Below are 72,089 nucleotides of genomic sequence, written 5' to 3'. Positions count from 1 at the left end.
AAAAAAAAGACACTTTAAGGGTTAAGACATTTTTTGCATTGCTTTTTGCCAAACTCTGCTGTCAGATTTTTCCATTTTATATCTGCTCACAGCTTTAGACTCCTTAAAGCTGTAAAAATTTCATCCTTTAACAACATGATTTAGAAACTTGGTTCTTCAGGTACTTAGATACTACACTGGTAAGTAATTTGAATTAGTGTACTCCACATCTTTGTTTCAAGTGGCTTGAACATCTTAAAAGAAAAGGTGCAGTTCTCCACTAAAAGCAACCGGGGCCCCTGGGAGAGATGGCTGATTTCTCCCCTGGCTGGGGAAGGATGGGGACAAGTTGAGCCTGGAGCATATTGTTACACCAGAAAGCAAGGACATGTTCAACAAAAATGACGGGGACATGTCACAGCGACACAGGAGCCAGCTTGAAGGAGATCTCATTGCACATATCTGGTACAGTTTGAGCACCAAGATGATTCAGAACAGTAACGAAGCAAAAACCATTGGAGGAAGAAAGTAAGGATTCGTGAGTCTGTATGGATAATGAATAAACAAATAAATAAACAGGGGCAAAGGGAATCTTGCAGCAGAATGTCAAGGCCAACTGGCAAATACGGAGAGTGTGCTAGAGTTGCAGCCATCACATTCTAGACTGGATTGGGCAGGAGTCCTCAATAGCTGACTAAATCCAGACGGACATTTTGCACGGTCTTAGAAAGTGTCACAAAATTATGATACAGTGGATAAAGCAGACAACATCTCAACCAGGCAATCAAATTTAACATCACCACTGAGGGGCAGAGGGACATGGTGTGCCTCCAGACACCACCCCCGAGTAGGACACAAAGGCACCTACCTGGTGTTCCAGTCAAGAAAGCATAGTTGGAACCTCTAGCCATAAGAAAATCATCAGATAAATTCCAAATGAGAAACACCCTGTTCATAAAGGGACAGGACACTATATTCTTTAAAAATTCAGTGACACAAAAGCACTAAGAGCCAGTGGAAAGGTTCCATTATAGAAACTAAAAGAACATGAGAACCAAATGCAAGCCCTGAGCCTACACTGGCCCCTGTACTGGAGGGAGGAGAAATGCCACTAAGGACATTTGGGGTCAACTGACAAAACTGGGATAAGAGTAAAAGATTGGACACAAATAACAGCATCAAGGCTAAATTTACTGATGTTTCAGAAGTGGACTGTGCTTACACCTGGTGAGGGTGGTTTATTCCAGCCAGGATAGATATGAGCCACAGTTAAAGCCACACAGTACCCCCTTTCTGAAGCATATTATGGTTATATATATATTATATATATTTTATATATATAATATATATATTTAGAGTAACATCTATTTTATGGTGAACACAGTACCCACATAGCTGCGTAAGATAAAACATAAAAACTCAATGAGGTCCTTTAACTCTTTAGTTAAATATATTCCTAGGTATTTCATTTTCTTTGTTGCTATTTTGAAGAGTATTGAGTCCTTAATTTGGTTCTCCATTTGACTGTTATTGGCATATATGAATGTCTCTGATTTGTGTGTATTGATTTTGTATCCTGAGACTTTACTGAATTCATTGATCAATTCCATGAGTCTCTTGGTTGAATCCTTGGGGTTTTCCAGATATAACATCATATCATCAGCAAAGAGTGAGAGTTTGATCTCTTCTGTCCCTATTTGGACTCCCTTGATTCTGCTCTCTTGCCTGATAGCTCTTGCAAGGACTTCCAATACTATGTTGAAAAGTAATGGGGACACTGGGCAGCCCTGTCTGGTTCCAGTTCTAAGTGGGAATTCTTTCAATTTTTTCCCCATTCAGTATGATGTTGGCTGTGGGTTTGTCATATATGGCTTGTATCATTTTTAGGTGGGTCCCATCTCTGCCTATTTTGTTAAGTGTTCTTATCATAAAAGGGTGTTGAATTTTGTCAAATGCTTTTTCTGCATCTATTGAGAGGATCATATGGTCTTTATTTTTGCTTCTATTTATGTGGTGAATTACATTTATAGATTTGCGTATGTTAAACCATCCCCCTGCATCTCTGGGATGAAGCCCACCTGGTCGTGATGGATTATTTTTTTGATATGCACTTGGAATCGATTTGCCAGAATTTTATTGAGAATTTTTGCATCTATATTCATAAGAGATATTGGTTTGTAGTTTTCTTTTTTTGTTGCATCCTTTCCTGGTTTTGGTATCAATGTTACATTGGCTTGGTAAAATGTGTTGGGGAGAATTCCATCCTTCTCGATATTGGAGGATAGGAGGTAAAGAACCTCTATAGGGAGAACTATGAAACACTGAGGAAGGAAATTGCAGAGCATGTAAATAGGTGGAAAACCATACCATGCTCGTGGATCGGAGGAATCAACATTATTAAAATGTCTATACTGCCCAAAGTGATCTACAGATTCAATGCAATCCCTATTAAATTACCAACATCATTTTTCACAGATATAGAAAAAATAATTTTACACTTTGTATGGAACCAGAGAAGACCCCGTTTAGCAAAAGCAATTTTAAGCAATAAAAAAAAAAAAAATAGGAGGTATTAATTTGCCAGACTTCAAACTATACTACAAGGCTGTGATTATTAAAACTCCCTGATCATCACCTAAATACAAATCTGGGAACGACACCAATTGGATATCAGACTGAGGTGGGGGGTGGGGGAGGGGATGGGGGTATGCCTACACAATGAGTGCATTGCACACCGTTTGGGGAGTGGTAACACTTGAAGGTGCTGACTCAGGAAGGGGGGGTGGGGAAGGGAGGGATATATACCTCATGATGGGTGCAATGCGCACGACCTGGGGAACAGACACGCCTGGAGCTCTGACTTGGGGGGAAAGGCGGTACAGGAGCAACATATGTAACCTGCAATTCTGTATCCCCCATAACAAGATAAAATAAAAAAATAAAAAAAAATAAAAAAAATAAAAAAAAAAATCAAGAAAAGTTTGAGAAACTGTCACAACCAAGAGGAGTCTAAGGAGATATGGCAATGAAATGTAAGGCAGCATCATATATGGTCCTGGAAGACAAAAGAGATGTTAGATAAAAACTAAAGAAATCTAAATAAATTATGACGATATTGTAAAAAAAATAAATAAATAAAAATAAATAAATAAAACTGCTTGGTATTGGCACAAGTGCAGGGACACAGACCAGTGGAACAGAACAGAAAATCCAAATATAAAACCATCCTCATATAGCCATCTAATCTTTGACAAAGCAGACAAAAACATACTCTGGGGAAAAGATAACTTATTCAATAAATGGTGCTGGGAAAACTGGATAGCCACATGTAGAAGACTGAAACAGGACCCACAGCTTTCACCTCTCACAAAAACCAAATCACGGTGGATAACAGACTTAAACCTTAGGTGGGAAACTATTAGACTTCTAGAAGAAAATGTAGGAAAGACTCTTACAGACATTGGCCTAGGCAAAGAATTTATGAACAAGACCCTTAAGGCAATCACAGCAACAACAAAAATAAATGAATGGGACCTGATTAAATTAAAAAGCTTCTGCACAGCCAAAGAAACAGTCATGAGAGTAAACAGACAACCTACAGAATGGGAAAAAATTTTTGCATACTGCACATCAGATAAAGGACTGATAACAAGAATCTATTTAGAACTCAGGAAAATCAGTAAGAAAAAATCAAACAACCCTATCAAAAAGTGGGCAAAGGACATGAATAGAAATTTTTCAAAAGAAGATATAAGAATGGCTAATAAACATATGAAAAAATGTTCAACATCTCTAATCATCAGGGAAATGCAAATCAAAACCACAATGAGATATCACTTAACTCTAGTGAGAATGGCCTTTATCAAAAAGTCCCAAAACAATACATGTAGGCGTGGATGCGGGGAGACAGGAACAGTCATACACTGCTGGTGGGACTGCAAACTAGTGCAACCCCTGGGGAAAGCAACATGGAGATACCTTAAACAGATTCAGGTAGACCTACTATTCGATCCAACAATCTCATTATCGGGCATCTACCCAAAAGAACAAAAGTCATTCTATAAAAAAGACACCTGCACCCGAATGTTTATAACAGCACAATTCACAATTGCAAAGATGTGGAAACAACCCAAATGCCAATCAATTCATGAGTGGATTAGTAAAATGTGGTATATGTACACCATGGAGTATTACTCAGCTATAAGAAATAACGGTGATATAGAATCTCTTTTGTTCTCCTGGAGAGAGTTGGAACCCATTCTATTAAGTATCCCAAGAATGGAAAAACAAGCACCACATGTACTCACCAGAAAATTGGTTTCCCTGATCATCACCTAAGTGCACATTTGGGAATAACACCAACTGGGTATCGGACAGAGGTGGGGAGTGGGGGGAGGGGATGGGTGTATACCTATATATAAGAATTTTATACATATATACATATAAAGGGAAACAAAGAAATAGAAGAATAGAGAAAAAATACACTTGGGGAAAATAAAACACTGACAATAAAAACAACCACTTATTTAAAAGTAGTCTGAATAAAGCCTTTTTTGGGGTGGGGGGCAGCCTGTTTATTGACTGCACGTGTGGGAGTGGAGGGCAGCTGGGCTCCTCTTCCAGCTACGGCTGACTGGATGTCCTCCTTGTCCTCCAGACCCAGGAGTGCCACAGGGCTCCGTGGCCCATGGCCCAGAGGTGCCTGCCCTCAAGGAGGCGGGTCCCTCTGCCCCAGGGCCTCTCAGGGACCAGCCCTCACTCCGTGGGGCCTCAGCCAGGTACAGCCAGGATCCAGGCCAGACTGCAGTGGGCACAGTCCGGCAGGCGGGAGCGTGGCGGTTCCCTAAGCAGGAACACGCAGATGGTGACAGATAGATTCCATGTGGGGGTGGGGTGGTGGCCACATGGGCAGCAGAGCAGACGTGGCCCTCAGCTGAGGAGGGGAGCAGACCTGTCGTTGGTCACCGTGGGTTTCGGCTGTACATGGGCGAAGCGATTCCTGCTCACGGACCTGGCGCCATAGTCGTCCAGACCCTGGGAGAAGGCGGGCACCGCCACACTGTAGGGCCGCTGCTTGAATGTGGCGGCCATCTGGGTGGGGAAGGCCCGGGAGGACGCGCCATAGTCGGGGATGGGGGGGGGTGGCAGGGCCAGGTCGTCCTTGTCCAGGAGGTTCCCGGAGCTGCTGCTCTTGCCCTGCTGCAGGAGCTTGGTCTCGCTCTGGCCATAATGCCAGCCACCACGGGCCTCGGGCACCAGCAGGGTGATGAGGTCCCCTTCCTTGAAGCTCAACAGGGTGCTCTTGTCCCCAGCTGCGTGGGAGAAGGTGGCCTTCACCCGCATGCGCCTGTTGCGCTCCAGGCCGGCAGCCATGGAGCTGGAGTGGGACAGAGTCTTGTTCCCAGTGGCGGCATAGCTATTTTGGGGGGTCACGCTCTTGCGCACGGGCAGCGTGTTAGAGCAAGAGTAGCTCAGCTTCCTCTGGGACCCAACAAACGGTGCCAGCTCGGGGGGCACCGGGAGGGGCTTGGCCCCCGGAACGGGATCTGAGATGACCGGGTTGGACTTGGAGGCCGACAGGGTGCTGGGGAGGGTGGCACCGTTGCTGCTAGCCACTTGCTGCATCAGCTGGACCGCGCGGTCAGGGATCTTGTTGGGGTCAGCACAGCCTGTTGCCACAGCGACAGCTTCTGAGCCAGCAGCTCCTTGCCCTTTGGGCAGTAGGCGACAGCGTTCTTGGCCACGGCCAACCGCTTCTCCACGAGGAAGCAGGACCGCCGGCGCTCCTCGGTGAAGGCCCTCTTGTAGGCCTCGGACACGTAGCCCTCCAGCTCGCCCTGCTTGTTGCTGATGGCATCGATGTACTGCAGCTCCTTGTCCGAGAACTTCTGCGGGGTCTTGCTCCCCTGGCTCTTCTTGCGGAGTTTCTTCAGCTCAGCCTGACACTCGTCCAGGGCGTCACCTTTGCTCCGTCTGGTATTGCTTCAGCTCGGCGCTCAGGTACCTGCTTGACCTTGGCGAAGGTGGCGGTCTCCTGAGCCCTGCACCGTGAAGCAGGAATCCGCAGCCCCGAACACCGTGCCCCGCTCACGGTCCCCTGCGCCCTCCGCTCAGCACCCCCGGGACGACGGCGATGCTCAAGCGCTGTGGACTTTCAGGTACGGCTCCCTGGTGTGGAGGCCTGACTTCACCTACAGTGACAGCCGTGTGGGCTTTGTGCGCGGCTACAGCCGCCATTTCTGGCAGGGAGACACCTTCCATCCGGGCAGCGACAAGATGCCTGGCAGTGTGGTGACTCTCCTTGAAGATCACAAGGGCTGCACTCGGGGCGTGACGTACCAGGTGCCAGGAGAGCAGGTGAGCGAGGCCCTGAAGTTCCTGAATGTGCGGGAGGCAGTGCCTGGCAGCTATGATACCAAGCAGGTCACTTTCTATCTTCAAGATGCTCCTGACCAACCACGCAAGGTGTTGGCCTATGTGGCCAGCCCAGAGCTCCCTGGCTACCTGGGCCCTGTGCCTGAGGAGGCCATCGCTAGGCAGATACTGGTCTGCCGAGGCTTCTCTGGCCACAACCTTGAGTACTTGCTGCGGCTGGCAGACTGCATGCAGCTCTGTGGGCCTCAGGCACAGGCTGAGCAACTGGCAGCCATCGTGGACACTGTGGGCACCATGCTGCCCTGCTTTTGCCCCACTGAGCAGGCTTTAGCCCTGGTCTGAGGGGCTGAGCCCCTGCACGGAGTGCCCATGTGGACATCAGGGCCAGACATCCACTCCAGTGCCCAAGACTGACTTAATAGTTAGAGCCCACTGAGAGGCCATGGTGGGTGGCTGGGGCTTCTCTTTCAAAGCCCCTACCTGTCTGCAAGCCTCCAGCTCTCCTGTTCAATACCGACTTAACAACTTGAAACTTTATTTATTGCACCATGCTGGTGTGGTGGGCAGGGTGGGGGGGCCTACCCTGGACACAGGCGCCCTGCTGAGCAGTGGCCCCCACCCCAGGCACCTGGAGCCTGGCCACATTCCCCTCAGTGCTGTTAACCCCCTACCACTCAGGCCTCCACCTCTCCAGGGAGTCTCCAAGAGCCTTGATCCTCTGCCCACTCAGACCAACCATTCCATAGCTCTGGAAACTCTGCCTGCCAAAGGTCCCAGCATGCCAGATGAGGGCAGCAGGGAGTGAGGAGAGGGGCCCCTACCAGGATGGAGGCCCCTGTCAGCCCTGCTCCACCCAGTCCCCAGGGCAGAGCTGGATCTGATACCTGGACACAACTGTTTCCCCATTTGGTTTTGTTTCCCTGTTCCTCTGTCTGCTGGTCTGTCTGGGCCACTCCTGTCTGTCTGTTCCTGAGAAGCTCATCACTACAGGCCCTGGAACTTTCCCAGTCCATCCCATACTACTATCCCGTAAACTGGTCTCTATCTCAAAAAAGACAAAACAAAACAAAACAAACAAGATATGAGGAAATAGATGGAATGTCTGGTGAGCATCAAAGTTTCTATCACGGGGACCAAAGAACTCTCTGCATTCTGTCCAATGGGAATGTTTGGCTAATCAGAGAGTCCTTTAGGGAATTCTGAGTCTGCCTCGCTCAGGACCAAGCAATCCTGGGGCACAACTGGACATGTATTCCTCTTAACTCCAAAGTGACTGGCCATGGCAGAGAACTAAGGAACAATCACAAGACTTGTTATTTCTGTGACTCAGATGAGCACAGAGTTAATAATAATCAAAGCTATCATTAATTGAGCACTTGCTATGTGCTAAGTCCAGATCCCCTGTATTATCTCATATCAGCCTCAAAGTAACCCAGGGAGATAAATAGTACTGTTAGCCCCCTTTTTTTTTTTCAATTTTTTTTTACCGTGGTAAAATACATGTAGCATAAAATTTAGCATCTTAAAAATATTTAAGTGTACAGTTCAGGGGTATTAAGTACATTCATATTGTGCAACCATCACTGTCATCCATCTCCAGAACTCTTTTTATGTTGCAAAACTGAAACTCTGTACCCATTAAACAATAACTTTCCATTCCTCTGAACCCACAACCCTGGCAACCACCATTATACTTTCTGTCTCTATGATTTTTCTAAATTTCAGAATATTACAGGGGTACAAACGCTTTGGTCACATAAATTGCCTTTGCACCAGCTGAGTCAAAGCTGCAAGCATGCTCATTCTCCAGACAGCATGCACCGCACCCATTAGGTGTGAATTTACCCATCCCCTCCTCCCGCCCCCGACACCTGCCCAATCCCTGATGAATGTTACTTCCATATGTGCACCTAAATGTTGATCTATTAGTACCAATTTGATGGTGAGGATGTGTGGTATTTGTTTTTTCATTCTTGTGATACTTAGAAGAATGGGTGTTAGCCCCATTTGGTATATGAAGATAATGTAGAAAAAAAGTCCAAGGTTCTTCATATTCTTCAATTAGTAAAATATCAGAGCAGAAAATTGAATGCAAAACTACCCTGTCTTCAAAAACCATTCATTTTACCATCAACCTATGCTGCTAACCCTCCGCCAATGGGGCCACTAATTACACACACACACAGTCTGTAGTCCCAAGATCTGGATTCTCAGCCTGGTTCTGTCACTAGCTCTATAAGCTTAGGTAAATCACTCATCTCTCTGAACCTCAATTTCCTCATCTGTAAATGCAGATAATAGGAATATCTGTTATCCCTTAATTACATTATAGAAAAGAGTTGTCACTATAAACATGTCTGCTATTACATGACAAAAGAATAGCCATGGATTAGAAATCCACTGGAGATGTGGTGAGGATCTGAAGAGAGGTCACCCTGCTGGATGGGGAGCAAACCTGGACAGATCCCCTATCCCAGAGGAGTCTTGCTCACACACCTGCGGCAGCCCCACCAACAGCTGCAAGTAGGCCCTCCTTGCCTCCTCATTTGCTCCCACACTCTGGCAACTCTGTCACAGCCTTGGATTTGTCTGTTTTCCTGCAGAGGTTTTTGCGGTGTAAATGGGACAGCTACATCAGTAAGTTCCACCATGTCGGGAATGTTATTGAAGAGCAGAGTGTCCAGGCTGCTGGCTGGGGCTTCTGGTCTCACACACTCCCCCACCCCTCCCACTCCTGCAGTGTGGCCCCTGGCGTCCTCTCCAGCCCTTTCTGCCCTAATCAGCCCCAATTCCATTCTGCACTGGGATCCCTGCTCCAGCCTGCCCTGTCCACACATCCATCCCCAAAGCGCCCATCACGTGTCTCACCCTTCCCCACCCCAGAGCCTTCACTCAGGCGTGGCTTCCACCTGGAATATCTCTCACCATCTCTGCCTGTCCAGGTCCTCCTCCCCAGAAACACAATGTCAACAGCGGCTATCTCAGGGTGACAGGATTACAGATTATCTGTATCTTTTTCCCTACAATTTCCTCCATTTGGAGATCTAGAGGAATGAACACATGTTATTTTTTATAATAAAAAAACGCAAGCCATTCTTTAAGTCCCCACCCTCCTCTGAGGCCCTCACCCCTATCCCAGCTCACATTCTCTTTCTCCTGTGCAATTCTACAGCTCTCAGCCCGGGGCTAAATTGCTTTATATTTTAGGTAGTTTACTGTGTACAAACATCTGATATCCCCACCAAAATTGGAAGCTCCGTGAGAGCAGGGACACGTTGTACACATCTTCCCTACACTGCCTACCATCTGCAGGGTTCCAGGTATGTCTGGAGTAGTGAGTGAGTACCCCCCAATCACGGGGACACGGTGATGGTATACCTTATAGTGGCTTGAGAAGATTCAGTCATGGAAAGCTAGAACAAAGAGCCCTTGGAGTTTATATAATCCAAGGCCCTGCCTTTGTATAAACTGTTTCTGACACCTCATTTTCCCACTCGAAGTGTTTGGTCACCCCCACTACATGAGCAGTCAAACTGAGGCAGGGAGAGGTACAGGGATTTGGCCCGAGAGCCGGAGCCCACATCTCCCGTGGGCCTGCCCAGTGCCTTCACCACCGAAGCACAGCTGCCACTCCAAGGCCTTATTAACAGCCATTTCTCTCCCCAGTCAGTGGCTGGACATGGCTTGCTGGGTTAATAATTTGTTCATTAGGCACCTAATGAATTACTTAATTGCTAACTTGGTGAACAGCCAGCAGTCCCCCCATCTGCCCTGCCCAGCTGGTATTTTCTGTGCCACCAAAGGCCAGGCTGCCCCCAGGGGCCTGGGTGTACCAGGTAAGGATGCTCGCATCCCCTGAGCACCAAGCAGAGCATGGCTGGGGTCTGCCACCTGGGCACTGGCCCTGGGAGTCTCGGTGGCTGGGGGAGCACATTGGAAGCAAGCTGCTGGGGTGGAGGGCATTGCACAGGAGATGCACGACTCATCTTTTGGGGATCTCTGAAACGCAGAAACATTGTCTCTGCTGGCTCTTGGCCAGGGCTTCCGCTGCTCAAAAGATCAGGTCAGCACCAGGAGACCTTTCCACGCAGGGAAGTTATGTGCTGAGCTGAGCAAGGAGAATCTCAATAGGGTCACAATCTCTGGATGCTTGGCTGGAGGAGCCTTAGGGAGCAGGATTTCCCACATGGCCTTCCAGCGACCAGACTCAGCCTGGGTCTATGTCCCCTAGGCCCGTTAGTGTCAGGCCTGGCCTTCAGCCCTAGCCTGGTCTCCGCATGGCCTTAGTGCCGGCCTCTGTGGTGAGGGCTGCCTTGGAGCCCACATGTGAGGCTCTGAGGACTGTGTTGTGGGACCAACACCTGCCCAGGGGTCCCTGCCAAGTAGCACTCCAACTTCACAGGCAGCAGCTCCAGGACAGGGTCTGAGGACACCCCAGGGTGAGGAGACTGATACAACCAACCCCTGCGCTAACCCCAGCCCCAACCTCCCTCTCCCAAAGACAGTTAACGAGGTGAGGGGACTTCTCACCCTCCTGTGCCACCTCAGTGTGGGTGGAGTTGTGGAGATGATGTCCCTGCATGTCATAAGGGCAGCAGAGTTTTAACATGCCTTCCTCTGCATTCTGCTGCACCGGGGCTGCCCATTATGGGGTGTGTGATGTGCGGCCTACCACAGGTGTCCTACACTGCCCTGTATTTAAGACATGTCCCTACACAGACAAACTCACTGGCTTTGGGACAGCCACAGAAACACGATCACACATTACTCTCTTTTTGCTTCCCATAGAAATACAAGGGCCCTTTCTCCTTAGTGTTCATTATCAATACAATTTGATATCGGTCTAATTAGCCCCATCTCATTCCAAAAGGGTTTGACATAATGAATGTGCAAATGAACACAGCAAACTTAACCAAGATGGGAATAGGCTTCTAGAACAAACGTCCAGAGGCTGGGCGCAGCGCCACCTGGTACTGCTCCCGTCCTTTAACAGGGTCTAGAGCCCCCCGCTGTTTGGTGCCCTCCACACTGAGGGCTCAAGGCACCACACCCACCTTTCCCCAGGACAGACAAGTCCTGGCACCCCCTATTCCCTCCCCATCGTTGGGTTCCTAAGCAGGATCTGGCCCAGATAACCAATAATGAACTCAGAAGGGGCCACATCTCAGAAGCCACAGCCAACCTGTGCCGGTGAGGGCTAGGCCAGGACCCTGAGCTTGAGAGCTGCCTTGGCAATGGGGGGTGCTGCCACTCCAGCTTGCAAGCTCTGCCCCCTCATTCTAGAGGTGTGTGAGGTGGGGGTGACCAAGCACCTGGGGGGGGCACAGGAAGGGACTGCCCTGTGGTCACCCACTTCTTACTGGGCAGAAGCCAGGGTCACCCACCCGGATGGAGGCATCTGTGTGACTGCAGAGGGGCCATGCCCTCCAGGCCACTTCTGTCCAGTGGGCACCAGCATGCCCATCCCCTGCTCTGTGGGCATCTTCTCAAATTGGTAAGTGCCACTGCCCAGGCCAGGGCTGAGCCCAGGGCTGGCTTCTGCCTGGTCCTCCTTCCCACTGACCACCTGAGCAGCATCCTCTCCCAGCCATGGGGCAGCGTGGGCCTCAGAGAGCAGGGCTTCCACCTGGCCTGGGCGAGAAGTCGGGGTGAGTGGCCAGATGAGGGCAACACTGTGGGCTCCAGGGGCTTGAGAGGATGTCATGACACAGAAAGCAAAGCCATTAAGAATCCATGTGACATTTGGGAAGTAACATTCACAGGGTGTTGGGCAGGTGGGAGGGAGGAGGAGGGGATGGGTAAATCCACACCTAATGGACGAGGTGTGCGCTGTGTGGGGGACAGGCACGCTTGTGGGGTGGTGCCAAGGCAATCTATGTAACCAAAGCACTTGTATCCTTGTAGTACTCTGAAAAAATGTTAATAAAATGAAATAAAATTTAAAAAATAAAAAAGAATCCCTGTAACAAAAGATATTAGATCACCATTTATTTTTTTATGGCTGAGTAGCACTCCGTGGCATACATATACCACATTTTATTGATCCACTCATGTATCGGTGGGGCACTTGGGTTGTTTCCACGTCTTTGTGACAGTGAATTGTGCTGCCACAAACATTCAAGTACAAGTGTCTTTTTTATAAAATGTCTTTTTATCCTTTGGGGAGAAGGGCACACTTACAACTGACTCAAACTGTACAAAAGCAAATTATGTGACCAAAACATGTGTACCCCATAATATTCTGAAATTTAAAAAAGAATACATGTGTCTGCCTGTGTCTCATTTGAGACCACATCCACCTCCCCATCTTCAGGAACCCCCAAGAGAGGACACCCCAGAGTATGGGGTCAGTGTGGGCTATTAGATAGATGCTCTCATTGTCACTGGCAGATGGCAGAGGGCTGCGATCCTGGACAGCCTGGGCTTCAATTGGGGATTAAGATGGAAAAGAACTATAACCAGGGGGCTGTCTCGGAAGGAGGGGGGAGAGGGGAGAGGAGAAGGGGGAAAGGGGGGAAAGGGGAGAAGAGAGGGGTGAGAGGGAGCTGCATACTTTCCTGTGGTGGCTGCCTGGATCCACCTTGAGTATGAGCAGTCACAGAGTATGGGAGGGGAGAGATGAAAAGGCAACCCACAAAAGGCCATCCCTGCCAGGGGTGGCTGCTCCACCCTCATAGAGCCACCTGGCCCCAGGGCCCCACCTTCTCCTCACTCACACCCCTCCCTTGGTCCATCTCCCAGTTTCTTTCTGCCACCGCAATATGTCTCTTTCTGTGGCCTCTGAGTGCTTGTCCTGCCCCTCTGGCCACTTCTGTGGGGCCTCTGGCCTGGCTGGCCCTCTGGGCCCTGCTCCCCCAGCTATTCCTCTGTGGGAGGAGTCTCCTCCCCAACCATGACAGGTACAGAGCCCCTCAGGAGGGGAGTGGGCCCCATGCTGGTCGACTCTTGCGGGGGTTCTGATGCCTGTGCAGTGACTGGCTGCTACATGGTTTGAGGACATAGGGGACGTGTGTGAGAGGTGTGCAGGGGTCTGGCCACCATTCCTAGGGCACTGTCCCTAAAGTGCTCGGGGCCACCAGCAGCAGCATGGCTCACTGCCCTCCTGCTGGTGGTCACCCCTGCAGTCTCGAACCCACCTCAGGCCCACCCACACCTACTGAATCAGCTGTAGATTTGGCAGAGAGGACAAGAAGGGTTTCTAGTCAGTGGGTGCTAAAACCATGCTGTGGGCCACCCCCGTGCTGAGCTGAGCATAGGCCTTGGCTCCCATGGGGGCCAGAGACAGCACCTCAGGAGGAGGTGGGGTCCAAAACCAAGGCTCCCAAGGGAGCCTGTGGCAAAGGGCATCAGGCCCTGGAGGTTGGGTGTCCAGTATGTCTGGCTTGCTCTAGTGGCCACTGACCATCTTCTGGAGGATGCTCCTTGTGCAGCCATCTGCAGTGGGCAAGGTGGCTGGCTGGTGTCTCTGGTTCCTCAGGAACATCTAACAGGGCAGACCGGGCAGCTGAACCTGGGCCAGCACTGTCGAATCCTTCTCTGACACTTCCAGTGTTCAGAAAACACCGGGTTAAAGTCCTGCTCCCACACAGAAGGCCAAGTTCTGGGGAATCACGGATGGGGAGCAGAGGGCTGGAGCCAAGTCTCCAGCTCAGGCCAGGACAATGGACCCAAGACAGAGCCACCATCCCAGTTAGTACCGCTAAATGCAACAGCAATGTTCTCTCGGTCTGCTTCACTGACAAGAAACAGGCAAATCACAGAGAATCTTCTAGAATGTGTGCTAGGAGGGATGTCAGAAAAGCCAGCTCTGAGCAAGGGCAGAGCCCGGTGCGACACTGGCACGTCCATTAATGTCTCAGGACTTCACCCTCAGTAAAACCATCATTACTCATCCACTTACCACCGAGGGATTTTCTGAGGCTTAAGTAATAGTTTGCAAAACATGTGCTTTTTGATCTTTAAGGTACCATACAAATGTTAGCTACAGACCCCTTAAAGACCCCTTCCAACACCCACTGACCAGAGGGCAGGCTGAGAGCAGTTGTGTAGAGACAGATCCGCTGGATGGCCCTCCTGCACCCTCCCCCCACCAAGCCGCACTGCCAGGCCGCTGGGCCAGCCGCCAAAGGCTGCACAGTGCACCACCGACAAGAAGTGGAGGAGGGCGATAGCCTTCCCTCCGTGGTGGGTAAGTGCAAGAATGGGACCAACTTTCAGGATGGCTGGCCAGGAGACAACGACCCGCACTCGGGCACAAGCCTGCACCAAAGGTAGAGGCCACCGCAGGGCATAGCACCACATGTTGATGGCCCCAGGAGTGATGCATGCCAGGGCGAGGACCCGGGTCTGAAGCCCGACAAGAGAGGCAAAGAAAGGTGACCCGGAGAAGGTGCCAGATGCCACGAGGTCCAAGGGAAGCCTAGGACAGACTGCATCAGCCAGGACTCGCAAGGGGTCCCATTGCCAGTGGCCTCCCTGCACAAGGGCCATCCTGCGGCCTCTGGAACCAGCAGCTGGCCTTGGGTGACACTCTGCATGCCACTTAGGCCCTGACTGCCACTGTCCAGCCCCCAAGAAGCCTCTTTTGGACACCACTGCTACCCGACTGGTCAACTAAGAAACCACTGCCTCACCCTAGAAAGGCGTCAGGTGTCATTGACACCCAGGGGCAAAGCTCAAGGCCACACCCTCCATCATGAGGCCCAGGCTCTCCTAATAAGCACAGCAGGTGGTAGAGCACTCCACATAGTGAGATCAGCAGATACAGAGAATAAAAAGGACACACATGGCAGGGGAGACACAGCAGCAAGGCCTATGACTGGTCAGGTGCAAAAAACACCAGCATATCTAGAAAACACAGAACAGGACTCCCCAAGGCCCTCCCAGACATGAGGGTGGCCCTGCAACACACCCAGGACACATCAGACAGCCTTTTACCACCCTTCAACACACATACACATACACAACCACACACCACTGCAGCACTCCCTGAGACAGACCTCCCTGACAGCCCATTTATACCCATTTCTCCGCTGGTGCCTGAGCTGTAGCCGCCACCTGCACACCGTGCACCGGCAGGGGCTGCCCGGCAACCCCCGACCCCGCCCACGCTGTCGGCAATGCTGACCCGGGACAAGACGCCTTGGCAGCGGCCAACTGCAATGGTTGTCAGCGGCGGCGGCACACGCACAGGACCCTCCGCACAGCTCCGATCCCTGTGGCCACTGAGCGCTCAGTGCTGGCAGCCGCTGTGCTCCGGGAGTGAGACAAGGAGAAGCGGGAGCGGCCAGCAGTGTCAGCCGAGCCCTCAGGCCTTGCGGGTGTCACTCACAGCGATCCCGAGGCATCCCAGGGAGAGCCCCACCAGCTGTCTCTCGCGCCAGGGCTGCAGCCGCCATCCACTAGTCGCGTGCTCGCATGACAGTTTCCAAGGGCGTCTGTCCTCGGGCCTGTGTGCGCAAGCGCAGGGGCGCATGCGCACTCGTGCTCAACGGCTTTCTTGGCCTTACTTGGTCGAGGTCGGAACCGTGAGTTCCCGGGTGGGAGGTTGTTGACAGACCAGGTTGACTTTCTACTATTGAGCTTGGAGTTGGTGAGAAGTGAAGAGGTGAGGAGGTGGTGAAAAGCGAGGGGGAGCTGTGAGGAGTCTCCCAAGCCAGCAGGATGGTCTCTACCTTGTGGAAGATCTTTGGCTTGGCCCGCAAGGAGGGCCGGCTGGCCATGGAGCCCTACGATCCCAGGGTCTTCTCAAGTCCTTGGTACAACCTCCATAATAGAGACCTGAGAAAGATCCACAAAGCTGCCAACGTCGGTGACCTAGCGAAAGTGAAGGAGATCCTTTCGAGCGGGAAAAATGTGGATGTTACAGACAAGAAGAAGAGGTACTGGGAACAGTGAGCCGGCGGGGGGGGGGGGGGGGGGCGGGGAGGAGGGGGGAGGAGGTGGGAGGAGGTTCTGGGGGGAAGGCGGCCCTCTTCCCAGGCCTGCCCTCCTGTCCCCGAGTGCGGGGAGTTAGCTACTCTCCCAGCAGAGAATCGGGTCCCTCAGACGGGTTGTCGCGAAGGATGAAAAAATAGTAGGGAATAGAAATAAAATAATACACAGAGGCAAAAATACAGTTTATAAAGAATAGATTTATGGGCCGGGCGCGGTGGCTCACGCCTGTAATCCTAGCACTCTGGGAGGCCGAGGCGGGTGGATCGCTCAAGGTCAGGAGTTCGAGACCAGCCTGAGCAAGAGTGAGACCCCGTCTCTACTAAAAATAGAAAGAAATTATATGGACAACTAAAATATATATAGAAAAAATTAGCCGGGCATGGTGGCGCGTGCCTGTAGTCCCAGCTACTCGGGAGGCTGAGGCAGTAGTAGGATCGCTTGAGCCCAGGAGTTTGAGGTTGCTGTGAGCTAGGCTGACGCCATGGCACTCACTCTAGCCTGGGCAACAAAGTGAGACTCTGTCTCAAAAAAAAAAAAAAAGAATAGATTTATGAAAATAGGTAAAGCGGCGTGCTCAGAGGACTACTCGATATCCCCGTCAATTGTGGAGTCAAGACTGAAGTTTTACATCAGTATTTATAGGTACAGTGATGGGTTGCCAGGGGTAACAGATTTACATAACTGGTAGTTTCTTTTTATGTTCACAGTCTCCCAAAAGGCTTCTATAGATCCCGTAATTAACTCTATGTGAACAAACGGTTACAAAGTCTTTTTAGGACAAACTTCAAAGTTTCAAGATAAAACGATCACTTTAGTAAAAACAGAGACATAGTGGCTCCAGTTATTGTGTATTGCGACAGATTCTTCAGAAGTCAAGCAAGAGCTGTCTCTTAGGCTAATGGCTTTTAACCATAGGTGTCTGTTTTGGGCGGCATGTCTTTTTTGATCAGCTCCCATCCCGTGGCTCCACGCAAACCTACTTTGTGGTTCAAAGCAAGCGAGAACCACAGGCCTGAGACTGCAGCTTCACCTTGCAAAGCAGCTGCTGCTGACCATTTAGACACCTTCCCCAGGCGAAGCATCTTTTGATGCGGGAACTGACGGGTTCACATATTCCTTCAGGGCAAAGCCTTGCAAAACTCCTGAAATCATTTCTGTCTCTAATAACGTAAGGGGCATTTCCATAAATCAACATTTCTTAGGCTCAACACCCGAGGGCGGCTGGGCTTTCCTCCCTCCTCAGGCCCCACATCACCTGGGACCTGGAAACCTGTTGGGGGGCGGGTGTCCAGGCCAGGCCATCTTTATGCCAAGTGACGCTAAAACAAAACTATAGCTGGGGTTACGATCCTCGCATCATCCCACTTCTCCAGTGCTTTATTGACAATTGTAAAGTGACTTAACTAACAAAATTAAGTATATGCTGCAGTGTTTCATTTTTAATGTACACATTTTAAAACAATGTTATATACATTATAAGAAGATGCATAAGGTGAGAGAGAAATAATTCCCACAATTTATCAATTTCTTCAGATAAAATTCAATATCCATTTTATATTCATGTACACCTATTTATATGAGCTCTTTACTTGAGAGATCTATCCTAGAAGGAAACTGAAGTGGGAAGATGGTTTCATATCCTTAAGTAGAAAGACTCATTTTTCTCAAAATGTGAACTGTTTTCTGTGTTTATCAGGTTTTAAAAATTTTTGAGTTACACACTTCCTTGGTGTGAGGTCAGGAAGGAGGAGCATTTTCATAACGGAGTGAACAAAGACATGCCCTTCTAGATACAAAATATGCTGTTCGTTTCTACAAATTAATCATGAAGGGACAAATGAATGGAATAAAATAGAAAATACAGAAACATTTAGATGTATACAACAATTTGGAACTGGATGTCATTTCATATTAGTAGAAAAAGTTTGAGTTATTTTTAAGGGAATGCCTGTTAACTGGGGAAAACCTGCTAGATTTTTGTGTCACAGAAGTTCCTGATGGGGGATATAGATTAAAATTGTAAATATAGAAAATGAGAAATGTACCATAAAAAAACGCAAATGCCTATTTATACAGGTACATTTTTACATTGACAAAGACCTTCCTAACAATGACTTCACAAGCAAGCATTTTGAAGTTTGATTTAGCAAGATAAAAATTAAAACCCCCAGGGTGTAGAAAGAAATCAACAAAATAAGAGAACATCATTGCAAAAATACTTATTAGAACATTGAAATTTTACACACACGCACACACACACATATCAGATGAAAAAAATATATCTTAATTTTACAGAGGATTCTTCCAAATCCATAAGATGAGAGCTCTAAAACTGGGGATAGTATTTTATTGCAATTCTACAAGTGACCTATGCACATGGAAAAAAATTAGTGTTCCTGGTAAGAGAAGGAATTTGACTTAAGCGGAATGAGTTACTGTTTTCTATCCATGAAGAGCAGTGGTACTAAGACTTTTGCCTCAAGTTTAGATCCTGATGATTTTTCAAATACACAATTTGGTGGCCGGCACCACATTTTGTGAAAGATGTACGTGCCCATTTATCCATCAATTGCATTATACTAAAATGTCTTTAGGAACTAATTAGAGATACATGCAATTTGTTTTTCTCAGCATTGCTTCAAATAGTAATGTATTAAGAACCCATATAATGGATTTTGTTAACTAAATTTGAGTGCATCCATAGGATGGAGTAATATGTGGCCATTGAAGATGGCAATAGATACAGAAGGATTTTGGTGTGTGACAATGTACTTTGATGTATCAAGTGAGAAAAAAAATCAACTTGATTATACATATACACAAACAGACTATGGTCTGGTGTTAGCTGAAAATATGTATAAAATGGATAAAATTTTGTTATTTCCAGTCCTTTGTATAATAACTAAATTTTTTTCCTTCTCCTTATCTGTTTTCTGCAATGAGCATGTAGAAAAGATCTAGTAAAAGTTTATGATATGTCCTTAGGGAGAGCAAGAATATGATCTTGCACAGATAAAAATAATTTCTTACTATCTATTAAAAAATGTTTTTTTCTAAATTAGTATCTTCTGTGAACTTTTAGCCCCTTCATGAGTAAAGGGAATCTTTTTACCTGTGTATGTAGATTTTATTATGTATACATTTTATTATAGACATATGTTTTTATTACATATAGATTTTGAAATATATGTAAACAATTATAGATTACTCATTTTAGTTTGTATCCTTATGAAAATAAAAAAAGCAAATATAAGTATTATTATTTCAAAAGTATTGCTTGACTTTCTAGCAGTTTTCTTTAAAAATATTGAACTCCCAAATGTATTTATCTATTCTTTCAATCCATTTATTCATTAAACATGACCTGAATACCTATTATATAGCAGATATATTCTACTATCTCTCAGGACCCTCCCATTCTTAAAAACGCTTCTTGTTTACCTGCCCAACCTGAGCGAGTTGAGAGGTTTAAAATTGGAGCAGTAGGACTTAATCTCAATGGATGGCTTTCCTCCCTCCTTTCAAACAAAAGCATTTCTGAAGGTAGAAAATTACAAAAGATAACCTTTAACTTTTGAAGATGTGTCATGTCTTAAATACTATTAATCATTGGAAATATCTGATTGGACATACATTCCATACATCTAAATATTGAATAAAATAAACCATACCTATTCATTTGCCCTCTGACCCCATAGAACTTTTAAGAACTAAAATTTATTTACATGCCAGTTATGTGACTAGAACTGCCAAAGACCTGTCATATGTACCACATTTCATTTACTGTAAGGCACCATGGATTGTGTGATGCCCCATTATTTTCTGTATCAATAAGAGAATTTTTAAAATGCCAATTATAGTTGTAAGAAATCATGAATTATAAGTAGCATTCCAATGTCCTAGGTGCTAAAATATGAGAAAATGAGCATCTGAGAATCATTGGAATACAGTATTATCTCTGATCTTTAAAAATACCACAAGTGACTACAGTTGTGTCATTTTACGTACTTAAAATGTTCTCTCTGTTAAGTAGTAGTAATAGTAATTCTTATAATATCCAACAATTATTGAGCTGTTATTTCTGCTAGGAACTACTCTAAATACTTTGCATAGATTTTTGTTTAAGCATCACAGTGGTGTCCTGTGAGCTACTGGTTTTATCCCCATTTTATTGATGAGGAAATTGAGGCACAGAAAGGCTAAGCCATACCTAGTAAGTGACAAAGCTTAAAGTAGAGATTTAAGCCCAAACTGAACTGCATCCAGAGGCCAAGCTCTTTCCATTCAAATAGGCTGCTCCTTGAATTAATGTAGTGAACTGTAAGAGCTAATAAATATTGTACTTCCTTCACAAGAAAAGTAAATGTTTGTTTTGAAGGCAGAGGAATGACATGCTATTTAATGTCTCCAATTGCATGAGTCATTGTATGTTTTGAGATAGTGCACTATAATTTCCTAAAAATCCTCTCACTTTTATAGGACCGCTCTACATCTGGCCTGTGCCAATGGCCATTCAAAGGTGGTGAATCTCCTGGTAATCAGTCGGTGCCAACTGAACCTGTGTGACAGCAAAAACAGGACAGCTCTGATGAAGGTATATAGTAACCAACGATTTCAGCATGAGATGGCTTTAATTTAAATACATAGAATCAAAATGAATGTATCTCATTTAAATATAACTAGTTGGTGAAACCTGTGGAATGTCTATTTTGAATTCCTAGAATTTACATTCTATTTCTTGGTCTAATACTGACAGGCTGTACATTGCCAGGAAAGTACGTGTGTACCTATTCTACTACAGCATGGTGCGGATCCAAATCTTCAGGATGTCTATGGCTACACTGCTCTCCACTATGCTGTGTATAATGACAACATGTTACTAGCAGAAAAACTGCTTGACTACCATGCAAATATTGAGACAAAAAGCCAGGTATAGATCAACCAACTGTATTTTTGAAATATGAAATGCCTGTGTTTTAACATTGACGTATATGTAAGTGTCAGTTGTCCATATTTGGAAGCTCAAGCATTTCCTGAATGAAAATATTTTGGAATAACTTAATTGTCTAAAATTTTTCTTAACATCTTGATATTTTTAAAGAGGTAGTAGAGGGTACAGCTTTCTTTTGTGCACTTATGGCAAATATTTATGAAAGCACTGACTGTGTAAAAGGTAAAACTTTTTTACAAGTATTTTTCCCACCCAAGTTTTTTGTTCTAATTAGTGTAAAACAGCACAGGAAAGCAAAATTTGCCCACAAAATAGACTTTATCTTACAAGTCTAACAAAGCTAAAGCATTTTACAACAAATGGGAATCTTGGTGCTGTTGACAAGTTTCTTAGAAATTAATTTATACAAGGGAGATTTCTTTCTCAGTGGCAAGGCTTAAGGGAGATGAATGGAAAGGGCAAAGGAGAACGTCAGAAATCTGCAGGCCAATTTGGAAATTAGGTAATTGAGGGAAAATAACAGGGAGAGGTTTTTTTTGGTATTGGTTGGTTTGTTGGTTGTTTTTTTTTTCCGGTTTAAATATTTACACAAGATGCTCTTCAGTTTGGGGTTTAACAAAATAATTCTCAGTTTAGGAAAGAGAGTTAATGAGTCATAATCTTGCCTATAGATCAATTTTAGGAGGACTCCGAGGAAGCCAGATTGACTGTGAACAGGTGATGATGAAGTGGGAAACACTTCACAAGAGGGAAGAACAGATAATTCACTGATTTATTACTGTATTCTGGCAGAAGCAGCCACTTAGATAAGTGTCTAAACTCTGCTCTCCAATCTAGAATGTCTGGATGGGAAGAGCTTATAAATAGCAAAATCAGGTTGCATTTTGAGTTTACCAGTCTCTGTTTGACTGCTACCCAGGAAAACCAGATGGAGTTTTCAGTAAATGACTCTCTCTCATTCTTTCCTCTTTTTGCCACGTCCCCAAGTGATAAAGGGGACTGACCATGTGGGTGAGAGGTGACACTGAAGTGATTGTCTACTGCACTAGGTCTCAGCTAGAGTTGTGCATCACAGCGACCTGGGAAAATTAAAAAAAATTCTACAAGTCCAGGCTCTCCCCTAAAGATTTTGGTTTAGGAAATGTATATTTAAAAATATTTCCTCAGAGCTGGGCATGGTGGCACTACTCAGGAGGCTTGAGGCAGGAGGATTGCTTCAGCCCAGGAGTTTATCCTGGGCAGCATGATGAGACCCAATCTCTAACAAAAAAGAAAAAATAATCCTTGAGATTCTGATACACTCCTGGTTAAGAACCACTGTATAAATATCATCTATAAATTCACCTGTTTCAAAAACTTCAGAAAGTTCTAGAGCAGTTGGAGTTTGATAGGTACTACTTTCTTCAAACCTCTCCTTTCCAATAATATTAGCCTGACTTTTATCTTTCTCTACCTCTGTGGTTGGCAAGTTAAAAGGAATATTCTTGGCAATATCAATCGGCTTACAGAATAACACCCTTTTCCTTTCAATCATTCACTGCCATTCAGAGGGTCTTCAGAAATTTCCTTATGGGTCATTTTTCAATAAGTAAGGGTAGACGCTTTCAGGATTTCATGGCTGTTGTGATTCAGATGATTAGGTCAATAAATGTTTTTTACAAGCAGGATTTTTTTCAATTAGAATAGTAGCAAATCCTGACCAGTTTTTTACTTGAAGCTGTATGGTGGACTATCTGAGTATGTCTGTTAAGTTCATAGAGCTTTAGCATAATCAGGACACCCATGATTAACTAAAAACCATGAAGTTACTAAGAATGCAGATAGGAATTCTTTTAATAATTTAGTTTCAGCAGTCCTATGAACTGATTATCTGTTTGGTTAACAGTTTAAGAAAATTAAATATGAATAGATTGTAAATAAATAAATGTAAAAATCCATGAAGTGAGTGTTATGAGTTCTAAGAGCAACTTGTGTTACATGTTGGAGCCTGATTTTTCAGTAACACATGTGATACTAAAGAAAGGAAAGATTTTACATGCAAACCCTTGCTTTATACACAACCATGTGGAAACACATTTGTAGCAAACATGAAAACACAAGGGTGGCCTAAATAGTCTAAATATGGACAGCCATAGGTATATTTAATTTGCTTCCATAAATGCCGTTAATGTGTACAATTTAGGAGACATGCAGAAATCTGGATTTCAGGCTTCTATTAAAGAATCCAATGTGGTGTCCCTTGAGTCAGTCTTACTGTTTGGTGTGCAGTGAGGATGCTGCCCCTTTCTATGAGGTGTATGTTCTCCACTTTTCTACTGTGCCTGCCTAGGTCCTTCACATGCTCAGGTCACCTTCTTTGCCTCTGTAAGTACTTGAGTTTACAGCTCTTATTTTATAGCATGTTGCAGTAAAGATTTCAAAGTCTTCAAGATAGTTCATATGTGTTTATAATATATAGTCTATATTTTATATTAATCCCTTAGTACTGGGGTTTAATTTTAGAATTTAGAAGTTGTTTTTTTCAGAAAAACTCTTCTTCTTTATATATACCATGAACAATCATCCTCCCACTAGAATGCCTATATATATGCCTTTTTAGGCTAATCATGGTTACAGTTGAATAGGTTATGCGTATTGCAGAAAATGTTGTGTAAGTCTCCTTATCATTGTCCCTTAAAAATGCAAGTAGATTTCGTCATGCTAAAAATACTCCATAGAGATCAGTGTTAGAAATTGTATTGATAAGCCATTGTATTTATATTTCTGATTTCTATTGTGTCTAAAATATTAATAAAGTATAATTTTAGGTAGCAATTAAGATGGAAACCAGAACGACAATCGGTTAAAACTGTAGATATGCACCAAGGTCCTGGGATTATCATTAACATTGAGAATAAAATTTCATACTCATAATTTCATGAGCTTTCTAACAGCTAAGATAAAAATCTGTTTCCTTGTAAGAGCAGCAACCCTATGGACCATTTCATAATAAGCAATTGAAATTCATTTGTAGCCCATCTCTTTTAATTCAGAGCTCATTTCTTTAGTGACTCATTTGGAGCAGGAGTGGCTGACATCGGCATCTGGGATGCTGACACCATTGATAGAAGAGAAGCGAGTTTGTGTCAATTGGGAGAAACCTCTGCCTTTATTGGAAAGCACTCGGAACTGTATCCCTGAAACTCTCATCACTCAAATGTTAATGTTTGCCACAAAAAAGTATTGTCAAATAGGGATTAGGACAAGTCCAAGAGATTTCTTGAATATTGGACATAGAATGCAGTTTTGTAATATTTCTCAAATATAGATGATCATGGAATATTTCTGTTGGGAGACTGTCCTTGCAGTAAATATTCTTTGGCATATAGTTTAGGAAACACTGCTCTGGGAATAATAATTTAGATCATTCCTTTAATAAAAATACTTAGAGGATTTACTACTGTGTCCTAGGGTTTGGGGATATAGAGAAAAGATGGAGTCCCTGCCCTCAAGAAGTTCTAGGTTTATGTGGGGAACAATAAACTAATTGCAATATACCATGCTAAATAGTGTGAGAGAAGCAAAGATTCCCGGAGCTGGTAAATGTTTGAAGTGAGTTTTGGAGATGGTAGGAGTTAATGTGGTGAGGCAGAGGAAGGGAGTTTGCAAGGGAAGGAGCAGCATATGGGAGAGCCTGGAGGAATGAGCAGGAAGGGACTACTTTTTGTTTACTTTCTATGTTATATGTGTAAGTTCATAGGATATTATATAAGGTTTTGAGTTCAATTGAGAAACATGTAATGTTGAGAATTATCAATTTTTTTGCTGTTTTACAGGGTGGCCTCACACCACTTTTACTTGCTGTGTATAACACAAGACAGCAAATGGTAGAGTTTTTAATAAAGAAAAATGCAAACGTAAATGCAGTTGATAATTTGAAAAGGTACAGTAGTTATGTTTTTCTTAAACCCAAGTGGTGTTCTGGAGCAGTAATCACACAAGTCCAAAATATTAAATAAATAAGATTAACTTACAATTATTGGGATATAGTGCAAAGTATCAACACAAATCATCAGGTAGAAAAGCAAATATTTGGACTGGGCAATATAAAGAGCAGCGTATAATAGGATATATCTTCTCTTATTATACTGACTGATGCTTGTTATTTGTAACCCAATGTTTTTGGTCCTGTGGCCTTATCTTACCTAAAGGGATTTTGTATTTTATTAGTTTTATAACATGTGGACTTTAGTTTTCAGTTTACTTTATGCCTCAATATTGACTTCTTAACCTTTTTCTAGTATTTTTCTAACCTCTGCTTCTTATACACTTTTCCTTTAAAAATGCTATGTTAAACATAAATAGCAGTTGAAAATCATTTTGTCTTTTGGATGACTCTTTGCTTTAAGTTTCTTGCTTTGAGGAATATTCATGTTAGGTGATCCCTGAGTGACCCTTAATTGCTATTACCAGGTACTGTGGGTTCATTGGTTTCTTTCCTTTTTCATTTCTAGTGTATTTTGATTTTTTTTAAATTAGTATGGATAGAGGGAAGAAAGATACCTTAAGTTGGATAAACTTTTCTTTTAATGAAGACAAGCCGTGGGTGAGTGATAAAGAGAAAAGAGGCTTTAGAGTCACACACGACTAGATTTAATTCCTAGTTTTCCCACTTGCTAGTTGTGTGACCTTGGGAGCCCTACTTACCACTAAATGCATTTTCTGCTATGAAAAGGAGGGTAATAATACATCCTTCAAGGGTGGTTGTGTGTGAGTAAGATTATATAGAGAGAGCATTGAATTCAGTGCCTAGCATATATTGTAAGCATCATGTACTGAAATTACAAGGACTACTATTAATATTATTGTCATTATTATTAATATTGCTGTTTTAAGCCTTCAGATAGCTCTTTCTTATGTGACCCCAAGCTGACTGAAGTACAAACTATTATATCAGACTAGGGAGGTAATAGAGAAATCTTTGCATACTTTAGATAATTGACATCCGTAGTTTCTTGCCCATCAGAGGACTTTAACATCCTTGACTATGTAATACCCCAGAGGGACAAGAGGCTTCCTTTTTGTCTGTTCTTTTTGGCCTTGGTAATAATTTACAAAGATGAACACTAGAGCACCCAAGCTGTTTATGTCTATTAGTGCATGTAAATGGTTAAATCTACACTGACAGGTGAAATAGGACATGGGTAAAGTATATGAAATGAGCTGTTTAAATCAGTTTATTAACGTTCCTCAGGGTGGAAACTTAACAGTCATCTGTCTGTTATTTTAGAACAGCCCTCATGATTGCCTTACATAAGAAATCACCAGATATAGCCAATCTTCTTCTTCAGCAATGCATTGATGTCTCTTGTGAAGATATGGTTGGGCAGACTGCAAAAGATTATGCTCTTTGTAGTGGTTTGAAATCGTAAGTGTTTACATTAAAAGGCAAGTTAATACCATGTTGATGTTTAAAATAATTATAACTATTGTGTCTTATACATCAGGTGAAATTTCATAGTTAGGTTCAGGTAGTTGTGGAAAGGCAGTGAGTCAATCCACTTCATCCACCAGAAATCAAGCAAAAGGCAAGAGTACTTCTAAGTAGCGAGGGGTACAGGGTTCTTTATCTCAGGACTTTTAAGACAATTATCCTTAGGGATCCCAACATTGCCCATCTCATTCCAAGGAGAACCCCTCTGCGTGGGATAAAAATAGTGTCACGTTTTGATTTTTCTAATTAGTTAGTTGGGTCTTGAATGTGCAGTTTAGTCAAAAGTCCTCATTCTTCCCCTGAGGACTATCTCCTATTTACAAGTCAGAAAGAGGGGGAATAAAGACATTCTAATCATTCCATTGTTTCTGGTGATTCCATTGCTTCATTGTTGCCATTGGAACTGGTCCTGCAGTCTGATATGATTGACCTTTGTTATCAAGATGCCCTGACTGATTCAGATCCCTAAGTCTTCATGGTGATCCATACTTAGACTTCAAAGTTACAAGTTTTTCTAGTTCACTTGCATATTCTTATATGCTCAGTCATTGCTCCCAAAGCACCAGCACCCTGCTCTGGCAGCCAGGCCTCCTAGGTTTAGCCACACACATAGTGAGCAAATTGACCCTTCCCCCCACACTCAAACCTTATTTGAAGCCCACATTTAGGCCACCCTAGACTGTGATGATAAGTTCTCCTTTGAGGCCCTTTTTTGGCTTTTCCCTAGCAAATAGTGTGTGGAATTGTTCTCAACTATCAGAGGGGTTCAAGTAATGTTGCAGGGAGAGATCAGTTTCTTTTCTTCTTTGCTCCCAGATATGTACCCCAAGTCTCCTTTCTATCCTGGGTAGCACCTTTTCTTATGTAGTGAAAGGTCCCATATGTTCCTTCCCCAGAGTAGTGAGCACCAACTTGTGGTCAGCTGCTCAAGTGATTTGGTTTCCAAAATCGTGAAAATCTCCCAAGCTACTTGTATTTCTACCTCAAGTTTTTAAAATATTTTCAAATTCTGCCTCCCAAGGAAGCCATTCAATAGAACTCCCTGAATCTAAGGTAGGTTAGTTGGGGTGAACAGAGCTGAGCCTCATCTATGATTCATCAGTATCCATGTAGAAAAGTCGGGCTTTGTGCTTGTATGGGCAGCACATATACCAAAATTGGGACCCTATAGAGAAGATTGGCATGGCTCCTGCCCAAGGATGGCACCCGAATTTGTGACACATCCCATATTTTGTGGAAGATCATTTGAGTACTTGCTGACTAGCTCCAAGCAAACAGTGTAAGTGAAAGCAAAATGGGTGACACTCAATATTGAAATTATGATTTCCACTACAAAAATATCCATGTAAGGTGATCTATGAAGTGAGAACGAAGCTGAGTACCATGTGAGATGCTGTGTGCAAATATGTTGTCAGTATGTATCTCGGGAATGAGAAAATGCCAATTTGCATCTCCTTCATGGAACTTGAAAAAAAGAAAAGTAGGGTTTTGTCTTCCATGTCTGTTGGAGCTGAACATGGAGATTAAGCATCATTCTAACAAAGATCTGGTGGTTCAGAGTTTGGTTAGGTAGAGAAGGAGTAGTAGTAGTCTAAGCTACGTCTTGACATCTATTTGTTTCTGCCCTTGGTGTGATTGATTAGCTCAGTAATAGGGGACACTTAATGTTATCTAATTTGCTGGGTGCAGTGCCTCATGCTTGTAATCTCAGCTACTCCTGAGGCTTAGGAGGGAGGATTGCTTGCGCTCAGGAATTGGAGGCCACAGTGTGCTATGATCATGCCACTGAACTCCACACTGCGTGACAGAAAAAGACCCCTGTCTTAACAACAACAATAAAAAAGTTATCTAATTTAATGAGATAATATTTCTTAAATAAATTTTGTTACAAATTATGAAATAGCAGAGATACCCTGGATTACAATCCACAAAAAATAGAACAACTAATACCCCAAATTGGTTTAGTAACATTTTCTGAAAACTGCAGCATTTGACTTATTATAACTTATGAAGAAATACATATTGCATTTTATTTGGGATTCCAAAATAGTTTCAGCAATTAGGTCCAAAAACAAATTATTCCATTGCTTTACTATTTCTGAGCACTTTAAAAATGTAATCTTGTTAAATGTTCAAAACAACCTCTTGAAATAAGGCAGTAAAATTCTTATTTTTCAGAAGACAATGAGGCTAAGAAAAGCAACTTGTCTAAGAACAAACAGCTGTTGCTTACACACTTTGCATTATGTAAGCAAACTGGTTAATTTGTCGAGCTGTACTGCCCTCAATTCATCACTAGTTCAACTTACTTTTTTTCTTCTTTAATTAGAAGCTTAGTAAGTTTGTAGAACCTACAGATTTGAAGTGTATGGGATAAATAAAGTTCTGAGATTAGCTCTGGTATTTTCTGAAATATTCTTAAGCATTTAATGTATTTGGCAAATGTTTTTCATATCAGTATTCAAATAGTAATTTTATTTATTATATCTTGTATACATAGCATTTACAAACAAATTTCAGAATATGAAGAAGGAAAGATACCAAAAGACGATACGAACTGCAAAAATCCTAGAAGTCCTTCTCAAAATAGCAATTCAGGTAAGAATTCTGATGTTGAATTAGTCTTGGTTTTACCCTCATTTAAAAAGTAAGATTAAGGAAGTATTGACCACAAAAGAGCAGTTTAAAAAAATCAACTTCAATTTATGAGTGTTTTCTATTAAAACTTCCTTGTTTAAATTAATTTCTTTAATTTCTTTAGTTTAGAATTCAGAATTATTTAGGAAGTTATTTGTAAGTAGTTTATAATCTCAAACAGTTGTCTGAAAAAAGTTAATTCATTTAATTATGCTCCCTAAAATCTTCTATGATATTTTTATATAAATAAAAAAAATTAAGATACTATGGTATGTGTTTCCTCTATAGTGACATTGTAACAAATTGGATTTGTTATAACAACAGATCTTCTATTTAGTTTTTATAATAAATGGTTTGCATTTAGTAAGTGAATTTAATTAGAGTTGATCCTTGAACAACCTAGGGATTATGGACACAAATCTCCAGTGCAGTCAAAAATCTGCATATAACTTTTCACTCCCCCAAACTTAACTACTAATAGCCTACTATTGACCAGAAGAAGCCTTACCAATAACATAAGCAGTCGAATAACACATGGTGTGTATGTTGTATGCATCATATACTGTAATTTTACAATAAAGTAAGCTAAAGAAAAGAAACTAGTTATCAAGAAAATCATAAGGAAGAAAAACTATATTTACTATTTATTAAGTGGAAGTGGATCGTCATAAAGATCTTCATTCTACTCATGTTCACATTGAGTAGGTTAGGAGGAGGAGGAAGAGGAAAGATTGTTCTTGCCTTCTCTGGGTGGCAGAGGCAGGAGAAAATCTGTGGATAAGTGGGTCCCTGCAGTTCAAAGCCATGTTGTTCAATGGTCAACTGCATTACATAGTGATTTGTGTCATGAAAAATGTAACTATCTTTAAAACTGGGAATTCGGAAATACCTTTCTGGTACAGTAAACAAATGACCATAAGAACTGCAAAACTTAGCCAGTGTGTCCAATACCAAGAGGAAATTAGTATTTAAAGATGCCTACTCAGTACAGAAGTCAGAAATGCAGTTCCTTGTTGAGAAGCACAGGTTATGTTACATATTCTCATGCTAACCAGGTCTCGCTATTATCAACTTTACTCCCCATAAGTTGAAACCTAGTTTTGGTCTTTAAGGTGTTCCTAATAGAAAAGAGCTGTCCCTATATAATTCCTGTGTTTTTTCAACAGAATTTTCGAAGAGGACATTTTTATTTGTTTATTCATTTGTCCACTTAACATATAACTATCAAGTGTCTCTTAGGTACTAAACATTTTTCTGATGTTACAGAATACACACATTTATAAAAAATACAGTCAGGAGCTTGTTATTCTAATTGTCATTTCCATTATTTACTTCTTTATTCATTGCTTACTGTGTGTCAGATGCCCTCTGGGAGCTTATAGTTATCATTTATTATGTATTTAGCATGTTCAGTATGTGCCAGACACTTTAAGTTCATGGTGAGGAATTAAAGCTTTAACAAAGTGGGTGGGATTTAAGGTGAGCATGCAGAGCGAGTGGAAATTTGCCAGGTAAAGAGACAGAAGGAACATCTGGCAAGGTTGCATGTTTGGCAGAACAAAACAGCAAGTGCAAAAGCTAAGAGATGTGAATGTACTTTGTAGGGTTTGTGAGCAGTTCAGTTTTGCTAGTGTAAAAAGTGTGATATGGAAATGGTTGGGAATGAGGTGAATACCTAGGTAAGGCAAGCTTATGGAGCACTTGTTAATGAGTAGCTCTTATCATGTAGGCCCTGAGAGTTTTCCCAGGTAGAGGGCTTTTGGCAGCAAAGAATAGATGATGTAAGGAACAGTGGCTGAAACAATAGTAACCAGAGTTTTTTGGGTGGTTCAGTGATTGCATCGGATTCTGCTTGTTGTCCCTCTTTCAGCTCTGCCATTGGCACTGTTTTGTTCATGTCTCCTGTCATGATTGGCTACCTCACAACAGCTCCAAACATGTTCTCAGAAGACACTATCTAAAGGCTGGATGGGCTGCTTTTCTCCATGGGTTTCTTGTAAATAGGGAGAAAACTGCATTGGACTTCCTGTAACATTTTATTGGTTGGGTTATGCCACATGCTCATTCCTAAACCAGGCATGGGAAAGCAGATGGCTTAGAATAATCACTAGCTTAGCTTAGAATAATCATTTCCCTTTTTGGAGACAGGGAGGGCTACTGAGACGATAAGTATCCAAATAGAATTGTGTTTCTCCAGCAAGAAAAAAAAGGAATGGCTATTGGGTAGGAGACCAGCAATGTTTACTGCAGGGATTCATTGGAGAATTTTGAGCAGGGAGTCACAAGATTAGATTTGAGTACTAGGGAATTCTGGTTATGGTCTGAAGCCGGGATTGGCAAGTGGCAAGCTTTTTCTGTAAAAGACCAGATAGTAAACATTTCAGGCCATGTGGTCTCTGTCATATGTACTCAACCCTGCCATTGTACTGTGAAAGCTTCTGTAGATAAGATGGAAGTGAATGGGCATGACTGTGCTCCAACAAAACTTTGTTCACCAAACCATATGGCAGGCTGGATTTGGCCTGTGGTCTGTAGTTTGCTGAGACCTCCTATAGGGGATAGATGGAAAGTAACCACGTAAAGAGACTGGGAGATAAGGAAAGTTTTGCAGTAGTCAAAGCCATAATTTCCTTGGCACCAATCCGGAGACTAGCACCCATCTATTAGGAGGTTTTCACCCATTCATGTGAAATAAAGTTAGGAAACTCTGTTTATTCATTTTAAAATGTTGGTCTTTTTCTTGACATTATACATTTTTTATTGGTTTTGCCTAAATTTTTTTTTTTTACTTAAGAAATAACAATAATAGTTGGTGGGGGCTTCCTCCCTCCCCATGAAAACCATCTGTTAAGAGTCTATATTTAGGAAATTTAAACATGAAATAAATATAGGCCGGGTGCGGTGGCTCGCGCCTGTAATCCTAGCACTCTGGGAGGCCGAGGCGGGAGGATAGCTCAAAGTCATGAGTTCGAGACCAGCCTGAGCAAGAGGGAGACCCCGTCTCTACTAAAAAAAGAAAGAAATTATCTGGACAACTAAAAATATATAGAAAAAATTAGCTGGGCATGGTGGCGCATGCCTGTAGTCCTTGCTACTCTGGAGGCTGAAGCAGGAGGATTGCTTGCGCCCAGGAGTCTGAGGTTGCTGTGAGCTAGGCTGACGCCATGGCACTCTAGCCCGGGCAGCAGAGCGAGACTCTGTCTCCAAAATAAATAAATAAATATAAACTAGGAGATATAGATAAGAATAGCAACAAAACATATTTATTTTATATTAATATTTCCAGTGACAGTGGAAATATAAAGGAGAGGCAGAAAAGAGGTATAGTTAATATGATTTAGTGATTATGGAATGCAGAAAGTTAGGGGGCAGAGAGAAATCTTAGATGATTCATAGGTTTCCAGGGCATGCACTAACATTTAAACTGGACATGAGGAAGGAGAAGAAAATTGTCAGGTGAAGAGAGAAGAGCAGCAGGTTTTTTTTTTTTTTTTGGAGACAGAGTCTCACTTTGTTGCCCCGGCTAGAGTGAGTGCCGTGGCGTCAGTCTAGCTCACAGCAACCTCAAACTCCTGGGCTTAAGCGATCCTACTGCCTCAGCCTCCCGAGTAGCTGGGACTACAGGCATGCCCACCATGCCCGGCTAATTTTTTCTATATATACTTTTAGTTGTCCAGATAATTTTTTTCTATTTTTAGTAGAGACGGGGTCTTGCTCTTGCTCAGGCTGGTCTTGAACTCCTGACCTCGAGCTATCCACCCGCCTCAGCCTCCCAGAGTGCTAGGATTATAGGCGTGAGCCACTGCACCCGGCCTGAGTTCAGTGGAATATGCATGTAGACATTTTCAGTAGGCAATTGGCTACTAGGCATTTCTAGGCATAGATTGAAATGTGAGCTTGAAGATGCAGACTTGGAATAATATTATTAAACAATTAGGTGATGTTATAAATCTAAATGGGCTTGTCCACGATGAGGAACATACAGAAAATGAAAAAGGCTGGTGACAAAAACCTGGGAATATCTGCATTTTGCAGAGGAAAGGAGGTGGTCAAGAAGACAGCAGTGGCTAGAGAAAACTGGGAGTGGCCCCAGAGGAAGTGATTGTTAAGGTGTGAAATCCATATGTGGGCAAAAAAGAATTCTCAGACAGTGACCAGGATGTACAAAAGTAAAAGTTTATTTTTCTGAGAAAGAAAGAAAGAAAAAGAGTGAGAGAGATAGAGAGAGACAAAAAGAAAGAGAGTGGCCACGACAAAAAGAGGGAGGAAAGAAATGTCAGGTGGTGAGGAAAGTTGCTTGGTGTTTTTAAAGGCTGGAAATGGCTTTTTTTCCCTTCTGCTTCGATGAATTGATAATAAAAGCAGCTGTGAAACTGCAGTGTTGGCTTTTTCTGTTTCTCATGTAGCAGATTGACAGTAGAAATTAGCTGCTTCTTTCTTCTTGATAGTGGAAGGCACCTGGTACTGTCTCTTGAGGAAGCAGAAGTTTATGCTCCTACTGTCCGCTCAGCAACTTTTTCAAGGCTGAGGAAGAACTCAGAGATAACAAGTTAGGCCACACGTGTTTTAATTAAACAAAGGATAGTTGTGTTGTGAATTTATTTCTCTTACTCTCTGTTTGATAGTTTGTTTTCCTCTGTTACATAGGTTATTAGTAAGACCACATTTTAGTGGTGTTGCAAAAATCCAAAAAAAATGTGAGAATTTCCAGGAGAGAGTATCAATTTTGACAAATAAGATTACTAAAAAGTAAGTTGGATTGAACGTTTTAAAGCTGTTTGGTGGTAGCCTATTCAAAACGACAATTTTAAAGTTATGCGGTCTACTATTTATGTGATTTATACTACTGAAATCCACATATGGAAGAATACATCTGCTAAGATCCTACCTAACTTTTTCTAATTGTAGTAGCCACCTACACAGGGTCAGAGAAAATGGTCTAGCCTGGTGAGTAACATGCCAATGTTTTTCCAGAATTGTCACAACCTAAGGGTCACATGTGAGGAAAAGTGTTGTCTTTCTTAACTGGTGCTTGTGGAAATACTTGATTTGTACTGAAGTCCTTGGTAAGCTCTTTGCGTGCATTCCAAAACAAAAATCTGGCAGCACTGGAAGCTGCTGGCACACACACGTGCCCCCACTCTGGCATGGAATCGTCCCAGAGCTAGGTTCTGACAGAGCTTTGAGTTTGGATCACAAGTCATTTCAGGCAAAGAGTTTCAAGAAAGTGACATTATTAAATATCTTATTGCAGAAAACTAATATAATACCACAGAGAAAAATATAAGGTGATATACTAACTACACTGGTTCTCAGTATTTGGGAAACTCAGGTGACATTGGTTAGAAAGTCAGTACCTGACTCTTTGTTAGTGCAATTCTCTTTCCATTGCCTTTTTGACATATCTGATTTTACTTCTTCCTTTTGAATTTCAGCCCTAAAGAAAATATTGTTAGAACCCATTTGTAGTATATGTATGTTTGAAGAATGTGTGTGATTTCCTTTTAAGAGAATTGGCAACCTAACCTGGACTATATCTGGTATTCTATTAGTTTCTAATGCTAAATTTCTTTATATCTGTATCCCAATGACAGTGCTGCTGCTGATGATCTACCAAGCTTTTAAGCGTCTTCAGGATTGTCAAATACAAATTGTTTTATCTGACATAGTTTTCCTATGGCATTGTATTTCCTCAGAAATTGGTAATCTGTGATTTAGCTGGAATATGCGGTCAATTGGATTACTACACTGTTAACCATCTCTACATAAGATGACTCCTTTTTTCCCCCCAAATAAGTTAAAGGCCCTATTAATTTTTAATGAACAAGTCCTCTAGTTGGGGGAACAGTAGATAACTCTTCCTACATTTTGGATGTGACTTTTTTGACTTGTTTACTGAAGAACTGCCTTTAATAGGTGAACTGTATTTTTAGTTTTATAAGAAATTAAGAAAAAGATTAGAAACTAAAGGAACTCTGTGATCAGTAGTATAGTATTATACTATATCCAATGGCTATCTATCTGTTTCTCTAGAATTATCCCAGTTACCTGAATGATGCACAATTTATTTTTTAAGAGATGGGGGTCTCTGCCTCACAGGATGGATTGCAGTGACTATTCACAAGCATGATCGTAGTGCCCTGCAGCCTTGATCTCCTAGGCTCCAGTGATCCTCCTGCCTCAGCCTCTCAGGGTAGCTAGGACTACAGGCTTGGCCTGATGCACAATTATTAGAGAAAGTAAATAAACCCTGCTGAGTTGCCAAGAATTGACTGTAATTTTTTTTTTCATTTTCTTGCTAGAAACTTTCATACAGTAGAATATATTGTCAGTCATCAGGATTCTGTATTTTTTATTTGGGTTAACATAGGATTTTTGCTTATTGCATATTATTTTCTGACATCATTGTTTCAACTATCCCTTGTATTCTTTTGTTCAAATGGATATAGAAATACAGGAATTTATCTCTAAGGGAAATATCAAGAAAAACAGACTAGGGACAGGTATTAATACTGTTAAATCACTTTCTGATTTTAGTCATATATAACACATCCTCTTAAATTATAAAAATTTCATATAATGCATTTGCATCAAGGGTTCCCAAGACCACCCCAAGATTTGGTGATTCACTAGGCAGACTCACAGGACTCAACAGATAGTCATACTCAGGGGTTTGATTTATTACAGTGATAGGATACACAGCAAAATTGGCAAAGGAAAAAGGTACATATAGTGAGATGTGAATGAAACCAGGTACAGGCGTCCAAGAGTACTCTCCTGCAGAGTTACCTGGATGTGCTTTCCCCAGCATCAAATTTTGACAACACATGTGCAGTGTTGTCTACCAGTATCATAGTCTTATTAGAGACTCAGTACCCAATTTTTTTATGGAGGCTAGTTGCCTAGACATCCTCTCTCCTGCGTGTACCAAAATTGCAGATTCCCAGATGGAAAGCACCTGTTCCGGGTAAACCACATTGTTTGTACCAACAGTTCAGGCACAGTGAGTCACTCTTATCAGTTAGGGAATGTTGGGAACTCTCTAAATCCAAGTTTCCAAATGCCAGCCGAGGGCCAGCCTCGCAAGCATGGTATTTTCCTGTCTGCTAGATGAAAACTTTTCTGCACAGCAACTATAGCCCTGACTATAATTTTGGTGTTACCTTAAAGTTTTATTTTAATAACTAATAATATAATGATATAACATGGGAGTGGTTTCAGTTGCATGATCCATATTAAGTTGCAATGTTGGTTGCTGTTTTGGCTTTTGGTGAATATTTAACAGTATATAAGATACTATGGCAATTATAATCTGTCTTTATTTGATAAACCTTTCAGCAAAATTGTTGGACAAATAAGCACAATGATTTGTGATTTGAATTGTAATAAAAATTGCTTTATATTAATTATAGGGATGGTCTAGTTTAGATTCATATTATGTTAAATACTCATTTCCTCTTTATAATTGTGAAATAAGATATAATATTCATTTTGCCTATTACTTTCTTGTCTAAATATGCAATGAAAATTACTTGCTTTATGTATTTTTATTTACTTCAATTGAGAGGTAATGCCCATACTATGTTACTTTGATCTTTAATTATATCCAATTTTCAAGGTGGCTGTGTATGGTTATAATATACACAGGTAATAACAGGGTCCATAAATGTCTTTTTTTAAATTAATAACTTTATTTTCTAGTGCGGTTTTAGGTCATGATAAAATTGACAGGAAGGTACCGAGATATCCCACATACCCAATGTGTCCCACACATCCATAACTTTCCTCATCATGATATGATATCTCCCACCAGCAGGGTACATTTTTTACAATTGATGTACCTACATTGACATGTCATTACCACCCAAAGTGCATAGTTTACATTAGGGTTCACTCTTGATATTGTACATTCTGTGGGGTTGGACAAATATATAATGACATGCATCTACTATTGTAGTATCATACACAGAATAGTTTCACTGCCCTAAAAATCCTCTGTACTCTGCCTTTTCATGCCTTCCTCCCTCCGCACTCACACTTGGCAAGTACTGATCTTACCATATCCATATGTTTGCTTTTTCCAGAATAGTCACATATGGATGGAATAATACAGTGAATACAGTAGATATTTTTTGAATATCAAAAAATGAAAGATCCAAAGTAATACAGTGCAGCCACTTAAGATACTCTTTCTCCTTGCCTTTGTTTTGCTTTTTTATTTTGTCCATCAGTGTAGAATTTGATGACATATATTTTACGTGTTGCAAAAACATAATGATTTCTACAGACATTTGCCATATAATGGGGAGGACTGAGAAAAATGATACCATGCAACACCACACAGCACTAACTGGACCAACCTGCTGTGTGAGGTGGGTCCTCATAGAGTCTAGCAATGGAAGGGGAGAGTCTCAGGAGGTTGTCCTTTATAAAATTGGAAAAGTCTTTATACTCATTTTGCAGTTGGAAATAAGACCAGACAGTGATTACTATAGGTGAACAAATTTGGTCCTTACTGATCCTGTTCCTTTGAAGGATGAGTTGGAAAAAAGTCTATATTATTATAACATGGCTCATGTACAACTGGATTTTCTGTCATAAGGAATGCCAAGAGAGTCACACTGTTTTAGTCTACATGAGAGGAAGAGACTTTTCCCTCCCCAGACAGAGGAAAAACTGTTGGCACATTCTTGGAGTTTGAAATGAGTTGGTAGATTTATTGATATATTTTTTCATATCAGATAGTACTTCCTGGCAACTTGCCACACCTCCCCAGTGTTTCTTCTTAAGGTTCTCCGAATGTGAGGTAGGGATAAGCTCTTAAAAGAGTGCTAATTCCAGTCGTTCCAGGAGAGGGAAAGTGACAGGTGAAGTTGAACCTCATTTGCACCATACATAGGGCAGAGAAAATTGCTAGAACTGAGGACACTTACCAATATCTTCCCCAGAAGAGGGTTAGCAGGAGTAAATACATTGATCTCTCTTGAGGTCTTCTCTGCTGGCAGCCAGAAAAATCTTTGCAAGGATCCTTGTCTCTGTCCTGTTTCCTATGTCTTGCCATGCAAACACAGTGAGTGCCCATATGCCTAGCTTCCTCATGATAGCATGCTTTATCCTAAACTGATCAGTTTCAGCTGAAGCGCTGGAGAAGCTGTGTTGTGTCACAGAAAACTAAATGCAGTGGTCCCTCCCTATCTGTGAGGGATACATTCCAAGACCCCAGTGAATGCCTGGAACTGCCTATAGTACTGAACCCTATCTATACAATGTTTCTTCCTATATGTACATATCAATGAAAAAGTTTAATTTATCAATTAGGCCAAGTATGAGGTTAACAACAATAACTAATAATAAAATAGAACAACTACAACAATATACTGTAATAAAAGTTATGTGAAAGTGGTTTCTGAAAATATCTTCCTGTACTGTGCTCAGCCTTCTTGTGATGATGTGAGGTGATCCAGTGCCTGCATGATGAGAAGAAGCAAGGCGAATGTCGTGGGCATTGTGATACAGTGTTAGGCTGTTATTGACCTTCTGACTGGATGTCAGAAGAAAGAGCATCTGCTTTAGGTTATCCTGGATCATGGAATCATGGTGATTTTGACGGCTGGATGTCAGGAGCAGACCGAGTCAGTGACTGTGGGTGGATAGCATAGCCAGTGTGGATACACAGCACAAAGGGATGATTCACATCCTCGGTACAATGGAGCAGGATGGCTCAAGATTTCATCGTGCACTTCAGACTGGCACACAATTTAAAACTCATGAATTGTTTATTTCTGGAATTTTCCAATTAATATTTTGGACCATGGTTGACCATGAGTAACTGAAACCACAGAAATCAAAACCATGGATGTGATATCGTGAATCATATGTTTGGTCTTCAACCCTGTTTCCTGGCATTACAATTTCTAAAATCCTTAGCCTCTCCAAAGTGATGTCTTTTTGTATGCTGATGATTGACTAGTGCTGGCAGCCCCTATCTAGCTTCAGATTGGGGGCTGGTCACCAGAAAGACCAAGGCAGGATTAGAGGGTTGGGGCTTCCAGCCCCACCCCCCAACCTCCTGGAGAGGACAAGGGGCTAAAGGTGAAATCAATCACCAGCAGTTAGTGATTTAATCAGTTATGCCTATGTAAGTAAGGAAGCTTTCATAAAACCCCAAGAGGACTGGGTTTGGAGAGCTTGCAGATGGCTGAACACATGGAGGTTCCTGGAGGATGGTGGACCCTGGGAGGGCATGGGTAATCCACACCCTTCCCCTGCCTCCTTCTGTGCATCTCTTCATCAGCATCCTTTGTAATATCCTTTCTAATAAGCTGGTAAATGTAAGTAAGTGTTTCCCTGAGTTCTGTGAGCTACTCTAGCAAATTAATTGAACCCAAAGAGGGGGCTATGGGAAACCCAGCTGGAAGGCAGTCAGTTAGAAGTTCTGGAGACCCAGACTTGCCATTTGTGGGTGGGGAGCCTTGGGGACTGAGTCCTCAACCTGTGGGGTCTGATGCTATCTCCACATAGAAGGTGTCATCACTGAATTAGAGGGAGTCCACATGGTGTCCACTGCAGAATTGACTGCTTGCTTATTGGTGGCTGAAAACACATTTATTTGGTCATGGAAGTCTTCTGTGTTGACAATTGTTGTTGTGGTGTGAGAGCAGAGGAAAAACATGTTGAGTGTGTTTTTTTTCCACACATATAGCAGATGGAGGGACTACTGTATACTCTGTTCTGACTGTTCCAGTCCATTAGTCCAGAAATCATGCTCTTTGACACTGTCCACTTATGGTACTTATTCTACTAATGATGCCATTTCTGTCAGTCTATAGGTTTCAGTTAGGATGATTATTGTATACAGTAGTTCATTTGTGGGTGTTAAATGTTGGTATATCCTATTCTTCCTTGCATTTGATAAATACAAAGGAGAAGAGTTCTTAATGGATTAATTGCCTAACAATAGTATAATTAATATTAATTCTATTAATAGTATCTTCTCCAGGTATAGTACTAAAGAAATAGTCTGTAACAAAGTATCAGAGTATTGTTTTTTTTTAAATGAGGTCTAAAGCATACATGAAACTGTGCATGCATTTTTTTTTTTTTATGAAAGTGGAGTCTTCCTATGTTGCCCAGGCTGGTCTTGAACTCCTGAGCTTCTGAAGCACTCCTCCTGCCTCAGCCTCCCAAGCAGCTGGGATTACAGGCACATGCCACTGTGTCTTCTTCTGGTTTTAATAGTTTACATTTTTCTATTGTTAATTTAAAATGTGTTTTATTTTTTCTTTAATAGAGGATGATGACAAGAATTCTGAAGACTCTTCCAGGTAAGATTTTATAGATCTTTAAAAATTATATGTTAACTAATGGAATACAGAAAAAGAAACTAGTATTTGTTGAGTGTTCTACTCTGGGCTAGACACCATATTATGTGCATCGTTTCATATAGCAGTCATCACAACAGCTTTGTAAAGTGTCTGTGCTATTATAACCTACTCTTTACTATTTAGGCAACTGTGGTTCAGAGTGGTTGATTAATTGGCACATGATCCCTTAGTTAACAAGTAGCTGACCCATGATTTGACCATCAGCCGGCCTGACTCCCGAATCCCTTCTCTTGCCCCTCAGCATAGATTGATAGAGCCCTGTGCAGCACTGGGATGAAGGTACAGTTCCAAATCAGGTCAATTCAGAAAGTCAAAATTCAGTTATATGTTAGCTCTCATTGAGAGTTTTCCTTAGAACCTGACTAGTCCGAGAATGTTTCGCTAATATATTTGACAGTGTCCGTGGTAACCAGTACCTTGTGTTGTACCATCAAATGTTTTAGGCCCGATCTCACTTAGGTTTGGCCATAGAACCATAGGTTTTATCTAAACAAGACCAGGCATAGACTAGAGAGGAATTATTTTATTCTAAGTGAAGGATATTTAGGTACAGATCATTTTATATTACTTATATTTGGCATCAATTTAGAGGCTATTTCTAATTGATTTCTCTACTTACTAACTTCCTAGGTTGAGTTTCCCTTTAGGCTAGTACTCCTGCCTAGTTCTGTGAAGTTGTTGTTGTTTTTCCTACAACCTTTTTTCTTCTTCTATGACTTATCTAAAATTTTGTCTTGATTTTTTTTTTTTTTACTTTCTTCTGTGCTTGTTTTGTCTGTGTTCCTTTTGTTCTATTATTTTTTCCATTTCTGCCAGGTAAGTATTTCCCATTTTTCTATGGATAGAGTCAAAAGCACATACAATTTCAGGATTTTAAGGCATCATAGAGACTAATGAAAATACCCTCCAGTACTTCAACTTGTGTTTAACATCCTGGTCAAGTGGTTGTTCAGATGGAGAAACTGAAACTGCAAGAGATTAAAAGTGACTTATTTGGATACAGTGAGTGACAGAAATGAAATTTGAACTCAGGTTCCTTAATTCAAAGCCCAGTTCTCTTCCTTCTTTATCATCCTGTAGGTGAGTGTTTTAATAATAAAAATGGATAGTGGGTCTAGTGAACCTAATGGAAAGGATAAGAATGGAATTTGCTGGTGAACCTAATGGCAGCAGATAAGAATTTAATAAGCAGGCAAAGGCCATTTGAAGAAAAACAACACTGGGTCTGATAGGAATAAGGGTTTTAGAAAAGAGATCAGAATATTGGGGTTTATGACAAGTTTGATAAAGATAAATGATAGGAATGAAGGACACAGAATGTTGAGAGTTATCTAGAAAGTGATATTAAAATAGGGGGCTCAAGGGAGTCCTGAACAGGCTGTTGCTTTTCTTGTTTGTTTAATTGGAGGAACTGACAAACTTGAAGGCCTCTATTGAAAGATGTTCAAAGAATTTTAGCCACTGGGAAGAGTCTCTCTACAGAAGATAGGAATGTAGTATCATCTCCTTCTGCCCCAGTGTACCGGGGGATAGCTGAGAGCCCCTCAAGTACTAGGGGCTGGAGGTGGCTGAACTACACAGATCTGTGGCCCAGGGCAGGTGTCCTCTCACCACTGCCTCTTTTCCCAATTCCCTGGTGCCCTTCGCCTGTACATGGAGGGTAGGGCTCAGGTAGGATTGGCTGGCAAATCAGTCCTGGCGCTTCAGCTAGGTAGTTGGTAACATGCCTGCACTGGGGACAGAGGACTGAAACACCATTTAGCTTGTTTTCTAGGAAGGGGAAAATAGAGATCTCTTACTCTTGGTCCTTTGAGCCCATGCTTTCAGGAATCTGTGCTTTCATAGGCTGATGATTGAAAGGTTGGAGACTGTCATCAAGGTCTGCAGAAGGGGGATCTGAAAGTGGGAACTCATGGAAAGGAAGATATTTAGATAGTACTTCGGGAAATGGAGATGCAACTACCAGGACTCTGTTTCCATCAGTCTCTCTCCTTGGTTGTGTCAGTGCCTATGAAGACTTGTAAGGGCTTCCTAGTTTATGTGGACCTGAATAGTAGGACCTATGTAGGGAAAATAATTGGATTTTATAATTTTTAATGTTTAATCTTTCTGGGAAGAGTATTCCCAGTAACAACACATGCATTTGTGCTTTGACTTTTATGTCATTAGCTTTCAAACATTTCAGGGGACTTCCTGTACTGTTTTAGGGTAAAGGGAAGCAATAGAGCTTTCTTAAATGGTTTCCACGCTGAAGAAACCAGACTGCCATATTTGAGTGACAGAGAGTTGTCTCTCAACTGGAGATGGACAATGGAGGAGGGAAAGTGTATCTTTCTACCTTTTATGAGGTTATCAGGTTATTTCCAGTTCAAGTAACAAAAGTTATGTCAGGTATGAATTGTGTTTTCAGTTCAGCCTTCAGGATAGACAATTTGTGTAGACAAATTATTCTCTGGCTCTGCCAATATGTTGGCTGCCACTATTTGTTGTGGAACCTAGAGCGAATCTTCCTTGAATTTTTCCTAGGTTGAGAGAGGTGGAGGCAGAAATAAGTAACTAAAATATTTTTTCAAAACAGAGGCCATACTTTTATTATTCTATCAAGAAACATTTAATATGCAGATAGCTGACCTTTCCCTGATTTTGTTTTTGTTGTTTGGAGGGAGCACCTGGATATGAACCAGCACTTTTGTTTTTTAAAGAAATGAACTCATTCATTTTAGTTGTATATATTTGCTCTAAATTATTTTCAGGAAACTGGAAACTGATGTTCCTTGTATTAAATCACGGCACACGTCAAATGATGAAGATGTCATTGGTCCCAATCCTGAGGTAAAGTGGTCTCCTGTGAAATTAATTTTCTTGTTCTGAATCTTGTGTAGTATTTACTGTGAAATTTATCAGTGGTCAAGGATTGATTAATAAATACTTTGAGGCAATAGGGGCTGAAAAAAATGGGCTGGAAAACACTTAGTGACAGGAAAATTATACTAGCAAAAGCTTTCCCACAATAGAGGAAATATGAAATTTAGTCAAGGTTTTTTTTAAAAAAGTATTTCTATTTCTAGAAATAAAAGCATTTCTATTCCTTTTAAATCCTAATGACATGACTTTTATAACACATGTATCTAAATGAATCTGATGGATGCCATTGCTTATTACAGTAATCATGGAATCTCTCTGATACCTTTTAGGTCTAAAAACATACAGCACATAGCATAGAATTTCTTTTTTCCTCTTGAACATTTATTATTTTGGAATGATATGGTTTTTAGGAGAGCTTTTTCTTCATTTCTATTCTGGGTTCTGTAATTAGACTAAAATAATACTAGAAATTGTGGAAATGTAGTTGAGCATGGTGACACATACCTGTAGTCCCAGCTACATGGGAGGCTAAGGCCAGAGGATCAGTTGAACCCAGGAGGTCAAGACCAGGCTGGGCAACGAAGTGAGACTCCACCTCTAATAAGAGCAGCAACAACAAAAACTTGTGGTCATTTAGAAATTTAAACAAAGGGATTCCAGTGTTTTTTAAGTCATTCCATTAGGAGTATATTCAAAACTCTTCATCTAATTAAAGAATACATGTGTTGTCTCAAATAATAACCAGCTCTAGAAGTGGAGACTCTTAATAAGCATATGGGAAGACTTTAATTTCAGAAGTTTTGCATCATAGTTTTTAAAAATACCCACTCAGAGTCCTTGCATCACATTCTAAAATTTCAAATTTCAGAAATTTGTGTAGTTATTTCAATGATCATTTTGATGCTCCTGCATTACTATGAGCTACTAGAGGTTAAGAAGCATATTTGTGTGTATCCTGGAGTACCTAGAATAAAGTCTTGCATGAGAGAAGCATTTTAATAGATTTTTTAATGTGAATAAATGAACAGACAAATGAATTTCTGTGTAATGGGATGTTCCAAGTAATATACTCTGTATAATACATCTAATAATTAAATCTATTGCAGTTCCAAAATGTGGCTTAAATTTAGATTCCCTATTAATGCTTAGGATGTAGAAGTTCAGGTGAGCTATACTGAGAAAATATGTCCTAAATAAGCAAGAAATAAATTAGAAATATGTCAATAGGAAAGAGGGTTACAGCACATTTTCTAGTATCCTCCCCCTGGAAGCTCAGATGAGGGTTTTAGATTAAAATTTCTTAAATATTTTTTTAGTCCCAAGCCAATGCTCTATTAAATATATCTTTTCAAGCCATACTTTGTTCTTTTGGATCCTGATTACCAATTCTTTCTCCAAGTGGAAAGTTTATGGAACAATTTTTTCCATTTTTCTCTCTCTGTGGTAATAATGTTACAGCTTTCAGGTAGTGGTAGATGACCATGTTTAACTAATTGAACATCTTATTTTAAAGTATGAAAATTAAACTATCTATTATAGAAGTATTTACAAAAAACTAATTGCGGAGTAATACTAATCAGTGTCATTTTTTTTCATGGTCCAAGCATGTGGTGATTTTTACTAAGAATAACTTTGGTTGTAAGAATTCCACCCTCAATTCTGTAATACTTTCCATTAAAAACAATTTATACAGGAGCAAATACAAAAAATATTAAATTATGAAAAGAAATCCATTAAGGCCCCCTTTATATATATTATATACACTCAAGCAAGTCAAAATTTTTCATAGTAGAAGAATAAAGTCAACTGTTATAGCTTAGAAAGCAACACTACTTTACTACCATGAGACTATGAAACACAGAACTATTTTAAGAAAACCACAGAGTAGAAAAATGGAGCCATTTTTGTCAAAAAGCGGCTCAAAGCACAAAACTGCTCAGCCGTTGGAGAGTCCTAAGGGTTTGGACTGTACGGTATTTAAGGTAGGAGGGGAGATTGCGGCTTGTGAGCCCAGCTGACCTGACAACTTCCGAGAGCTTCCCTACGTGTACACTGTAGCATAAGACACCACTTCACGCTATTTACAAGTCTTCTTTTGGCCAGATCTTGTATTACTAACTACAAAAAATTCTGTGGAATTTCAGTGAGATTAGGAAAGAAATGCCTTTTTAATTAACTTTTTCCCAGTGAAGAATGAATCCTAGTTAAGTTCTAGGAACAGAATTCCTAGAATTCCTGAAAGAAACCTATCAGGGCCCTTGAGAATTGTACCAAGTGGCAGAGTTGCTTCGAGGATACAGATCTAAAGATCTAACATCCAGTTATGAGCCAGTCCCAAATCTTCATTTTACAAACAGCGTCCTTAGTCCGTATACACAAGAAAGAACTCGAGTCAATGTGCAATCTGAAATGTACTTTCTAGATGATCAGTTATCACACTTTCTCATCTCAAGAGGAAGAATGATAGAGAAAAGTTATCATTCCATTCTTCAAAAGCAAACTATTATAGAGCAACATTTTATCTTAAGCATCCTTTATTTTATTCAAATAATACTTGCTGATGAGATAAATAATCCATTTCAGGTGTAATCAACTACCATGTTTCTCTAACTAGCAGAGTATCATCATCGCATTTGCTTTTGTTCACATTAGGATTGAATATGGGCCTAATTGTCAACTACTAAAACCAAAGCATTTCTGTGGAAAGCTGATTTCTACTATGCTAATTAAGGATTCAAAAGCTCTGGATCCAATTTTCTATGAGTCTTTAAAGAAAGTGTAAGAGTCTCCAGTGTAGAAATTACTGGCTGAATTATCTCTATGGAGAACATACTAAAGCCACAAAAATCCTTCCATATCACCCCAAGTAGATGGTACCTGTGCCCGTACCAGCAGTATAAAATTAATTTGGCAGGAGAATGTTGCCATTATTTGTGTAAGGTTTCTTTGAAGTAGCAGGCGCCAGAGAAAGAAAGACGAGCAGAGTTGAAAGGGATAAGTAAAGAGGCTTTATTGGAGTGTTCCTGGGTGGGGGTAACGAGTCCCCGAGAGAGGGACCCGGGTGAGCCTCACAGTCCCATGAGTGGAACTAGAGAAGCCATGCCGCCCAGAAGTCTGAGTGGGTTTATATAGGTTTTTAGGGATGGGGGATGGGAGCTTCTTTGGCCAGGAATGAGGAATGTCTTTGTTTTAGCTTTAGGGTGAGTATTCAGGAATAGGAGGGGCTTCTTTTTCATTAGGGAAGGGAGGGGTGCCTGCCACCAGCCTTACAATTTGTACCTGGGCTTCTCTTTGAACAGCATGCTAGCTAGAATGAGGAAACTGAGTGGGGCCCTCTTTCCCTCTCAGCTTTTCCTGAGAGATGCAACACAGATGCAACAACATCATCACTGAGATAATGGTGAAGTTTCCAAAGCATGGATTCTAATGATATTCATTATCATTAGATATTCAAATGCTGTAAGTCTTCGGACAAAGACTCCTTGAGACTCATCTACGCTTGTTTCACGTCAAAATACCTAAAGAAGACCTCACTGCCCAGCTCTTCACGGGAATGTTCTCCACACTCCTCTCAAAGAAAAAAATGCAAAGATTTTGGACCCTCTATTTTGACACCGAAGCTGGGTTATATGGACTAGTTCCACTTTCCAAAGGATCAGGGGATGATTTTACCTAAAAAAAAAACTAGCTCAGCAAGAAGTTTCAAAACAAAACTGAACAAAAGCCCTACTAGTTATCAAAGCAATGAATGAATTTACGTGATGTGCCCTCTTGGAACTGGAATGTTGATATGGAGCATACTACTATTACAGAGAACCAGAAGGAATTAAAATAAGATCAAGATGGATGTTTATATGTTTTTAAACCTTCTTACCCCATTTCTAAATCTTAGTGCCAACAAAGGTCACGGCTGTGCTCAACATTAACATTTTCTGGTGCTAATCCTAACATGGATGAAAGCATAAATTTGGGGTCCTCAAAATAAAATTTACAAATACTGGATGTAAGAGGTTAAATGTATTTCTATGTCATCTAAATTATCTAACAGATAACAAAAAAAAAAAAGAAACATTTCTTTTTTAGCTTTTAAGAGAAAAAAGTCTCTGTGCCCCCACTAAACTTGGAATGGAAGAAAACCAAGCAGTGCAACTCTCAAGAATTTACTCCAGTGTCTTCTTCCTTTTCTCTTTTTGCTTGTTTTATCTTTTTGTTTATTTGTCTTGTTTTTTACAGTCTCTGAACACAGTTCTATTATTCCAACGTATGTGCTGGGCAATGCCCCTCATTTGGCGAATAGAAGCTGCAACTGTCAAAGGCAATTTATCCACCCAGATTGTAGGAAAATCAAACCAAATCCTTTTGAAAGTCAAACTTCTCTGCTGATTGGAACTCTCTCCAGGGGCTTCTGTCCTGAGATGAAGTGCTGAGAGGCACCTACAGACACAGCTGTGCGCGGTGAAGAGCGGGGACAGGACACATGAGGTCTCAGTACAGCCTCTGCCTAGGACTCCTGGGCTTGGGTGACTTCTTGGCCTGTTCTCCTGAGATTGCCTTTCACCTTCACAAACTCTGGGGCGTTCTCTTGCTCTTCTCGCAATTTCTGCTTCTCAAGTTCAAGCTGCTCCAACTTCTGCTGCCGTTTCAATAGTTCTATTTCCAAGTCAGATTTCTTCTTTTGTGCTTCTTCCTCCTTCTGCTTTATTACCTGGTCTCGTTTTCTCTTTTCCATCACCTTTTGCAGTTCTGGTCTATTCTGAGCTGCAAGACCCCTTTTTTGATTCATAAGAAGTTCTCTGTGAAGATCCTGATGGTTCCGGGAGTTTTTGACAGGATTGATCAGTTCCTGAGGCCTAACTAGTTCGGGATTGTCATCCTGTATATAGTCTTGCTCAGCCATGATGTTTCTTGGAATGAGATGTGAGTCCTTAGGGTCAGTATCCTCAAGGGCGCCCTCTCGGTGCACACAAAGGAGCGCGGCTCCCTAGTGTCCCTGGTCAGGCGGCCACCCTGGGTGGCGCGAGGGCGGCTCCACGGCGGCCACGCCCCCAAGCCCATCTGGCTAAGGTTGGCTCTCCTAATCAGTGTCATTTGTGGTGCATTATGAACAAAAGTCTCTGTTCTGTATATGTATTTCTCCATGTACCTTACTGTACTGAACATTTTTCCTTTTCTTCTTGGCTTAAGATCATACTTGATTGACTGGTCATGTCTCTCTTTTCTTGCTTCTTTGTTTCTCCCTCCTTCCCCACCTTTGGAAATGATTTACCCCAGCGTATATTTTGCCTTGCAGAACGCATTTCTTCAGTGTCTCTTCTTTCAGTCCACCTCCGTCTTCATTGTCAGCAGAGTTAGTTCCGGCTTTCTCTGTATTAGCTCTGCGTAGCTTCCATGCATCGGTCATTGCCCCAGGAGGTTTATTCTTGTTTTTCTCTTGGAAGAAGCTGAATTTATACAATCATTGATATTAGGTTTTTGACAAACAGAAAAGAAGAAATTTATTCTATTTGCAATGCCAAGACATTTAAATAAGGTACTACTAAAAACTAAACTCTCACATGTTCCCCCACAAGAGGTTATTCATGCAAATATAAATCATGCAAACACATTCAAAACAAAACACATAATTATTTTAAATTTCTTCATATTAGTTTTTTCAATAATTCTCTAAACTACTTAGGAATACATTTTTCTTCTAGGTTATAATTTGATTGAGAAAAAATGTGATGGATATCATAGTATTTGTATAAAAATCAACTGGGGTGAAGGGAGTAACATTTTGAGGATATTTGTATCATCTCTTGTAATCCTCACCCCATGAGAACTTGTAGGTTAGTAAATGGCAGAACTGAGGTTTGAATGTACATCTGAGTAGCTCTAAAACCTGTACTCTTTGTGTTAGATCACATAGTAATGGTGAATATCGTAATTATTTTATCCAATTTGATACTTGTTATTCTTAAAACTGTAATTTTTTTTTCTAGGGTGTTCCAAAACTAAACTTAAAAGAGCCATGTGCTCCTTCTCTGCAATCTGGGAAAAACTGTAAGCCATTTGAAGATTGCCTATTCATGTGTTATTCATTAGAACCTTGTCTGAGGACAGGAATTCTGATAGTCCAAATGAAGATGTGGTTGGAAGCCTTCCTGCAACATCAGGCAAAGTCCAGGGCTTTTCTCATCCTGCCTTTCCCACCTGATCCTCTCCTGAAACCTCCCCTCAAGTCTTTAGCAGGCCCTGGTCTTGCAAAGGTAAGTTGTTTTTTTCAAAAACATTTTCCCCCAGGCTTTTTCATGTACCATCCCCCAGTCCTCATAATGATGACAAGGATCCTAGAGAGAAAAAGAAGTCCTTGAGATCATGATGGAAAACAAGTGTAATTGCAATAAGAGATATTTACAGGATTGAGATTTATAAAAGTTGGTGGGCATAAACAATTCTTAGGTTGGCCATTATGGAAGGAAAGAATTAGAAAGCAGCCCAAAGGAACAGCTCAACAAATATGGAGATGGAGGAGGGGATGAAGGGGAAGAATGGATTGAGGACGGGCAAGATAAATACAGAGATTGAATAAGAGAGTGAAGAAGAGAGAGATCATTATAAAAACATAAGAGAAATAGGGAGGTCAAGTAATAGATATTATTTAAAATGCATATTAAGAAAAGAAAGCCAAGTAATGAAAAAAAAATGCTCAACTTCTTCTGATTCACTTGATTTTAATGAAGAACTGAAAGAAAATTTAACATTAATCTGTTATACACTTCAAATAGCTAGAAGAGAATAATTCAAATGTTCCTAGCATAAAGAAATGTAAATATTTAAGGTGATGGATATTCCAAATACTCTGGTTTAATTATCTGAATGTATCAAATTACTATATGTTCCCCCAAAATATGCACATCTATTATGTACTAATTAAAGAAAAATAAAAACAAGGGAAGAAAATTTAATCCTGTCTTCTTTTAAATTTAGTAAAATGTTGTCATATATTTAACCTATTACTAGTAAAACCTGTGTTCCTCAAGAATGCAAAATGAGGCCAGGCGCACTGGCTCACACCTATAATCCTAGCACTCTGGGAGGCTGAGGTTGGAGGATTGCTCAAGGTCAGGAGTTCGAGACCAGCCTGAGCAAGAGCAAGACCCCCGTCTCTACTGAAAATAGAAAGAAATTAGTCGGACAACTAAAATTATATAGAAAAAATTAGCTGGGCATGGTGGCACATGCCTGTAGTCCCAGCTACTCTGGAGGCTGAGGCAGTAGGATTGCTTGAGCCCAGGAGTTTGAGGTTGCTGGGAGCTAGGCTGATGCCACAGCACTCTAGCCTGGGCAACAGAGAGAGACTCTGTCTCAAATAAAAAAAAAAAAAGAATGCAAAATGAAATCTGTTTTAGGCCTTATCAGGTTTGCCATGAATTATTCCTTTTTGACTCTTTTGTTTCTTGTTTAAGGCCTCTAACTTAGCAGTTGATATATCTTTAACTTCCTTAACTAATTTATCCTACTGTTTGATACAATCTTGGTAGCTATTTTAGATCTTCTTGAGAATAATGAGAGAAACTGAGTAAGCATTTTATTTAATCTTTTCATTAAAATGAAAATTTCTGTTTTTATAAAGGAGATTCTGAACCTGTATCCATTAAATGAAAAAAATAAATTATAAGCTGTAACTCTCTTAAAGAAGTAAATGCAGCAATTATTTATTTCTGGAGATATTCTGATTTATCTTGTGCTGATAATATCTGTATGTAATGGACACACATATGCACACATTCAATGAGTGCCATCAAAATTCATGATTTTTTCTCAAATAAACCTATTATCATCAAATCACAGGATTGCTGACTGAGTATACAAAACTGTCTCTGGGAGATGATTTTTTACTTTTATAAACATTTCCAGCAATGGGGACATTTTATATTATCCTCAGAAATCTTATTAACTTTAGTATTCATAGTTGTTATACATTGCACGTAAATTCTTTCATCTCTAAAACTCAGGAATCCTGTTGACTTGATTTTTTAGTCCCTTTCTTTTCTCCTAATGTGAATATTCAGTCCTGCTTGCCAAATATATTAAGAGGTGTATTTGAAGATTTTTAAATCTTCAACTTGGGTAAGCATAGCTTCATTTTTGTATATGAGATCCTTTCTCAAATTTTTCACTCTCTCCCTCTATGGAGTAAATAGGAAATTAGAGCTATTAGTATGTTGTTTACAAAGAAATAAGAAAACCATATGAATTTTAAAATAAGGTTTTATATTTCTTTCTACATCATAGTAGTACTTAAAGATGCCTCCTAATTCTGTAACCACGTAAGCATTTCTCTTCCACCATTGAAAACTTTTAAGGTGAATTGTTCCTCATTTTTATTTTGATTTTGATTTTTTAAGAGACATGGTCTTGCTTTGTCACCTAGGCTGGAGTACAGTGTCAGGACCAAAACTTGAAGTCCTGGGCTCAAGCCATCCTTCAGAGTAGCTAGGGCTACAGGAGTGCACCAGAACACTCGGGTACTTTTTAGAATTTTTTGTAGAGACAGGTCTTGCTATGTTCCTGAGGCTAGTCTTGAACTCCTGGCCTCAAGTGATCTTCCTTCCTGGGTGTCCTAAGTGCTGGGATTATGTGGCCTGAGCCACTGTGCCCAGCCATAAGATGAACTTTTAAAAAGGAGTCTTGTTACAGCATCTTGAATTGGTGCTTTAGAATCAAATCTTTTCATCACATTCAAAAATGCATATTACCATAATATTCTGGAAATAAATACTTGCATATATTAATAAAAGTATATCTTACATCCTTGACACAAATTTTGAAACACATAATTGAAAAATTGAATCCCATGTGTTTTTTTCTTTTCTCCTCTTCATTTTCAAAATTTCAGCATTTTGTATAGGTTTGCCTTACATAATTCTACCAGTTTACTGTCTTTTACAAATTTTTATCTTCTTAACTCCATATGCTTTTTCTGAGTTGGGTCATCTACTCGTGCTCGAAATATATTTATCCAAATCTGTTTCTAAGTTCCCTGGGTGTGTCAAATTTCATGTGCCCCATGATCAAACTCATCTGCTTATTTGATTGGATCCCACTACCTGGAGGGGAAAGTTGTAGGAGGACACGTGTTTTGTGGTTTGACCTGATTCTTCATTTTCTCTCTCTGTCCATTCCCTCGAACCGTGTTCCAGTTTTACTACATGACTTTGGTACCCTTAAGGCATTTGTCATTTTGCTTCATGCCTCAATCTTTTGCTCATGCTGCCCTGTCTAGAAACCCTTTGGATCCTTGCTGTCCACTTTGTCTGTCTTTCAAAATATGGCCCTATCTTCGCTGCATTTCCTGAGCTTCTCAGCTAGAACCAACTGTGCTCTCCTTTGTGCCCTCACTGTCCTTTTTTTCCTTCAGTTGCAGAACTAGTGACTTACACTTTTCTGTTCTTATTTGTTTCATATATCTCTGCTCCCAGTTGAATATAGGGCAGAATCTGTCTCCTGTTTCAATTTTCGGCTTCTCTCAGCATAGTGCCTATGCTTTGGTAGACACAGTAAATGTTTGTTTTCTTAACTGACTGACTGAGTGGGTGAGTGAGCACATAAATATGATGTTTTCTGAAGCTGGGTTTTGTTTTGTGTTTTTTTAATAGGAAGGCGGCAAAAAGCCAGCATCTGGAATAAAAGAAAATGGTATTGGTATTATTGAAAGTGCTCCTCGAGAGCAAACAAATAATGACGATTTTATTTTTGTGCAAAAAAATAATAGAGGTGGTAAGTTAATGTGTCTGAAAATATTTCTATGCTAAAGTATTATTATAAAAAATCAACTTGTGTGTAGGCCCAAATATAACATCCATTTCTTTTCAATATTTCTCTTTTCCTATCTTTCTCTATCCCACTGACTTCTTCCTGAAACTGCTTCAACCCTCTAAAAATTCGTTTTTGCTATGAATTTGATTTCACTGAAATATTCATGAATGGAGATAGACTTGTATATATATTTAAAATTCACATGTTCTCATGAATGTGTCTGTGAATAACCTTTTATAGATAGCTCAGGACAAGAGGAAAATATAAAATCACTGCAGGATCGTAAGGTACTGTCTATCATTGTTATTATTGTTAAATATAAGCATTGAGTTATGTTAAATCATAAAGGGAAATGCTTTGACTTTACTTTCTCTCCTCTGCATATGCACATAAGGAATTATTTTCTTCCATTTTCAGCCCATCACTAATAAGGTAAATATGTGCTAAGGATATTACTACTGCATAGTCAATCCTGCCAATTTGCAGGATTCATTTTAGAAGGCAGTGTATGTAGTACGGTACAAAAGAATAAGGGAAGTGACAAGGAATCAGTTTGGGTTCTGAAGTTGTTTATCTAGAAACTAAAGAATTATTCTTGGTCAACCTATGGCCAAATGTATGATTCTGTGGTGGATATGGATGTGTAAAATGTCCTAGTGAGATTCAGAGAGAAACAGTTTTTACAACATGCAACTTGAAAAGATCATGCTTGGGACTTGAAAGAATTAATATATTTGGATTGTCCAGTATAGATCTAATGTACTAGGTACCTTCTAGGAGAAGGAAGAGCATGGGGAATAGGAAATGTGAGGGACTACCTAACAACAATTTGGTTTCGTGGTGTTTTAGTAAGTAGAAGTCATTTTCAAAAATAGAGCAGGTTGAGTACCTCTGTGGCAGCCATGCCTGTTGTCACAGAAGTGTAACATAATGAGGACAGATTCTAAGGGAACAAGTGTGCAAAGAGATGGGAAGGGCCTGACCTGTTCAACAGAATCAGCTGCGCATAGTGGTACCAGCACCGAGTGGAAGTCAAAAGCCATGCTGGTATCCTGGTTCTATCACTTACTAGACCTATGAAATCTTGGAAAAAACGATTAAGCCTATTCAAATGTGAGTGGCCTCATTCACAAAAATGGTACTAATATCTACCTCTTAGGTATGTGTGATGAACACTTACATGTGGTAAGAAATGTGGAAACATTTTGTAAGCTGGAAAGTGTACATGCAAATGCAAGACAAAACGATCATAATGATATTCAGGGACTTAATAAATATGGAGGGTCCTTTTGTAAACCTGAACACAGAAGTGTCCAGAAAAGAATGGGAACGTTAGAATGGGTAAGTGGATATTTAATTTGGGATATGTTAAGTTTCAGCAGGCTATTACTGGAGATGTGCTATAGGAAAATAGCAATTTGGCACTTGAGACCTTCCTGATGAGTTTTTAAATATTTTGACCTTTAATAAATGTCTGTTACTGAATCCTATGTGCTAGACAGTTATATAATATGCCAGACAAAGACTTATGCTGTCTATAGTAGTAGGAACAGGAAAACAAGTAAAGAACAAACTCTAAGTGTGTCGTATAAAAAAAGACAGAAAATGTTCCATTAGAGAATATTGAGAAAGTTTGTAGTTAGGGTGGAGATGGGAGTGGGAGTGGAATTCTGCAGTCAGAGAACATCTTTGTGAGGGTGACCTTTAAGCTGCCAACTGAAGGATGAGAAGGAGCCAGCCATGTGAAAGTCTAGGAGGAGGACATTCTGGACAGAGAGAACAATGGGTCACATCTGTTCAGCACTTTGCTTTTAACATCTTGGAATGACCAGGAAGCAGGAAGTGGGGTAACCATCAGGATCATCATTTTTATTATTCTACTGTGTAGAAAAGGTGCAAATAAGTGCCTGGCCCATTTTCCATGTTTCATAGATAAATGTTCTTATTCTTCCCTTTGTATTAAGGCTTACTATACTCTTTAGAAGATACTTCTTAATTGGGTAAGAGTTACATACTCTACCTAATATTTGCTTGCTTTTATTTAAAACATTACATAAAGCGAAGTTTTTCTTACTACTTTTTCATTTTATTCAACCATTTTCCTATCAGTAAAAATTTTGTCAAAAAGTATTTAGATTTTTTTCCAGCCTGTGTTTACCTAAATGAAGCAGTTTTGACAATGTTCTGTTAATACTCAATATGGCATACTCCAAAGTGTCTTATCATGTCACATATCTTATTTTAACACTAAAACACTTCTGTAATTAGAAATATTTTAAATGTCTAATTCTGTAAGTATTATAGCAAGGGTATTGTATGTTTGAAAAACAGCCATTTTATTTCTGGTGAGGAATGCAAAGTAGCTTTAGGCATTTTGAAGTTAGGTCTTTGTTGAAATATGCACATAGTTAATATTCTGTTTGAGTGTATTTCCTTTGGCATTCCATGCTCAGTTTACAGAGTCCACAGCCATATAAAGCATGTATGAGGTTCTTTATTGGTATGTTTTGGTTATTAGTACTTCTCGTATTTTTAAGTCTAATTGCTTTTAGAATAGGAAATCCAGATTTTTTGATGCCCCTAATTATCATTATTATTTTTAATTGAATCTCCTTATTGATACTAATTTGAACAGAGTGTGTTCCAGCATTTCCCACAGATAGGTGTTGGTTGTTTACATGGAGCTTCAGACAAAGACAGAAAAAACACAGTAAATGGAGAGGTAAAAGGTAAGAACCGTATTTTATTTAAAAAGTCATTTCATAGAATGTTTATTTAAAAATATGACCCCACTGATACATTCTAATATCCAAAGAAAATTACCTATTAAATAATGCATAGTAAGCAAAAAGAGAAGTGAAATGGTGATAAGTTGTGTATCTTGTCAAGTGTCAGCAACATTGAATTGAGAGTGCCACTAAAGGAACTGGATTTTTAGTTCCATTTCTGGATCCTCTAAGACATGAGGATAGTCAGGAAATAAGGAAGAAGAAAGGAGTAAAAGGGAATGAGGAATGAAGAAAGCAGAGAGTACGGAGAGTATGTGAAGGAAAAAGAAGCAGGTATGTATAATGGAGGGTGGTCGAATACAGTAATTCTGTAGAACAAGGAGGAGCAGGGTATAGGAAGACTATAAAGTGAGCTTCCAGTGTTAGAACCGGTTCCCCTCGGCCCCAGGAACAGAGAGGCAGAGTCACTGAGGCAAAAGGCAAAGGAGTTTATTGGCTAGCTCGAGCTAGGATCCAAGTCCCAGAGCGCCAACGTAGTGGCCTCTCCACGAACCAGGACCCCGCCCTGGGGTAAAAACTAAGCTTTTATACTTTTCAGTAGGTTACATGCACTGGGTACACCACCCCTCTCCCTCCCTTAGTTCATTTGCTCTTTCTGAAGTGGCTGATCGTGTTGGCTCCTGATTGGTTGGTTTCAAGTTCCGGGACCTTTTAGTTGTTATCAGCGGCATTCCGGGGAAGGGGAGGACCCGCGTCCGGGAAACCAAAACTTAGGCCTATTCCAGGAGGTCCAGTCTGTCATGGAGTCACTCCTGCTCTCCTTCCTGTTCTACACCAGTCCTAAAATGTGTCAAAAAAAGTAGAGCAGAATTTCTCCTCTCTTCCTGTCTCCCTCTCTTTTGGGAAGGCATGGATTCTGCAGAGCTGTATTCTCTACCATAGAGGAATATAAGCATGTATGGTCAGCCATATGTGTGTATGATATAATGCCATACAGAATGTGTTGACTTCACAGGGTCATCTCATATAGGCCAAAGTATGGGAACTGGAAAGGAGAATAGAATAGGTTCCCTGATGAAGGGATCAGGGAATCTATAGACTGATAAAAAGTCCACTGGAAACTTTATGACTTGGAATGCAGTTTCAGTTTGAGGAATGTGATGGGGAGGAACTTGAGGCTGGATTCCAAGAGGGTAAATTCAGGTAAAGGAATGCGGAAGCACAGTCAGTATAGAACGGAGTTTCTCAAATGTTACTAAATCAGCTGGGGACCTTGTTAAAAATGCACAGTCTCATCCAGCAGTTCTGGGATTCTGCATTTCTAATAAGTTCTCAGTTGTTGTTGCTGCTGCTGCTGCTGCTGCTGATCTTTGGATTATGCTCTGAGTAGCAAGGGCATAGACTTACCTGTGGAGAAATCTGGAAGAGCCATTGGATAACAGTTCAAGACATAACAGAATCATAATTTCTAGAGAGAGCAAAGAGAGGAAGAAATAGAAATTATAGATGTAAGATACTGCTGCAAAATAAAGCAGAAAGGAGTGATGGGAATACCCCATCAAAGAATGTATTAATAGAAGGGGGAGAATCAAGACCACAGATGCAGAGATTACTGTTGCAAAGGAAGAGGGACTCTGATGGAGGAACACAGGAGGAAAGGAAGAAGTTAGCTGGGTGATGTTGGAGTTAGTGGTGAGAAAATTGAGAGATCTCACTTCAGATAGCATCAGTGCATTTGCACTCACATGGAAGAGTAGGTCATTGCTGCTCCCAGGATGACTGGAAGCAGGAAGGAGTGCTGGGATTGGAGTAAACCATAGCGCCTCATGTCTCCTCTCCAACCTTAGGCATCAAAGATACATGTTGCATCGATATTAGTTATTCAAATGAGAGTAATTTGAATATAGAAGTATTGGCTTTTTTTAAAGAGAGCTATTTTTTTTAATAAAATACCTCTTTCATAACATCCTTTGGAGACTAACATGATAGACCAAACCAAACTGATTTTAGAAACAAAAAAAATTGCAGAGATTATTCCTTGAATGCTAAAATTGTTATTTTCAATAAATATTGTACTGATTTAGATACAAAAGTTATTAATATCTAATAATTCTGTGGAAGTTAAATTTTTCCTTTTTGATAAATATTTGAATATTGAAAGTTTATTATACACTATTACTTAGATGAGCTTCATATACCTTCTTGCACAAGTGGATCAAGAAAATTTAACATGGCTACACTAAAAATAAATGAACGAACCTGATAGTAAACATTGAATCCATTTAACTATAGAACCATCAGTAAGCAACTATAGAATTTGTGGTCATAGGACAGAAGAAGCATAGTCATATAAGATAAATGTGTAGACCTGAAATTACTCTGGCAATGGAGTTTAATAAACACTGTCTAACTGCCAACCTAGGAAGTGTGTTACAAGTATACCCATCTATTTAGGTATATCCTTTCTGTTAAGTGAAAAATGATATGTTCTTGTTTTATATTTTATTTCTTTAATTAGTGAGAGAGATTAAAACATTCTCATATATGATGAATTTGCATGGTTATTCCTTTTCTTAATTACTTGCAAGGGGTCTTGCTATATTAAGAAATTATTTTTTCATCTGGAAAAAAAAGATGGCTACACTAGAAAATATAAGAAATGTAGGCATACCAGCAGCCCACACAGGTATGGGAAAAAAGTGAATGTTTTTATTAACTATCATGACATGCTACAAGTGTATAACCAAGCTGATCAATTCAGAACACTATCTCTGATGAGAATGAATTATACCTTCAAATGAACTGTCATTGCAGGTGTGTACTTCCTAAATTACAGGACAAGTTGAAGAACATGGTAAATACTTGTAGTACAGTGGTATTTAATATAAACGATTCTGAAGGGGTACATTGGAGACAGGCTGTGGCATTCTCCCATCAGCTTTCACATTTATCCTGTCAGGGTCATGATTTGCGCTTCTGATGAATGATCACTTTTCTCATCAATCAGCATGTTCACATTGGTATAGGAACACTTTTCTATTTTAGTTATAGCCATTTGAAACATAATCTCACTTTGTAAAGCTTAAGTATATGTGTTATGAAACCCATATTCCTATCTGTCTTCAGTATATTTGTCATGTTCCTGTTCTAACCAGAAAAAAAGACACCACAAAACCTAAAGTAATCATTTTCTAAGGCAAGCGTGAGGATTCAGCTTGATATTAACTCTGCATGGATGTCTGGTTGGCTTTCCCATATTTATATTTAGTGGATTATATGTCCCTTTTGCTTTTTAGGGTCTCCTGAAGAAGATCTTCATCTAAAGGTAATAACTTGTATATTTTTGTCTTGAATTATTGACTACACATTTTATGAAATACACCTTATTTATTAATGATTTTGCTTTAAAACCCACTCAGCCTACAACTAAAGTGAAAGATTCTGTTCCGGATTATGCAGAAGGAATGAAGGATGTACAAAAATCCCCTTCAGGTAAATTATGTGGTACAAATTTACCTCTGGAAAGAAGTACATTAAAATACTTGAAATGCTCACAGTCTTCTTATTCCTAATTCTTTCCTTCCCAAATTTAATGGAAGGATTTGACAAAAATAATGCAGATGTTGTTTTTGGTATCTGTGTTTGACGAAAAGATACCTCAAAGCAAGCTTTAACTCGATGCTTCTACTTTTATGTTTTGACACCCTAAAGTCCCTGTTTGGGATCCCTTTATTTGTTAGGGATTCACAGAGGTGAATTATGAGACTCTTAAGATTTTCCCAGTGTTTCACATTGGAATTCTGATCTTCGCCTAGAGGAAAGCTTTGCTTGCTAACATGTCAACTGTGTTTTAACTTTAATTATTCATCGCAGTGTTGTCACCCTGATGATCTTAAGCCCATCAAATGTTCTGATTGGCAGGCTGTGTGTGTGTGTGTGTGTGTGTGTGTGTATGCTATCTTTGATTCTTAAAGATGAGGAAAGTAATGAATCATCCCTTAATGACTGTTTGGTAGTCTCAATCTTTTAAGAGTCATTCTGAAACTTTTTGGGCTTAGGGCCATTTTATGCTATTAAAAATTATTGCATAGAGGTCACACCAACACCCTGAGTTAATTGTTTATCATTCCCATGTGTGTTTTAAAACATTTTACTACATATGTATATAATCACATATAATATGTAGAATTTTTTTCAGGTCCTCGAATTTTATATCAGTTGTTTGTACACTGTGTTTATTATTCTGCAACTTTCTTTTGTTTGCTCAACATTATATTTTTGAGACCTACCCATATTGACACAATTAGCTTTGGTTTAATTTCCTTATAGTATTCCATTATATGACTGTACCACATTTAATTAAACTCTCTTCATGCTAACACAAAAGTAAATAAAGAAAAATGAAAATGATTTTGGATTCCAAAGAGCTTTTGTTTAAGTGGGTTTTATCTGTTGATATTGGTATATTAGAAATTAAAACTGAAAAATTCATTGATAGAATACAAGATGCACAGCCATGTAGTCCAATAGCCATTAGAAGTAGGACTCATTATCCATTACAGCTCTGACCTTATGATACATCATGTCCCTGAAAAACTCCACTGTATGCTTCTAAAAGAATGAGAGTAACAATGGCAAACAACATTCTGTATTATTTGACCTCTTGGACCCCCTGAATGAATTTTGAACTCCAGGGAATCTCAATTCACAATTTGGAACCATGGTCTTATACCAAGTGTGTGGTTCATGGATGTCAAATGATAAATGGACCCTAGGTGATAAAATGGCCTTTAAAGTTTCACTTCTACAATTTTCTCTTTTTCTTTTGACTTGTCTTAAAAATTTTTAATCTGAAAATTTTGTTCATAAAGAAGAAAGGAAAATCTTTTTGTTATATATTCATTTCCTGTCTCATGGCACTCTGTATTCTTTGGAACTAGTGTGGATCTAGATTTGTCTTGTTTTCACATGGGAACAGTTAGGTCACCTGTAGCTATCATTTTTCATATAAATTTCTGATGATTATCCAAGATTTGAAAGGTGAACTCTGAAGATATTGGTGCAATGATAGAAGACCATTTCATAGTAATTAGAGTAGTTTTTTACTTAAAACATATACATGAAAAGTGTTTTCTAAAGCCTGTGTCTCTAGAACATACAGACACAGAATACTGTCATGAATATGTAAACTTAAAATGTTAGACAAAATTTTTGTTAATTACAAAATGTTCATATTCCTGAATAATTGTAATTATTAATAAATAAAGCTTTCATGGAAAACAAAATATGTAATAGAGATTGCTGATGGAATCAAAGTAAGTAATACTAAAAAGTAAAAATATAAGGAAAGCAAGAGACGATAAACTTTTTTTTAATAATATCTAATAATATGAAAGGTGTTGAGTCTTTGACTGTTGTTGGCATATATGAATGCTACTGATTTGTATGCATTGATTTTTGTATCCTGAGACTTTGCTGAATTTATTTATCAATTCCAGGAGTCTGTTGGCAGAATCTTTGGGGTTTTCCAGATATAAGATCATACAGTCAGCAAAGAGCGATAGTTTGACCTCTTCTTTCCCCATTTGGATACTGTTGATTTCCTTGATTTTCTTCCCCTATCTGACTGCTCTGCCTAAGACTTCCAGCATTACGTTGAGTAGAAGTGGTGAGAGTGGTCATCCTTGTCCGGTTTGAGTTCTAAGTGGGAATTCTTTCAGTTTTTCCCTGTTCAGTATGATGGTGTTTGTGAGTTTGTCATGTATGGCTTTTATAATTTTAGAGAAGTTCCAGCTATGCCTATTTTTGTTAAGCATTCTTATCTAAAAGGGTATTGAATTTTGGCAAATGCTTTTTCTGCATCTATCAAGATGATCATATGGTATTTGTTCTTGCTTCTATTTATGTGGTGAATTACATTTATACATTTGCATATGTTAAACCATCCTTGCATCTCTTGGTCATGGTGTACTAATTTTTTGATGTACAGCTGAATTCAGTTTGCGAGAATTTTATTGAGAATTTTTGTATTTGTACCAATATCTAAGGGATATTTGTCTGTAGTTTTCTTTTTTTGTTGCATCCTTTCCTGTCTTTGGTATTAAGGTGATATTGGCTTCATAGAATGAGTTGGGCAGGGTTCTTTCCTTCTTGGTGTTATGGAATAATTTCTGCAGTATAGGTACTAGTTCTTCTTTGTAGATCTGGTAAAGTCTGGGTGTGAAACCATCTGATCTGGGGCTTTTATTTATTGGAAAGTTTTTTATTTCTCCTTCAATTTTGATACTTGATGCTGGTCTGTTCAGATTTTCCTTCCATTTCTTCTTGATTGAGCCTAGGGATGTTGTGTGTTTACAAGAAATTATCCATTTCCTCCATGTTTTCAAGTTCATGAGCATAGAGATTTGTACAGTATTCAGAGAGTATTTTCTATTTTTGTGGCATCAGTTGTGATTTCTCCTTTTTTGTTTCTGGTTGAGCTTTTTGGAGTCCTTTCTTTTGTGCTTCTGGTTAGGCTAGCAAGAGGCCTGTTGATTTTGTTTATCTTTTCAAAGAATCCCATGTTGTTTCATTAATTTTCTGTATAATTCTTTTGTTATTGATTTCTTTTAGTTCTGCTCTGATCTTGGTTATTTCTTTTTTTTGGCTGAGTGAATGACAAGTCTAGGGCATAGTGTGTTTGTGGGGTAGAGGAGGACGGGGGACTGCATCTGTGAAGCAAGAATTTATACAGGTTAGCCAAGTTTTCATTACCATTTAGTTTCTAATGAATGAAAATTTATTTTGACATTCCTTAGATTGGGATTCTACTATAAATATAATAGCTGGACTATCAGTAATGAGATTCCAAAATTTCAGGAATTTGAAAGTTGATTATGAATCTCCTTCCATAGCAGCATCAGTGACCAAAAATTAGTCAGCATCCACAGAACTGGGACAGATGAACTTAATGCAGAAAGAAAAGATTACTATTGGAGCTATATCTCTATCAGGGAATGCTAATCTCCATGACCTGTGTGAGTCACAGCTACCAGACTACAGAGAGAACAAAGAATGTAATAGGCATAGGGAATTCAATCCTGGAGTGCTTGTGCTTGGCTTCATAATACTGCAGTTCTGAATTTTAAAAAATCATTTTGTGGCAAAATGTACTTTGTATTTACTCCCTTTATGCAGCCAGAACCAAACTGAATATACCTTTTAGCAGGGCATTTGTATTCTTCCTTTAACCAAAGCAAAATATAAATAACCAAGAGAATGAGGAGAAATAGTCATATTGTTTAGGCTAGTATTTACCATAAATGTGAGAGTAGGTACCAGGATTATGTTTAGATTTTAGGGACTGGATGGAAAAACTAGGTAGAGATCTAAAGATTGCCTACTCAAACACAATGTGGTTTCTTTGCTTTATTTTTGCAGCTCTGAATTCACAAGTATCAGGTATGACTATGTGCAAGTAATGGAAAAAGGGACCTTCTAAAATCAAATATTAAATGATTTCTCATAGTTTCTATGATTTATGTTTTGTAGAATTGAATTTTCTCATTTTAATGCGAATCATTGAGAATTTGTTATATATTATCCTCTCAGCTGTGTCCAGAGGTTTAGTGAATAATAGTTCACTGGGAATATTGGTATGAAGGTGTGCTGGCTATACCATTTAAAAATAACATATGAAAATCAATCTTAACTCTAGTAGGACACCCAGTCCATATTAGATTAACAGCATCTAATACGTGTTCCACTTTATGTACCAATTAAATGCAGTGCCCTTAATCGGTCATATGATCTGGCCTATAGCAATAAAATATACAGTGTTTTTTCTCCACCCCTACGGTTTTCTTTTCTTTTTTTCTTAGCTGTAGAATTGACATTTCCTTGCACAGAAGATGATCAGTTTTCTCCTAGAGTACTGACTGCCAGCTATAAGTACAAAGTTACTTACCTATACAAGTGACTCGTTTGCTATTATTTCTTCATAAGCTTGATAGACCCAAAAAGCAGGACTTTTAAAACAAAGCATCTAAATTTGTCTCCTCAACAAAGAAAGGAAACATGAGCAACTTCAACGGTTCATGTAGATCATTGCACTTCTCATTTGGCACCTTTTGTAAAGTAATGAGCTGAGATCTATCTCCAGTGCAAATAGACCATGAACCACTCCTTAAAATATGAATGTCCAAGTATCTTAAAATTACATAGAAGGCTTTCATCATCTGACTTCTCCTGAACTGTCCATTTTTAGCTGTCCCCACTGCCCCCATCTGCCCTTTTCTCTGGTATTCTTGAACTGCTGGCAAGGCCCTCCTCACCAGTGCCTCTATTATAGCCAAATACCTACGCTCTTTCTGTCTTCTCTCTCTTGCTGCTGCCTGGCTCTCATCCTTTCTTGCCCTCTGCTCCTTTCACCTGGTTCACCTCACCGGTTAAGGCTCAGCTCAGGCATGAAGTCTAGAAAATCCATCCCTGACACCTTTTATTTACAGTCTTTAAAGACTAGCACTTTAAGTCTAGCACTTAGCAGGAACTCAGCAAACGATTACTGAGCCAAATAGATAAAGACTGTTTATACAAAGATGATTCAAAAGATTCTCCCCTACAGTCTAGGAGCAAATGGGATACACAGGTCAAGAAATAATTTACAGTTCAGGTGGAAAAGATACAGTAGAAAAATGGATGAAGTACTAAGGCAGCCCCAAGGAAGGAGATGCCTGTTTATCTGGGGGAAGATAGCAAGAATCAAGGAAGACTTCACATAGTCTGGGTCTTAAAAGGTGAAAAGAAATTTGTCAGAATAGTAGAGGAAAACATTTCCAATATAAGGAACAGGGTGTGTGCTGATAAACGTGTAAATGATAACAGTAATTTTGGAAATCATGAATAAGGTACTACTATGAATTAGAGAACAGTATCCGGTGTTACTTTATGTGTTTCTACTGTTGATTTAAATTTTGTTTCATTTCTGACAGTTTTGTTCATTTATATTAGGTGGATGAATTTGTTTGTGAATCTTTGAGGTATCTGTATACCTGGAACCTGGGTGACATATAGTGTCTCCCCAAGTGGTTTGTTGAAGTTTTGGATAATTAGAAGTATTTCTTAAAGAAGTATATATCCCACCAAAGATTAAGCTCCATTGAAACCCTTAAATTATACAATAAAAATACATTTTATTTTTCTGCCTATTTTGATAAAGACTATAGCTTTCATCTAACTATTCTATGTTCATTTTAACTCAATATATGAATTTGTCAGCAGAACAAGATTTAGAAGTGACATCAGAGGGAAAGAAAAAAAGGCTTAAAGGGAATAAAAATAACCAGCCACAGGTATGTAAAAATTTAAATTTAAATTACTGTTTTAAAGTTGTTTTCTTTGCTTTAATAACATAGCACAGTCCCAATGACATTACCTTTCAGTCTAGCCTTTTAGAATCATTAGAACATAATTCAATATTTCATTTTAAACACATTTTAGCTAGTTATAAAACTTAAAATCTATAGTAATGTGTAGCTAACCCTTACCCTTGGAATTGTGGCAAAAAATTTCTGGAAATTTCAGAATTATTATAACCTCCTTATGTGATAAAGGAGGTGAGATCAAATATTGACTCATGTTATTAAGTGATATAAATCATGAGCCAATTAACAGTGATGGCCACTGACTTGACTTCATGTTAAAGAAGTCACCATTCCCAGTGGTTCAAAGTTTGCAGTTTTACATCCCCAGTCAATAATGCCTGGGTGAAAGGTTCGTTCTATGTCGTAGTCTCTGGTTGACCTCAGTGTCTGTGTCCAGGGAGAGAATGGGGTCATAAAATCAACCCAACTGCCGATTAACAGAATCATGCCTTTCAGCATGGGACCTTTACTGTTAGGATACAAAGAATAACTTTATACATGATTTCAATGGAAGAACTCAGTCAATATGATCAAAGTTTTTCATGCACTGCCTCACTAGCAAATCTACACTTTCATTCTATTCCTTGTGCTATGGGAAACTTTGCTTCCTATATTTCAGCGAGCACCTTCACTTTTTTCATGTCCCAGGATCCAAATAAAAACCAAAAAGAATGATAAAAGGCAGTGGGGAAAAGAATAGCTTAGTGCAGGAAGTGGAAAGCTTCCTTTCTGTTTCTGAAGCCCCACAATGTCACATCCTCTAAATCTGGCTGTTGAATGTAAAGTCCAGGTGGTAAAGACAGAGGCGGGCACATTTTGTGTCTTTGGCTTTTCATTTCTCTGTTTCTGCCTGTCAAACGGTGAAAATTCATATTAGATAGTGAAGGTGGATGGGAATAAAAACAACATGAAGAAGGGCCCTTTTCAAGTTTCGGGGAATTATATTTCATTCACTCAAACACAGATGAAGCAGGCCTTAGAAAAATTTCAGTGATAAAATTATAATAATTATATCTTCTAATCATATAATTATATATAAAGTAAGCACAAAATATTTTCGTAACTAAAATCAGGACAGACTGAGTCAAGCAATACAATTAATGAAAACAAAAAGTTCTGTTTATTGAATAAGTTAATAACAATTATTCTTAGTATCAAACTTTCATTAAAGGTTGAGAAAGAAAAGAAAAGGCACAAAAGTAAGGAAAGGGTGGTGTCAGAAAACCTACACGATGGTGCTGCTGCTGCTACTAACAATGAGGATGAAGCAACTCAAGCAAGAAAGAGTGGAAATACTGAAAAGCAGCACCTTCCTGGCAAGGAAGAGTGTAATAGGTGAGCCTGCAACACTATTCAGCCCTCGATCATTGTTACCATACCGTAAAACTAACTCTAGCTTGGGCTAATAGTCACATTTTATACTCTTCCTAGGGATATTCAGCCTTGCCTGGTAAACAGAAAAATGCAAATTAACAAATGAGATATTTTCCAATCATACTGATATTTTATTTTATTTTATTTTTTTTTTTTTTGAGACAGAGTCTCACTCTGTTGCCCGGGCTAGAGTGAGTGCCGTGGCGTCAGCCTAGCTCACAGCAACCTCAAACTCCTGAGCTCAAGGGATCCTCCTGTCTCAGCCTCCCGAGTAGCTGGGACTACAGGCATGCACCACCATGCCCGGCTAATTTTTTCTATATATATTTTTAGCTGTCCATATAATTTCTTTCTATTTTTAGTAGAGATGGGGTCTCGCCTTGCTCAGGCTGGTCTCGAACTCCTGAGCTCAAAGGATCCGCCCACCTCGGCCTCCCAGAGTGCTAGGATTACAGGCGTGAGCCACCGCGCCCAGCCCCATACTGATATTTTATTAAAAAAATAACCAGTGTTGGCAATTGTGAGGAAAAGGCACTCTCCTGCACTATTGCTAAATGAAATCGGTAAATCCTTTTTGAAGTGTAATTTAGTAGCATGTCTCAAAATTTCAAATATATGAGTCCTTTAACCTAACAGCTTCACTTCTTAGACTAGATCCTACAGGAAAACATGACTCATGTATACACACACACAGAGAGACACACGTTAAGGACATTTATTGTATATTGTATATAATATACAATAGGCCTATATATGACTTATAGATATAAAATATATAACATATGTTAAGGATCTTTATATGAATATGTCACACATACACATACATATGTTAAGGATATTCATTATACCATTGTCACATCAAAAAGTTGGAGATAGTTTAAATGCCCATTAAGAAGGAAATGGTTAAATTGTGATACCCATAAAATAATGTAGTATGCAACCACTTAAAAAATGAGGTTAGGGTTAGATCTATAGTGTACTGATTATTTCACAGTTCAAGCGTATTTAACGCATTTAGGTTGATGACACATCTTAAGCATATTGTGTTAGAATTCTTGTAATTTCAGCTGAACTGCAAATGAAAGCTACATGCTACCTTAGCAGTATACCTTCTTGCTAGCAAAATTGCTAGTTATTAAGTTTTTGCTTTTTGTTCTCAATCATGAGTGCTCAAATATTAGACTCTCAGATCAATCTGCATATTGACAAGGGATTACACATGTGTCAGTAGTTGGAGGGAAACATTAAAATACATGAAAGGATCTTTGACCTATCAAACTGGGAGCTGACCAACATTTTCTGTCAAGAGCCAAATAGTCAATTTTTTAGGCTTTATGAACCATAGGGTCTCTGTTGTAGTAGTGCACAATCTGTCATAGACAATACATCAATAGGCATGGCTGTGGTCCAATAAAACTTTCCTTAGGAAGACAGGCAGTGGGCTGGATTTGACCCACAAGCACTAATTTGCTGAGCCCTGTGCTAAGAACCAATGTGCTGCTAACGCAGTGAATCTTCCTCTTCAGGGTACCCTGCATGCATGCCATTGTCCTTCCTTTTAAAAGATAGTGTATTTCAGTATGCACCACATCCTATTTTTCCACAATGACTTCATATTATATAATTTTTAAAGATTCAGTTTACAAAGTAAGATTATTTTCTGCATTTTGCCCTTTTATTCCTGTTATAGAATCAATATTTTAATATGAGTAATTACTTTGTATATTTGATGAGTATAAAGTATCCTAGAGTTAAGTGATTATTGTCAAGCAAGAAATACTACCCTTGACACTGCCTTTATTCTTTCTGTGGTCTTTATTTATAAGTAAGAGCAAAATGACAATCAGCTTATATAACCAAGAAATGTGCAAGGGGTCTTGTGGTTGTATAACTTTATGAATTTATTATTTGATACCTTGGTCTGGCATTTAAAAAAATCCCATATGTACATAATTATAAATACCCTTAAAATGTTAAAATTTACTAAAAAAAATATAAGGATTGAGAATCACAGCTAAGCTGAGAGAAGTAAAAGAAAGTAGGTCTTCTACAACCATGGCACGTGGGAATGATGCCCTTGAAAGAACTGCCTGTACTTCTGGACTCAAATTTCCTTTTCATTCACTCTTCAACTCACTCCAGTCATTTCACTCCCACCACTCCTCCAAAATTGTTTTGCTCAAGGTTACCACTGATTTTCACATTAATAAATCTAGATATAACTTCCTGGACCTCACTTGATTGAACCTATGAGCAGTATTTGACCTAATGGGAGACTCTCTCCTCCATACCCCTTTCTTCTCTTGGCTTTCAGGATGTCAACCACTCACCTGGGTTTCCTCCTGCCTTTGTAGCCCACCTGTCTTAGCCTGATGTGTGTGCTTCTCTTCGTGCCCTACCTTCTACACATTGAAGTGTTCCAGGGCTCAGTCCTTGGTCTTCTTTCTCAGGACTTTTACTGCCTTGGGTATGTTAACAGTTTCCAAACTTACATCCAGCCCAGATCTCCATCCTTAATTCCAGACCTGTATTCCAAACTGCCTATGTGACATCGCTCTCTGGTTAGTTATTAGGTATCACAACTGTATCATGTCCAAATGGATCTACTCCTGGTCTTTCTCATGCCTACCCCTCCTGTAGTCTTTCCTACTTGCATTAATGGCAACTCTTCCAGTAGTTCTGCCAAAAACCTTGGTGTCACCCTTGACCTGTCTCTCTCTCTTACACTTTGCATCTAATCTCTCAGCAAATCTTGTTAGGATTACCTTGAAAATATGTCTAGAAGCCGGTCACAGCTTCCCTGTCCAAGCCCCACCACCTGCTGTCTTGATGCGTGTAATAGACTGCTACTTGTTCTTCTTGCTTCCTTTTCTGTTTTAAATCCTCTTTCCATCAATTCTTAACCCAGTAAACCTATTAAAACATAAGTCAGATTATGTCCTTCCTCTGCTTATACCCTTCTGATTGCCACTCATTTCACTCAGAGTATGTGCTGCACGTTTTCCTAATACAGTTCTCTCTCTGACTTAGGCCTCTATTTTTCTATCCCTTCCAGTCTGCTCCTGACACATTGAACTCACTATTCCTTAAACACTCCAGGCACAGCTCTGTACTTGGCAGTTTCCTCTGTCTGGAATATTTTTCCCTCCCATAGCCTCCTGGCTTGCGCCTTCTGTGCCTTCAGTTTTTTTCTCAATGGCCACTTTCTCAGCAGTGTTTTCTGGCCATCCTAATATTTGTACCCTGCCTCCCCTTCAACACATAAAAATTTCATTTTCCTGCTTTAGTTTTTGTGCTCTAACATACTATATTTTTGCCAGTCTATTCTGTTTATTGTTATTGTGTGTTTACTTCACTCTCATGAGTAGGATTTTCATGTGTTCACTGCCATGCCCCAGTGCCTGGGAAAGGGCCTAACATATAGTAAGCAGCTACTCAATAAATATTCATTCAGCGAGCAAATGGAGTTGCCCTGGGTGTATTGTTTTAAATATTAGACTAATTTCACTTTTTAAAGGTTTGGTATGGTTCATTGTGGCCATTTTACCTGGCAATTATATGCACTTTTTGGATTCTTTTGGCACTTCCTAATAAGCTGCATTCTCTGTATGTATATTTTTTCATTGAGGGAGAAAAACCCAATAACATGGTTATCACTATTCTTTTACTGGTAACTATGATAGTTATAATTATGGTAAGATGGATCAAAGGAATTGCAAACTTTGTATTTTACTAGGAAAAATGAAATATAACGGAGGTAAATCGAATGGATATAAAAAATTCTTTCCGAAGGATGATGAGCCTTCACTATCTGAAATAAAAAGACAAGGTTGGAATTTATTGCTTTCTCTGGTAAGAGAGTTATGTTGGTCAGGTACGGTGTCTTCTGACAGAGCAGCTGCTGCTCTTCTGGAATGTTCTTGGAAGAGAGGAGTTTCAGGTTGGGCCAACTTTCAGAAGCATAGGTGGGTTGACATCATCTGTAGCAGTGTGGTTATTTGAGTGAGACTCTCATGGATTGGTTGGCACTCCAGACCTGTTCATTGGAGTGAGTTGTTCTGTGATTGGTTGTTTTTCAGAAGCAATGATTGGTTGATGAGTGAAGACAGTGGTATTGATTGATTGACTCCATTTGAAACTGGTTCTAAGTGGCTAAGTTGTTACCATAGCTACAGGCCAGTCCTTTGTCAAGTCTGAGGCAACTTTAACCAGATGTTCTCCGTTTGAAAGTTGCCTTCCGACCGCCGGAGAGGAGGCCGCCGCGGTGAGGAGAGCCATGGGTCGGGAGGCCAAGGTTTTACAGCTCTTTAAAACATTGCACAGGACCAGACAACAAGTTTTTAAAAATGATGCCAGAGCATTAGAAGCAGCCAGAATAAAGATAAATGAAGAATTCAAAAGTAATAAAAACGAGACTTCTCCTAAGAAAATAGAAGAGCTAATGAAAGTAGGTTCCGATGTTGAATTGTTGCTCAGAACATCTGTTATACAAGGTATTCACACCAACCACAATACACTGCAATTGGTTCCTAGGAAAGACCTTCTTATAGAAAATGTGCCGTATTGTGATGTACCAACTCAGAAGCAGTGAATTTTCTATGAAAAAACAAGTCTTTGTACTTTTTAACTTTAAAAAATATAACTCTGGCAAAAGGTCCTGGAAATGTAGACATTTTTCTCTGAACTGGCATATTGAAAATGAATGAATTAGGGAAGAGCTTCATATTTAAATTTCATGTTAAAAGGACATTGCTGAGAAGTGTAGAACATAGTTAAGTATTTCTAAAGGAAAATAGATAAGAAGACATTTACTTTTCATTGAAAATCAAACTTTATAAAGTAAAATAAATGCTTAGAGAAATCCATTCACTTCTCTTTGACCTTAATTAATATTTGGTCTTACAATAACTATGTGAGAATACAATATTTTGACAAGTTGATGAGTTTTTCTCTCATGTGAAATGCAATTATTAGATTTAAATTATTAGATTAAATTGATATTTAGTCCCTAAAATATTCAACTGGTCAAAAAATCACAGTGTGTACCAGTTTGCCACAGAAGGTAGCCTTTGTTTCCTAAAGCACTGGAATTATTTCTGTAGCTAACAAATAATTGTACAGTTTCTTTTTAAAGATAGAGAGAATCTCAAAAAAAAAAAAAAAAAAAAAGAAAGTTGCCTTCCA

At 40.0% G+C, this 72,089-nt stretch overlaps 3 protein-coding genes, 1 non-coding gene and 2 pseudogenes across 4 annotated transcripts; 4 read left to right on the top strand and 2 right to left on the bottom strand.

Annotated features, from left to right (window-relative positions):
• Positions 1-4,908: 4,908 nt before the first annotated feature.
• Positions 4,909-6,012, bottom strand: LOC138385933 (BAR/IMD domain-containing adapter protein 2 pseudogene; annotated as a pseudogene).
• Positions 6,013-6,021: 9 nt separating this feature from the next.
• On the top strand, positions 6,022-6,696 carry LOC138385932 (glutathione-specific gamma-glutamylcyclotransferase 1-like; the record flags this gene model as incomplete). The annotated part of the gene is made up of 1 exon (XM_069472108.1): positions 6,022-6,696. A coding segment is annotated over one exon (675 nt), but the record flags the coding sequence as incomplete, so codon positions are not given.
• Positions 6,697-16,017: 9,321 nt separating this feature from the next.
• On the top strand, positions 16,018-31,312 carry LOC138385931 (putative ankyrin repeat domain-containing protein 19). The gene is made up of 6 exons (XM_069472107.1): positions 16,018-16,235; positions 20,770-20,884; positions 21,047-21,220; positions 25,057-25,163; positions 26,511-26,648; positions 31,222-31,312. Exons 1-6 carry the CDS (start codon positions 16,018-16,020, stop codon positions 31,310-31,312), a joined length of 843 nt encoding a protein of 280 aa, XP_069328208.1.
• LOC138388848 (U6 spliceosomal RNA) lies at positions 27,842-27,948 on the top strand. Its single transcript, XR_011234326.1, has one exon. It is a non-coding gene; the product is annotated as a U6 spliceosomal RNA (small nuclear RNA).
• A 16,784-nt stretch (positions 31,313-48,096) lies between the features above and the next one.
• LOC138387166 (protein FAM107B pseudogene) lies at positions 48,097-48,536 on the bottom strand (annotated as a pseudogene).
• Positions 48,537-71,169: 22,633 nt separating this feature from the next.
• Positions 71,170-71,647, top strand: LOC138387165 (complex III assembly factor LYRM7-like). Its single transcript, XM_069474060.1, has 2 exons — positions 71,170-71,343; positions 71,426-71,647. The coding sequence occupies exons 1-2, from the start codon at positions 71,182-71,184 to the stop codon at positions 71,453-71,455; spliced, it is 192 nt and encodes a 63-aa protein (XP_069330161.1). The 5' UTR covers positions 71,170-71,181; the 3' UTR covers positions 71,456-71,647.
• Positions 71,648-72,089: the final 442 nt, after the last annotated feature.

Source organism: Eulemur rufifrons, chromosome 7, assembly GCF_041146395.1.
Source record: "Eulemur rufifrons isolate Redbay chromosome 7, OSU_ERuf_1, whole genome shotgun sequence".
Lineage (NCBI taxonomy): Eukaryota > Metazoa > Chordata > Mammalia > Primates > Lemuridae > Eulemur > Eulemur rufifrons.
This window is presented reverse-complemented; position numbering and strand designations above follow the sequence as displayed.

Bases quoted from the DNA above. Each gene is read 5' to 3' on its own strand.
- LOC138387165 (XM_069474060.1), top strand. From the start codon at position 71,182: ATGGGTCGGGAGGCCAAGGTTTTACAGCTCTTTAAAACATTGCACAGG. The intron at 71,344-71,425 runs CTAATGAAAGTA...ACAATACACTGC, and splicing joins CTCCTAAGAAAATAGAAGAG to AATTGGTTCCTAGGAAAGAC.
- LOC138385931 (XM_069472107.1), top strand. From the start codon at position 16,018: ATGGTCTCTACCTTGTGGAAGATCTTTGGCTTGGCCCGCAAGGAGGGC. The intron at 16,236-20,769 runs GTACTGGGAACA...TCACTTTTATAG, and splicing joins GTTACAGACAAGAAGAAGAG to GACCGCTCTACATCTGGCCT. The intron at 26,649-31,221 runs GTAAGTGTTTAC...TCCCTCTTTCAG, and splicing joins CTTTGTAGTGGTTTGAAATC to CTCTGCCATTGGCACTGTTT.